The 71,322-nt window shown below is 31.4% G+C and overlaps 9 protein-coding genes across 9 annotated transcripts; 7 read left to right on the forward strand and 2 right to left on the reverse strand.

Moving 5' to 3' along the window:
• The first annotated feature begins 3,117 nt into the window (after nucleotides 1-3,117).
• On the forward strand, nucleotides 3,118-4,592 carry LOC122582951 (putative transcription factor bHLH107). The gene is made up of 2 exons (XM_043755384.1): nucleotides 3,118-3,470; nucleotides 3,972-4,592. Exons 1-2 carry the CDS (start codon nucleotides 3,189-3,191, stop codon nucleotides 4,395-4,397), a joined length of 708 nt encoding a protein of 235 aa, XP_043611319.1. The 5' UTR covers nucleotides 3,118-3,188; the 3' UTR covers nucleotides 4,398-4,592.
• An 8,026-nt stretch (nucleotides 4,593-12,618) lies between these two features.
• Nucleotides 12,619-16,697, reverse strand: LOC122582102 (probable auxin efflux carrier component 1b). The gene is made up of 6 exons (XM_043754458.1): nucleotides 15,554-16,697; nucleotides 13,713-13,989; nucleotides 13,530-13,615; nucleotides 13,289-13,446; nucleotides 13,124-13,200; nucleotides 12,619-12,887 (listed from the first exon to the last, which is right to left on the reverse strand). Exons 1-6 carry the CDS (start codon nucleotides 16,659-16,661, stop codon nucleotides 12,821-12,823), a joined length of 1,773 nt encoding a protein of 590 aa, XP_043610393.1. The 5' UTR covers nucleotides 16,662-16,697; the 3' UTR covers nucleotides 12,619-12,820.
• An 8,381-nt stretch (nucleotides 16,698-25,078) lies between these two features.
• On the forward strand, nucleotides 25,079-28,140 carry LOC122581588 (3-oxoacyl-[acyl-carrier-protein] reductase FabG-like). The gene is made up of 3 exons (XM_043753825.1): nucleotides 25,079-25,441; nucleotides 26,597-26,826; nucleotides 27,763-28,140. Exons 1-3 carry the CDS (start codon nucleotides 25,120-25,122, stop codon nucleotides 28,039-28,041), a joined length of 831 nt encoding a protein of 276 aa, XP_043609760.1. The 5' UTR covers nucleotides 25,079-25,119; the 3' UTR covers nucleotides 28,042-28,140.
• Nucleotides 28,141-29,500: 1,360 nt separating this feature from the next.
• LOC122582983 (3-oxoacyl-[acyl-carrier-protein] reductase FabG-like) lies at nucleotides 29,501-30,946 on the forward strand. Its single transcript, XM_043755415.1, has 3 exons — nucleotides 29,501-29,913; nucleotides 30,259-30,488; nucleotides 30,619-30,946. The coding sequence occupies exons 1-3, from the start codon at nucleotides 29,535-29,537 to the stop codon at nucleotides 30,895-30,897; spliced, it is 888 nt and encodes a 295-aa protein (XP_043611350.1). The 5' UTR covers nucleotides 29,501-29,534; the 3' UTR covers nucleotides 30,898-30,946.
• A 1,608-nt stretch (nucleotides 30,947-32,554) lies between these two features.
• Nucleotides 32,555-33,904, forward strand: LOC122582365 (3-oxoacyl-[acyl-carrier-protein] reductase FabG-like). Its single transcript, XM_043754745.1, has 3 exons — nucleotides 32,555-32,952; nucleotides 33,078-33,307; nucleotides 33,433-33,904. The coding sequence occupies exons 1-3, from the start codon at nucleotides 32,592-32,594 to the stop codon at nucleotides 33,709-33,711; spliced, it is 870 nt and encodes a 289-aa protein (XP_043610680.1). The 5' UTR covers nucleotides 32,555-32,591; the 3' UTR covers nucleotides 33,712-33,904.
• Nucleotides 33,905-34,755: 851 nt separating this feature from the next.
• On the forward strand, nucleotides 34,756-36,855 carry LOC122581427 (chloroplastic import inner membrane translocase subunit HP30-2-like). The gene is made up of 5 exons (XM_043753655.1): nucleotides 34,756-35,007; nucleotides 36,050-36,210; nucleotides 36,320-36,434; nucleotides 36,506-36,657; nucleotides 36,765-36,855. The coding sequence occupies exons 1-5, from the start codon at nucleotides 34,756-34,758 to the stop codon at nucleotides 36,853-36,855; spliced, it is 771 nt and encodes a 256-aa protein (XP_043609590.1).
• A 14,356-nt stretch (nucleotides 36,856-51,211) lies between these two features.
• Nucleotides 51,212-52,665, forward strand: LOC122581428 (chloroplastic import inner membrane translocase subunit HP30-2-like). Its single transcript, XM_043753657.1, has 2 exons — nucleotides 51,212-51,472; nucleotides 52,501-52,665. Exons 1-2 carry the CDS (start codon nucleotides 51,212-51,214, stop codon nucleotides 52,663-52,665), a joined length of 426 nt encoding a protein of 141 aa, XP_043609592.1.
• Nucleotides 52,666-54,887: 2,222 nt separating this feature from the next.
• On the forward strand, nucleotides 54,888-59,188 carry LOC122581580 (hydroxymethylglutaryl-CoA lyase, mitochondrial-like). The gene is made up of 9 exons (XM_043753814.1): nucleotides 54,888-54,957; nucleotides 55,504-55,791; nucleotides 56,292-56,397; nucleotides 56,499-56,678; nucleotides 56,760-56,840; nucleotides 56,952-57,115; nucleotides 57,912-58,048; nucleotides 58,184-58,299; nucleotides 58,814-59,188. Exons 2-9 carry the CDS (start codon nucleotides 55,559-55,561, stop codon nucleotides 59,060-59,062), a joined length of 1,266 nt encoding a protein of 421 aa, XP_043609749.1. The 5' UTR covers nucleotides 54,888-54,957; nucleotides 55,504-55,558; the 3' UTR covers nucleotides 59,063-59,188.
• A 2,832-nt stretch (nucleotides 59,189-62,020) lies between these two features.
• LOC122582247 (cytochrome P450 98A2-like) lies at nucleotides 62,021-65,509 on the reverse strand. The gene is made up of 3 exons (XM_043754614.1): nucleotides 64,921-65,509; nucleotides 63,273-63,670; nucleotides 62,021-62,855 (listed from the first exon to the last, which is right to left on the reverse strand). Exons 1-3 carry the CDS (start codon nucleotides 65,426-65,428, stop codon nucleotides 62,217-62,219), a joined length of 1,545 nt encoding a protein of 514 aa, XP_043610549.1. The 5' UTR covers nucleotides 65,429-65,509; the 3' UTR covers nucleotides 62,021-62,216.
• Between the last annotated feature and the right edge of the window lie 5,813 nt (nucleotides 65,510-71,322).

Below are 71,322 nucleotides of genomic sequence, written 5' to 3' on the forward strand. Positions count from 1 at the left end.
CCGATTAGACTTTTTGCAGCGACCTAGAGAGGGGGCCCGTTTTTATTCTGCCATATTTAACATTATAGACATGGGGGCCCGCATTTTTTTCACTTTTTACAGCGAGGGTCGCTGCAAAAAGTGGTGGTGGTCTAGATACTAAAAAAGGCTGGTTGGGATATGGTGGTCTATATATTACTTTAAAAAAATATATAGTACGAGTATATAACTATTATTATTTACTGCATTATACAATAAAATGATATATTTGACAAAGAAAATTTGAAATATATAACCAAAAAATAGGATCATTTGTAAAACAACTTACTTATCAAGCTATAATCTTATGCTGAGTATAAAAAGATATGAATCATTTATCATGAGTCGATCTTTGGTACTTATTCTCATACAAAATCATAAATTTGATAGATCAAGTCATTATACAACTATTGTAATTTTTATAAATATACGTCGTCGGTGTTTTGTCGGGTAAGTATTAATAAAATTTCACTTTAAAAAAAAGGGTCATTATACAACTTGTGAGTACTTTCAAAATATCAAATTATTACTTTTTATTGAATGATCCATGGACTATGAATATATAACCACTGAGCAATTTTGACGGTGGTTTTCTTTTAATCACTCATTTTCTTTCTTATAAAAACTTTACTATATTAGACACATGTATGACTATATCATACAAGAAGTGTCTCTAATTAAAACCTATATATAAAAAAAATGTTATAGCTTATTACATTTAATTTCTACTACTAAAATAGATAAAGAAACTGTCAAAAACATATATGTAAATATGGCACTCAAAAGTCAAAACTGTTGAATCTTCACGATTCAAAGAGAGTTGATACGAGACTATAAAAAGCCCATACTATGCTAAGGGGTGTTTGGTATTGCGATTACAAAACAGACTCCGCGTTTTCAAAATAGATTATGCGTTTTTAAAATTGCGTTTTGAAAAAGCAGGTAGGTACATGTTTCTCCAAAACTGTGTTTTCATAGCCGATAATCACTTTTTTATATAAACAATTTTCTAGATTATTTGCGTTTTACAAACGTAATAATCAAATAATCACTTTATAACTCAATCCCAAAACACCCTCTAAATCTTGACCCCTATCCACAAGGCACAAGCCATAGAAACCAATATCAAACATAGACTATATCACCGAAATAGATATATTGAATTAATAAAGAATTACGTATATTTAACAAAGAAAGACTTCAACAAAAGATATAACTCCATCCCTTTTGCACAAGAGGAATATATGATACTAGCTAATCATTCAATTCGGGCCATATAATTAAAAAGTTAAAACAAAAAAAAAATATATAGAATTATGTATGTAATTTAAGAGAATTCTATGTATGTCAGGTTCAACCCTATTTGCTTATTTAGCTTGTTGTGAGGGGATTTAAGAGAGTTCTTTTGTTGGATCCTTGCCTGGTTGTATGCACATGGACATGTTTATTACTATATTTGTAGGTTGATGTTTAATAGGTTTAAATGCCCTTGTTACTGTGTATTGTTCATTTTACGCTAAAGTGTGTTATGCGGTGTCTGCTATTATTAATGTAGTCAGACGACTCAACCGACATGTATGGTTACTAAACTTTTTACCCTCTCAATCTTTTGCCTTTTTTTGGTCGGAGATCCTTCTGAAAGCAGTCTCCCTACCTTCGTGTAGGTGTAAGGCTGTCTACATTTCTAACTTTCTTAAACCTGACTTTTGCCGGATTGGGTACCGTTGTTGTATGTAATTTGTTGTCAATACATTATAATTTTTGATATGAAGATAACAATATATTTGTAAAGATGAACATTAATATATAAAATTGTTAGGTGATAAAAAAAAATAAAGCTAACTACCATAAATCAATGGTAGATATAGAATTAAAAATAAAGAGTTTGAATACAATCAAGCATTTTTCATATTATAAGGTTACAAAAATAATATGTAACAAAAGAGATAATATAGGGCCTAATTTGAAAAATAGTTTTTAAAAATAAAGAAAAAGTAATTATGACATCATAAATTTGTCAAAAATAACTTAAGAGAATATATTAGCATGCTACATAGAAAAAAAATTATAGAAACAATTTTGTTTTATCTATATAAGATATTTACTCTTACAAACAGTTAATTTCATATATTGAATAACTGAAACATATATTTCTTTTAATCAAATCTACATTTTTGTGTGCAGGGAAATATTAAAACCGATTTATCATCTTTTTAAGCTCAAGCTTGAAGTTAAACTTGACAAGGCTTAACCTTAAGTTTTAACTCAATTGAGTTGCAAATGAGATATATTAAGCTCAAGCCTGACAAGGCTTGAGTTATGTCAAACTACCTATCCATTAAACTTAAGGGTAATCCGTGATTCAATGAGCTTTCATGTATATATGCTAAAACTTAGTTCAAGAGGATCCAACTTCCAAGATGTATATATTGCCTTGGTTCAAAATGTATCTAACTTGAATTCCAAAGCAAGTCAAAACATACTAATCACCAATGTTGTCACGGTGCTTAATGAACTAATCACCATTTAGTCGTGATAGTGTTATTTTAAGAGAACTTTATTTGGTTTAAATATTGGATTATTGGAGACGATCGGTTCAAATCTCTTGATTCTAATAAGCAAAATGCCAGAAACGACAAATTAAAGAAACTAAGTATAAAGTTCACAAAATCTGTTCATAGATCAGTAGTTATTATACATCCAATTATCCATCTATACATAAAAACAAGAACCTAACATCCGAAAATCCAAATTAGAACACGAGCCTTTTTCTTGAACCGTTTATTTAAGGCCAAGCTAAACTAATAAACTATACATCAACAAAGACACATATTTTTAAGTGTTCATTATTATTGGTTCATCATACTAAATAACAAAAGTAACATGTACACATATTTCTTTACTTTGTAACCTTAATTAAAAAACTCTTCAAAATCTACTACATTATACAATTATTTTTACAATAGTCGAATAACTAATGAAGTAACGACAAGAGAAGCAAGCACGAGGAAACAAACATCTCGACCAATGGTCAAAAAGATTTTTCTTCTTTCCCACTCCCATCATTATAACCGAATAAAGTACACAAATAAAAATAAACACACTCACACACCATTACCACCACGTAAACATTCTCTTTTAACACCACTTTCGACAAAACAAAATAAAACATGAATTCACACCATTACCATAATTCACTCACCACCAACACCGGTGATCACCATATTCCGCCGCTACACATGATGCTTCATACAACTAACAACCGGACATCGTTGCTACTAGACCATTATGCATATGATGAAACATTAACAACTGATTTGCAACAACTTGGTCAATCCACATCATCGTCCACATCAGCTTCTATTAATCACAAAGAGGCCGAAAAGCGCCGTAGAGAACGAATTAATTCTCATCTTGATCGCCTTCGATCGCTCCTTCTTTGCAATTCAAAAGTAAAATCTTTAAATACCTTTTTGTCTATAGTTTTCAATTATTCTTTCATAATTTTACTTTCATATTAATACTTATGTATATTTCAACAACAACAAATACCTAATTTTGTCAAAGGGCAAGATATTATAAAGTGAGACGTAGACAGTCATACCATTTCAAAGAGTATTTCATTTTTATGTATTATTCGTGATTATCGCGTTTTTAGTACCTTTTCCGAAATCAAAATTAATCACATGCTTTTAGGATTTTTTGCATAAGTTTTGGTAAAGTTATACAACTTTTTAAAATTTAGGTTTTCTATAATTAGCAAGTATTGTTAGGGTTTATGATGGATATCTACATCACTTGTTAACCATTTACAACAATTGTATGTATTTTACAATACAGTGTACAATTGTATAATGCATGAATTGCTGTGAATGACTAAAAGTAGTTATAGATATATCACTTTATGATGAGGCTTTGATTAATTTCTAATATTTTACTTTGAAACATGATAGACGGATAAAGCATCTTTGCTTGCAAAAGTTGTTCAAAGGTTAAAGGAGCTAAAACAAACAACTTTAGAAATCGAAGATCATGAAAGTATACCATTAGAGACCGATGAAATTAAAGTAGTACGTTTAAATAGTGACCGAAATAATGGAAGGATTCTAGTGAAGGTTTCAATGTGTTGTGAAGATCAACCGGATCTTCTTGGAGCTATGATTCAAACCCTAAAATCGATGCAAATGAGTCCTTTAAGGGTGGAAATGGTTGCGATAGGTGGGCGTATAAGGAACATTGTATTGGGGGAATATGATTGTCGAAGATATGAGTGTGGTGAGTTGGTTGATTGCTTGAAGGAAGCTTTGAGTTGTTTGTTAAAAAGGAATTTGGGATCAAATCAATCATCGAAACGTAGAAGGATGATGGTTTGCACATGAAAACGGGGTTGATCTTGTTCTTGCTCTTATTCTAGTGTTAACTTCTGCTTATTTGTAAGATTCAAGTAATCTCAAAATTGGAGTATGAGACTTGTGAATGTTCCACCTCATTGTGATCATCAATGGCTTTCTTGAAAAGTTTGTAATATAAGTAGCATAGCTATTTTAATTATTCAATGAGAAAGATGTTTATTACTCGTATTTGGTACTATAATGTAACACAATTGCAATGTGCTTTAATGTAAGTTTTGTAAAGAATAGAATCTTACTCTAGTTTAATTTCAAACCAGGCAACTTAACATAAATGAAAAGGCTGTTACCCATGAGGATAAGAATAGTATACATTTTCGCCTAGCGAACACATTTAAAAGGCTAACTACAGATAAATGACTAACATCCCTCCGACTAACATCCCTCCACATGATACCAATGACCTTCGGTACTAATAATTTTGATGAGGTATCCAATAAACTTAATAATGAGAATTCACAAGTTCAAGTATTACATGTTACAAAAAAATAAGATATATAGTCTTGGTCTAGGGGTTTTTTCGGATTTCATCTTCTGGGTGCTCTTTAGATCATGCACTCGGAAAATGCAGATGATCAACTAGTCAGTGTCTGTGAGTAATTCAATTTTGCCAATAAAAAAAATGCACTTTACGATATTACTGGTAACAAACTTGTAAAAACGGATTTTCTGTGGCCCATTTCTAAGTACTGTTGAAGTAGATAATTTTCAAAATACAGTATAAAAATATTTATCTAAAAAATCGATAATTTTGTACTCCAATAATGCTTATTAAACTTATATTCTTCACTAGTTTATACCCGTGCGTTGCACGTTTATGTCTCATTTCATAATAATTTCTTGTAAATCCGTAAAAGTTAAGTGAATGATTACATATTATAGAGTAGATGTTGATATAGATTTAAGTTCAAAAACCTAGTTAAGTTCATCAAGAGTATGTCTACATTGATGAAAGTTTTTAGCAAATTTGAATATTATCATTTTAAAGTATATAAAATAACCGATGAATAAAATGATAAATTTCAAAAAAAATAAAAATAAATAAATAAACGACATATTATTCTAATTATATTATAATATTACACGAATGTCTAAGATGGAACTTATGGCTTTTGGAAGACCCATATTAATCCACCTCATAAATGTGGGTAATGTGACTCAAAATAGAAACCTTAATTTATTAATTCAGTAATTTGGACCATTAAAAAAAGTTTAAGTTTTAATTAAAACCATTATATAAGTATTTAATTTTACATCCTTAGTTTCTATTGGTAAATATAGATTTTTTATTTAGTTTTGAAAATAAATAATAATAGGTTTGTTTATTTGACAAAGATAAAAATAAATAAATTTGAAAATCAAATAAAAATTGATTATTTTATTCATAACATATTCGTATTTAATTAAGTTGATAATGTAATGAATAATTAATATTACATATATTAGATTAAAAAATCATGAAAATAAGCTATCCTATATATATAATAATAAACTCACTGTATATAATTTTGAATTTCAAGTAATATGTGGGATGAAGAAAGATTAAGGCAATTATCATAATTATATTTAAAAAAGGGAAGTTAACTTAGTGAGGTTAGAAACTACAATTAATAGTTTATGAGATTGAAAATTAACATACAACAACAACATTGGTTCGGTGGTTTGAGAATGTGTAGTTTACTCATGAGGTTGTAGATTGATTCCTAGCTTGTGCGTTTTTCTCTTTTTATTTTAAACCTCAAGCATAAAAGCATAAACCAAATCGTTATAAAGACAGACAAAAGCATAAACCAAATCGTTATAAAGACGACACGTAGGACAAAAGCTGATGTGGCAAGATTAGAAATATGTCACATCATCGCTTTGAGATAGAGATTTATAATAATTTTTAGTTTACTTAATGTTTTTAAACATGTACTTTATATGCATATTTAAGAAAAAGTCTTAGTAAAAGCAACATTTGGTTTGCGGTGTTCAATAATTTACCAATCTATATATAACAAGGTCCTAAATTTTTTTATGAAGAAGTAAAGACCGTTAGATGAGTTTAAACTTTTAATCACAACCCTTAGATCAGATTAATAATAATGTTACCAAATCTATTATTAAGTATACACAACATTAGTCTCTCTACTTTATGTATTTAGACAAAGAGTGTATTTAATAAATAAAATTTTAGATTAATTAAATAAGAAATTGTAAAATAATATATCATCATATTTAGACTTATTACTAGATATTAGACCCGTGTCCAACACTGGACACAGGGCTTATGACATTATTTATACGAAATGCTTGGATAACAATTAACTGCGAACATTATGGATACATAAAATTAATTCATAAAATGTGAAAAATTGTACCTTTATTTATATTAATTTTGAATGCAGTTTATATTGGTTTAGATTGAAGATTCAATTAAGATAATCGTAAATCTACCATTTGTTGTATATGATATTGGATATGGGATAGGGATTTGTGTTTCCTATTGTATTTAAGACTTTTAGAGTTCATACTGTGTATTTTGTTTATACTATAAATTAAATATTCATATTTATAATTTATAATTATCTAATCTAGTATTATACATATGGATGAATAGTCGACTTTATATTTTGTTTATAAAATATTGCTATAAATTTTTAATAGTTTTTAATAACCTAATATTTGTTTTTAGGTTGAGTTGTAATTATTGGATTAAAATTATCTAGTTCTAGTTTAATATTTATATGTTGTAGTCAAATTTCAATTTAAAATTTTTAATCAATTTGATGAAGTTGAGCGATATGATTGGTCAATAAGTTATTAGTTCAACTGTTTTACAGAATATATTAAGATTAAGATTAAGATTAAGATAATAATTATAAAAAATTAGATACTTAAAAATATAATAATTTATAACTAATGTGATAGTTATCTTTAGTTAAATTTATAATAATTTATAAGTAATGTAATAGTTATCTTTGTTTAGATATACTTAGATTAAATGGTCTGCATTAACATAGTCATATGTTTAAATATATATCTTGTATTATAAAAAAAAAAATCAAGAAAAGTCAAAATTGAAAATTTAGAAAAATCAAAAGATGTGATTAGTTAATAAGTTATTAGAGAAACTGTATTTTAGTATAATAAAAAATTTTTGAATCATCGTGCCATATTTCTTTACTTTACATAAGTAAATTTATTATTGATACAAAGTATTGATATTTAAGGTTATACGTAAATTAGAGATTCTCTTTTATTTATATTTACAATTTATATCAATAAAATAATAACTAATAAAAGATACTTAAAATAAATAATATCTCCGAAAGCAATATAATCTTATATATATATTAAAAGAGAACCATTAAATCTAAATTGAAGAAATCAATACCCTCTATAATTTTTCAACATTTAATACTCACCATTGTATCAACCTTGATGACACCATCTTTAACTAGACATTTAGTCTTATACCTTTCCAGTCCCTCAACTTTAATAAGTATGAAATTTTTGACAGAATAAATTATTAGGAATAACAAATGCAACATCCAAATAGGCAATTTCATACTTACTCAATGTCACAACTTTTTAATTTCATGTTTTCTCCTTGAATCTGTTAGGCTAATGAATAAAGGTACTTATTTTATTTTACAATTCATATATTAATATCATATAATGAGATATACGAGTTGATGTAAAAAAAAAACTAAACTTTTGACACAATAAATATTGAAACGGAAAAATGAATATAAGGTTGTCCGACACCTATGCTTAAGTGTGGAACCCCTCACATACAAAAGTTTTAATATTTTTTTATTAATGACTAAATGGATGGGCCCCCATGAATTTTATGGATTAAAAAAATAACTTTTGTTAAACACCTAAGCTTAGGTACCTATCAGAGTTATATTCCCATCCCCCATATTGAAATGATATTTATGTTAGGAGATATGCTATTTTTAAAAAAAAAACATCACGTGTCGGTCAATGGATGTCTCAATCCTGTTTTATTTTATTAGTATATTATATGAAATAAATTTATACGAAATACCTTTGAAGTTAACCGGTGAAAAAAAGTTGTCTAGTTCGAAGTTTTTCACCCAATGAAGCTCTAGAAAGTTAATTATTGTCTCATTTGTTAGTTGTGTGATTGCTCTTATTTTAGTTCTTATTATGTCACTGTTTTTATATCTTTTATTGTATATTTTAGGTTATTTTTATATTTTCGATTATATTTTTTCAGTTATTTTGTCAGCCATTTATATGCAAAATGCATTTTTCTTATGTATTTCTCTCGCGTTTTATGCGGGCTATAATCTAGTTGTATATTATATCAAAAAAAATATTTAACTATATACTTATATAAGTATTTTTTAAATGAGATTTTTATAAATCATTACAAAATATCTATATCTATATTGAAAGAGTAGGAATCCTAGCTTTCTAAAGTCATCCTCCCCAATTCAAAGCTATTTTTAAACGTTGGCACATAAGATTTATCCTACATGGCATCTCCATATTTTTTTAACAATACATATACCCCAAAAAATTTAAATTTATTTTTTCCTTATATTTACCAAATGTAATCTTAAATATACATATGAAAAAAATAATATTATATATAATGAAATCAAATCTTAAACATATTTTGAAATTTTAGTAAATATTTCATTATGTACGTGATAAATTAAAATTTTAAAATTAATAAATTTGATTTTTTCGTAAAAAAGACATTAGTTTTTGTATATAATATTGTTTAGGTTTATATATCCTCCTCATTCCAAATCAAGTCATCGATCAACACTATTCTTATATGCAAATTGATAAATAACAAAATTCTTGATTTTCCATCTATATAATTAATCTTTTTTCTCTTTATCAATATACAAGTTATAAAAAGTTATGTGATTTAATTTGTTAGTTTTTATATGTTTTATAATATATACGTTGTTACTTTTTCTTTGTTTAATTGATTAGGCTTTGAGACGGTTATTCTGGATTAAACAGACTTTAAGGTTCTAATGTCACCAAAAGTTTGAATCATAACAAATGGTGTTTTTATGATCTGAGATAGTTTTGTAGGTGGTGTGTATACCTCAAACAACATTATCTTCATATGTCTCCACGTGCGTATATGGCATGAAGGCTTTTTTTTTTTAACAACAGTGGTGATTGGATTTAGCGGCATACATCTTCATCGTTCGGTAGAGATCGACCACATCACCAGCACAGTCAATCCGAGGGCATGACAAGCGGTGGAGGTCTCACTACCTTCTTTAATTTATACTACGTATAAGGACTACTATAAAATATTTAATTAGATGAATAATTTACAAATTTATGTTATGTTGAGTGTTGTTCTTAACGTTGTTGTATCGTGTGGTGGTAGTGGAAGGGATATGACAGATACGAAGGTTCGTTGATCCTTTCTTCTAATAAAATTATTTCTGCAGCACGACTAACAAGTTTTATAAAAGTTTTGATATCGATATGACGATATGTAGTAACTTTTTTTTGAGTTTTCGTTCCAAGTTTATCTAGTTTCATTACCTATGTTTTTGCTACAAAAATGTCTAATAAGTATTTTTATTTTAGAAAAAAGTCTTCTTAAATATATGTAGCTTTATTTATTTGTTTTTATTAAGTTATTATTATGTATATTTTGCATCATCTTATTTTCTCTTTTCTGATTTTATGTTTTGAATATATTCAAGTGTAAACATTTTTCTTTTCCATATTTAAAAACATTTTGATAATGATATATTAATCCATATTTAATATTGTTTTATTTATATTCATATGTTTACGAAATATATAAGAAACAATCATATTGAACTAATTAAACAAAATATTAATTTCTGTGTATGTCTACATCAAAAGATTTAAATCAACACTAATTAAACAATTACTTATAATAATCCGTACATCTCGCGGAGTAAAAGACCTAACATATTATATAAATTAAATTGATGATTAAATAAAGTAGTATTTAAAATAAAATAAAATATGTAACTAAAATTGTCTCCAATGTTATAGACGCCTTAAAACGTCCTTAATTGCAGGTTAGATGTTTTAAAATCTCAATGTTTTGGTGAGTTATTCGTAAGATTTTAGACTTTGAAAAATTTATTAGGGTTTGAATATCACTTTTTACGTTTGAAGGAGTGGACTATTAGGTGAGTTTTCTAAGATCATGGGTTTCATATCATATATACGTGGTTCGAGCTCTGCGTACTGTCCATATGTATGTCACTGTGGTATTTCGAATGCTAACTACTAACTTGATGTTTTAAATATTTTTAAAAAACTTTAAAATCTTTAAAGTTTTTTAACTTATTTTTAAGATGAGAAATGATTAATCCTCTTAACCAAATAGACTAATAATCTCCCTAACTATGAGATGATGAAACGTGGAAAAATCAGAGGGACAAGATTAGAAAAGAAAATCAGTGGATACCACATGTCACCTTCTTAATGTTTTAAGAGGATTATTATGGTTTTTGGTTAGGAGGATTTATCATTTTCACACAAAAAATCATAAGGAATTATATTACATATAATTCAAAAATACATTCTTGTTTAAAGACATACTAGCGAATTTACCCGGGTTCAACCCGGTTGTTTTAATTAAAATTATAAAACTAAAGTATATGCATGTAATTTTTGTTATTATTATTAATATATTATAAATCGATATGGATATAGTGAATTAAATAACACAATAATTTATAAATTAAAATACCTATTTCATTAACAAAACATAAAAGAATATTATACTATATATATTTTTTTTTCTTTCTTTGTAATATAAGATTAGAACTTTAAATAAGCATTTAGTGAGCTAATTTTGATCTATATTTAATTAAAAGTATTGCAAATTATTTATGACATCATAATTAAAATAAAGACATTTAAAGAAAATACGTAGACTTGCCACATCATATTTTTTTCTAAAAATACTTTTGAAAGAAAATTGTCAGATTTTTGCATTGGACTAGGGGTGAGTATAGTTCAGTTTGGGTCGGTTTTTTACTAAAACCGAAAACCGAACCGTTATAATTCGGTTTTTGAAAACCAAAACCATTAGGTTTCGTTTTCAGTCTATTTCGGTTCGGTTTTTCGGTTTTAGTCGGTTTTTAACCACTTGTGGCTTGGGTCAAATTGAGTTTGAAAAGTTTTTAAAACAATATTAGCAACAATAACACTACAACAATGACAACAAATCTATAAAAGTAAGTTGTTTAAACTTCAAACGAATTATATATATAACTATTTATTTCTTTTACGTGTTGTTAATTAAACAAATATTAAAGCAAATCAATCTTGTTGTGTATTTTTACTTAAACATATAAATGATATTATTATATACACCTAAAATTGCAAATATACTAACATATTTACCAAAAATTAATAATAAAATGATATAAATAAAAATTAAAGTAAACAAAATATATTTTTGGTTCGGTTCGGTTTTATGGATCAGCTTTTAATTAGAAACCAAAACCGAACCATAACTTTCGGTTTTTTAAAAACATAAACCAATGATTTTTAATTTTTTCGATTTTCGATTTGGTTTTTCTGGTTTTTATGGTTTTTTCGGTTCGGTTTTTGCTCGACCTACATTGGACATATCCTTGACAAGGGTTGGAGGCTTGGAGATAGCCTAATAAAATTGATGGAGAAATAATATTTTCTTTTAAGAAAATCCTCCTACTTGAAATTTGATAAACTAAAAGATGAAATAAAAAAAAATTAATGAAATACATTTGTTAAAAAAATTATATAGAGTTTTTTTTTTAATAGGATATAGTATAAGATTATTTTGCCATAGTTTGTCAATTTGTCACCAAACCTTTCACATTTGGCCCATTCATCACCTCTTTAGCCAACACCAAAATGACTCTTTTTTTTTAACCTTACAAGGTTTATTTTCTTTCCCGTTTTTTCACCTTGACAAAAGGTTAATGCCTTGTCCCTTTACCAGAGTATGTATCATGTTTATATACCCTGATTCAATACTGAAAAGGAGATCCCACATATTGAAAAATACAAAGAAAAAGACTTCTTCTTTAAAGAATCCCCAATTGATGTTTAGGCATTGGGATTCCAATGTACTTAAAAAACCTGCCAAAAGTGTAAAAAAAGGAACTAGAATAGCATCATCACAAGCAACATTCTTGGATGAATACACACAAGAATTGGAGAGACAAACATTGATTTTACTTGCTGCCAATGTCTACTACTTCTTATCAAATTACATTTCTCTCCCTCTAACTTTTTCACTTTTTTACTCTTTCACTAAAAGTTAAAACAAAATGGTAAAATTCAGATGTTAGAGGACCCCCCACCACTCCACCAGCCAAAAAAACTTCTTCAAATAAGACAAGAGTCAAAGCATGCTTCATTCAAAGCCCCAACAATATGTAGTACACTAGAGTGATTGGTAGTGCTATCAGCATTCCAAATATAACCCTGAAACAAAAGCATGTAAACCACGCATTAGAAATTGTACACTTGACTATGCAAGGGCAACGTAACTTACGGCAATTTGCAACTTTTGTTGCATATGATCTGGTTAAAATTAAATGGTTAAGTTGATCTTCTTGGCACCATAATTAGAGTATGGTCAAGTTGGGAATACATAGATATAACACCGATATTCAACAACATACAAGTTAGTAATGCACGAAAACGGAACAAATACTCACCCGGTGCTAAGTATATCCGGATGGACATTGTATTCTTTAGCAAACACAAAGGGGACAATTCCTTGAGGTAGAGCAGCCTGTTGATTACAATATCAACCATATATGCATTAGTCAAACTATGGTCCACACTTTGACTTTTAAAGGTCAAATCAATTTCAGTTTTACCTGAACAATGGCAACATGTAGTAGCGCTCCTTGTAGGCCAACAGCGTATGATGCTGCTGCCATTACCGCTGGTCCAATAAAGAAACGAACCCCCATGGCGAAGGTTGCAATAGAGTTTCCACAAGCTATAATTTTTGGTTGCAAAGCCATGAATAGTCCTGCAAAGAGACGTAATTGCCCTTTTCAGGACGAAGAAAGGCAATTATAGAACAATGTACATTGTTTAGAAAGATCAACATACCAAGGCTAAACATAGCCATGCCAAGTCCAGCATCTGATAAAATTGCTATGGATTTTGCAACTATAGCAGGCATTTCAACGTGCCATCTACAAAAAGATAGAGCATTAGTACGTTTGGGATTAAAAGCTAAATTATCAAAGCTTAAAGAACAATAAAACTTGAGCACATTAAGCAAAAACATACTTGAATGAGACCAAGGACCAAGTGAGGCCAATGAGGCTGGAATATGTGTTCGGGTTTCTGATAAGTTTGCGCCACACCATGATCAAAATCAGTCGGGTCATGACACTAGCTGGGGGCATTGAAGTGGCCTTTGCATCACCATGTGGGCTAGCCTTCGGATGGAGCTCGGCAGTTGAGCTGGACCCAAGTTTAGATAAAACAGATGCCTCACGGTCCACTCCATTCGGGCCAGGTTGGTTCTCAAAACTGAACTCATTTCGGCCAAAGTCCTCATAATCTAGATTCGACATTAGTAAATATTGATGTGAATTAATAGAGACTAACCAGTAAGAAAATGTTGATGCCAATATATTCAAAAGAAAAGGACAAATTTTTACAATTTTAAGAATATTCAATGAAAAAAGAGAATTCAATTAGTGACCCAGTGATAAGCACATGTTCAAAGGATAGAAACATGATAGCCATGTTTTCAGGGATCCTCTAATTTAAAAAAGGGAACAAAACAAGAATGTTGGGCAAATAAAATTCATGTAGAACACATATTGGAGTATATGAATATAATGAAACAAAAAGACCAAGATTTCAGTATACATATGGATAAAAAGTTTTTTAAAAAAATGCAAGAATGTATGACTATATACCTCAAACATTTGATTATATTCACACAAACAAGCCAGTTTTGAAATCCACATGAAATTTGTGCAACTATCATGATGTGTATATGACAAGTCGACAACTATATACAAAAAAAAGATAGATCCAGTTTTAATTCCTTGTCACTTTTTTTTTTTGGGTAAAAAGGGACAACTATATAATGTTGTTAAAACGATTGCAAATTTACATGCAAAAAAAATACTATTAATCCATGTTAAATGATATTATGATTCAAGAAAAAACTACCGTACTAACTTGATTATTAAGTCAAGTGTTGACTTTGCGGAAGAAATTAATGTATATATTGCATCATATAACAAAAAAAATAAGGTATTAAATGAAGCACAAGTCCAAAGCTAGAAGACATGCATGGCCAAGATTTAAGGGCACTTCAACTGTTCAACATACGAGTAATTAACATCGACAACAACCAAAACAAACAAACAAATCTTGGAATTAAGTGGACCACACCCAAATTTTGGGATTCTTAAACTCACAAGTCATATAAACAAGAATCCCATTATACTTTGTAAATATTAAGCATGTATGTAGGATTTAACCACAAAATACATACAAGTATACAACCAACACAACAAAATCTATTTAGGACCAAATTTTGAGTTACTCCTAAAATCAAGAACCTTTAAATATCAGAAAGCTAGTATCTTGAATATTCAAAACTTAAAAGATAAAAGACCCATATGAATATACGAAATCTAACATAAAATAGTACCATACTACCATCATAACATATATCAATATAAGCCAAATCTTGATGATAATAAACAAACTTCTGAATAACTTAAGCCAACCTCCTTCAAAAACATATTTAGTACTTTTGAAAGTGACATACAAAAGATAATATCATACATAACTTAGATCAATGTAATCTAATTAACTCTTGAGGATAAAAAAAATAAAAAAGAAGCAAACCTTTGAATCGCTTAAGACAATATCCTTGGATATTCATGGTATGAAAGATCAAAAGACTACAATAACCATCATTACATATAAAAGTAACTCATATAAACAATATGAACAATATAATAACCATCAAAATTTGACTTAAAAAGGGATTAAAAAGTTAAAACATATGAAAGTAACTCAAAAAAAAAACTTTTTGAATAAAATAACAATCAAAGTTTGACTTAGAAAGTAATTAGCCAAAAGGTTAAAAAAAAACTAACCTTTTGTGTGGGGCACACTTCCAAGATCATTACCATACTCCCCACCTCTAAACACATGAATCCCACCTTCAGAAACAGGTGAAGCACTTGAACTCCAAACAAACATGTGCAAGTCTTTGCCACCATCACCACCTTTCTTCTTGGCTGCCGGTCCGGTCACCGGAGAAAAGATTCCGGCATTAGGACCAGGGTACCCTGCACTTCCTTGCCCATTAGCCACCCTAACATTATTAATAGTCCCACTTTCTTCATCATATCCACCAAAATTTGACCCTCTTGGACTAACACCATTTTTACCATTTACCATGGAGTAAAAATCAGTATGGTTAAAACTAGACCCTCTTGGAGTTGGGTTTCTTGATGATTGTAAGCTGTAAATTTCAGCATTTGTCAAGTTAGATGGTCTTGGAGTTATAGATACACCTGTATGTATACCTCCATGTGACCCTCTTCTTGAAAAAATTTCTGATCTTGAACTAGAGGACTTTCTTACAGTCACATGTAATTTACCATCATCACCAACTTCAGCTTCTGTTTGTAAAGGCTCTTTACCATCAAGTGACAAAATGTCTGAATCAACTCTGAATGAGATTATAGAGCCAGCAGTGTCGGGAAACTGTTCAGCAATTAGTAGCCTAGCACCTCTATATTCAAACAAAAACAACATCAAAGTGTACCAAATAATACACTGTAAAACCACAATCTGAACCATTAAGCTCCCTGAAAAATCACCATACATTCCTTTCAAAAGTGGGATTCCCATAACAAGTGTGTTAGGAAGGGTTGACAATGAAAAAAGTGTAATAGACCATTCTAAAGAACCTCTAGCACTTAGTCTTGACCAAAAGGCTAAAACAACAAGAACCATGAGTTTTTGAAGTGTATCAGCAGCTATGAATCTTGTATTCATAGTGTAAGGATTGTTAGTTGATATGAAATGAAAAGAAAGTAATGGAACAGCAAAAAGAGCTACAAATCTGTTGATTCCTGAACATTGATCTGGGGTAAAAATTTTCCACCATTTTACTGACCCATAAGCTAAGATCATAGCAACATAAAGTGGCACAACAGCAGTAAGAACATGGTAAAGATCTGAACCAGTAATCATCTTTTTCAAAATCTAAAAAAATACCCAGTTTAAACAATATTATTAGGAACAAAACCCAGGAAGGATTTGCAAAAATAGTGGCTAAATCTTGGTTAATAAGTAGAAGTGAGTTTGAAGATGGTCCATAAAGAAAAGAAGCAATCTTTTTAGGAAAAGATGAAAAGTGAAGGCTTATTTTCAGGGAATTGAAAGCTGAGATGAAGAGGGAAAACAGAGGGGGATGTGATGTGTTATATTTATGTTGAATTAATAATGGCAGACAGGAAAAATAAAAGCTGATGTCTTTTTATAGTCTTTTCATGGTAGAAAGAGAAAATAGGAGGCTTTCCTGCTAATCCTGGCTACACAAAAGCCAGTGGACAAAGACTTCTTGCATAGAAATATATGAAGTGGAAACATTTTAAACTTGAAAATGACTTTAGAACTTTAGATTAAACGATGTACTTGTATAGTCGTATATTGAGAATATGATATTTTAGACTAGTAATGAAGTATATAAGCTTAAATTATAAGTTTATGATTTAAATGATATATGAATTTTATTCATTCTTTTATACGAGTCATCTTTTTCTTTGTTAGCATCGAAATTTTATATATTTTTTTAATATAGATGAAAGTTTTTACACATATATTTTATAAGGGGCTTCCTATTGACATCATTTTAAGTCTATTGACACCTCTCAGAAAGGGCGACTTTTAAAAGCAAAAGGGGCAAATTTCGCCCCTTTTGAGTTGGTCCCACATCAGCTCACTTTTCACTCTCTATTAAATGCAATAGTCACATCAAAAGTTTTTAACTTATCTTTTATTCTTTCTACACTTTTAACCCCTAATTGTTACTAATATATTCTAAATGGATACAAGTCTCTAAAACAAATGTATATACAATGGGGGGAGTGAATAGAAGGCTATTAAACACTCAGCTTGACTGAAAAATACGTCATAAATCATTTTTTAATATTAAAAAAACATGAGTACCCAATCATCTATTCAAAATATTAAAAAAATTAACATATGAAAAGTTTTTACTCAAATTAGATTTGTAACAGGCCTATACTCAATTTATTTATAAGGTTGAAAATATTGGATAGTTTAATAGAAAGTGTTTTATGACGTGATATTTTGTTTAATTGACTCGCGTATCTTAAAACTTCAAGCATACTTTTTAGTACTATAAATAAATAAATCGATTAAAACTATGATATTTAGTTATCTACTAGATTTTAGACCCGTGTCCAACACTGAAGACGGGATTTACGACATTATTAATATTATATATTAATACATTATACATGTAACTCATAAAAACTTATAAGTTCAAAGTTGAAGATATAAGTGGATACGAAGTGTTCAATTTAAATGTCAAGAATGTTAAGCTAATAGAAAGAAAACTAATGTAATAAAAGAACATTGGAAGGATATACCCTCCTTCATCATTTGAAAGACTTATTTATGGAAGAAATTTGTTGTGTTGTTTTTCGTCTTTTCATCTTTGTCACATATTAACACCTTAAAACCCTTCTCGACTTAACTCGAGATACTGCAATATACAATTGTTCGTGTGTGAAAACCGGAATTTGTAGATAGAAACCGATTTTTAATAACATATTGTAAAATTAATTATTTTAGTTTTTTGGTTTTTATTAATTAAATAAAATTATGTAAAAAAATAAATGATGACATTAGCGAGAGTCAATTAGATGAAATCGAGAGATATGATTGGTTAATAAGTCATTAGTTCAACTATTTTTTAGTATATATTAAAATTAAAATAGTACAATTACTATTAAAATCTTAATATATTTACATTAAATTTAATTTATTTTTAAATATATATATATATGATAGAATATATTATTGGATCTATATTAGTTATTATTTTATTAAATAAATATTAGCTATTATTCTATCGGATATATATTAGTTATTATTATATTTGATTATTATATTAAAACTATAGGGTAAAAAATATAAATTGGATATATATTAGTTATTATTTTATTAGATAAATATTAGCTATTATTATATCGGATATATATTAGCTACTATTATATTTGTTTATTATATTAAAATTATCGGGTAAAAAGTGTAAATTTGTGATGGAAAACAAAAAAGTGTAAATTAAAGTCAAAATTGAAAACAAAAGTCAACATTAAGAAATCGAGACTTGTGATTGGTCGATAAGTTATTAGAGCAACTGTGCTTTAGTATAATAAAAGATTGGATTTACGCTCGTGTATTTGACCCAAAAGGCTAAATAATCAAAAGTTTTTTATTGTATTTTGTATTACAGTATATCCTTTGATACATGTTCTTTTGTAATTAGTTAACTTTGTAAAATATAAAATGACGTGATGATATCTTTTAATATACTAAACAACAATTTTATAATGACTATCGATTAATCACAACTCTCAATTTTTTCAAATTGACTTTTTTTAAATTTTGACTTTAATTTACATTTTTACGTTTTTCATTAACAATTTACACTTTTTAACCAATAATTACACTTTAACTTACACTTTTTTGTTTTTTCATCACCAAGTTACATTTTTTAACCGATAATTTCAAACAATATAAAAGTAAATAATAGATACTCGTTATATATATATTTAATAGAATAATAGCTAATATATATCATAATAGTACGGTATATCTTATAAATACAAAACTAAATAACTAGAAACTAACAAAATTAAATGTAAATATATTATTTTTTTAAATAAAAATTGTACTATTATATAATCTGGAAGTTTTTCTTAATAGATGTTATGACACATATAAGAAAAACAAAAACAACTATAACATTGTCATATTCTAATTAAAATATTTAAGATATGTTTTATCTAAAAGTAAAATATTATTTTTAATAGTGAAAATTAAGAATTTAATAAGCACATGTAACAATAAAACAAATAAAAATGATAGTGACATACTATGACATATTGTTAAGTATGTCGCAGTCTACAATTTTAATGGACATATTAAAATTTATAATATTTAAATATCGTTAAACATGTCAAAGTAAACAACTTCAATAGACATACTTTAAAAATAAATTCAGTATAAAAAAATCAATATATAAATCAATTTTTTATTAATAAATGTAATAAACTAAATTTAAAATGCAATAAATTTATATATAATATTAATAATGTCGTTAACTTCGTGTATTGTACACAGGTCTAAAATATAATAAAACACTAAATTAAGGATGTTAAACTTTCTTTCCTTAATATATATATGTATATATATATGTTTATTAAAGTAAAAAAAAAAATAATATGTTTCTCTTCATTGAAAATCATCATGCATTATAAAAATCATCGTACATCAATTTTTTCGTGAATTTTCGTACATTATAATACTCAACCCTTATATATATTTAATACTTGTTTTATAATACTCAACCCTTATATATATATATATATATATATATATATATATATATTCTTTTTTTGAAAGGTAAAATTCGCTTGAAACTTCGTGTCGTCATTCGACAGCTAAAGTAAATTGCGTATTTCAAATACTTGATATGATAAAAACCCCTACTAATCCGCTGAAGACACAACAGTTAATAAAGGTAACTATATATCTTATAGTTAGTTAAAATAGGGGATAGAATATCAACATGGTAAATTGGTAATAACATAAAACTTTAAAAAGTTAGAGGTTATATGTGAAAATGAATAATAACATTTCAATTGCATATACTACAAGCCATGTCTTTGTCTGCCACTGCTGTCAGTACATTCAAAAGTCAAATCACTATTTTATTTGCAGAAGGGGCGATTATTGTTAAGCAGAAGGGACGAATTTTGCCCCTTTTGAAGTAAGGTGTCAATAGACAAATTCCATGGTGTCAATAGCATACCCCATTTTAATTTTAGGTTTGGTTTTCCTTAAAGATTAAAGGAACATGATGAACACAATTCTTCACGGTCTAGCTTTCATTCATGTATCATTCCAATTCCGATATTGAAATGACACTGATATAAGATCAATACCGGACGATATAAGACCAATACCTGTTTCATATTTAAAATTAATTTACTGGACAAATAACTAATAAAAGAGAAGTAATCTTATTTATTTAATTTATATAATGAGGTGCGATGTCCTTGAGCTTTAGCTCAATGGTTAGAAGATCATTCTCTTTGCAAGAGGTCTTGTGTTCAAGCCTTGGAGATGACATAAGAATTAGGTCCCTTTATAAGGGCTTGGTTTGAGAATACCCAGGTTCAATTCCGAGAGGACATAGTTTAGCCCCATTAATCGTTGTGCTTTCGGGCTGATTAGTAGGAGTTTTCCCCCATCGGGTATTTGAAATAGACATTTCTACTTCGATGGAGCTCTCTAGTGCGGACCCGTTTAAGACAACGTATGTTAAACATCTCGTTATCGAATCACGACACGAATTTTCCAATGAGATTCACATTTCAAAAAAAATATAATGAGGTGTTGTACTTGTATGCATAATTGTTTCTATCATTACTCGTTGATGTTTTTGTGAGTAGTACATGGTTTCAGATCGTTTACATTTTTGATATTTGATATGGTTGTTTATTTTTATGAAAGAATTTCATTTTAAGTAAAAGGTAAGTCGTATGTGTTATTGTTAATGATGTTGCATATTTATGGCTAGTAACAAATAAGGTTATATGCATAGTTGTTTTCTTTTTATTGCTTAGTGACGTGTTATTGCAATTTGCAAATCGACTATTGGTTTTGTAACACGAATTACTTTATAGTTTGTTTTTGTAAGACGAATTACTTTATAGTTTGTTTTTGTAAGACGAATTACTTTATAGTTTGTTTTTGAAAATATGGAGTATTGTTATTTGTATGGAGAATCAATGTTCCACACTATGTGCTAGAATTATATATATTTTGATGGCATGAATAAAAATAGAAAACTAAAGAATAACATGCAACTAATGTTACGTTCCTATGAGGGACATCTTATCGTTGTTTTCTTTCACTTGCATAATTTGTTCTTTTTATTGATGACATAAACAAAAATAGAAAGATAAAGGAAAACAACTAATGAATGTTTTGCTTGTATGAGGGTTACATAATTAACTCCTTTTAATTTTGACTAAACATATATTAAGTAGTTTTACATATTGTTTTGGTAAAGTGAGTGATTGCTTTATTAGTTTGATTAAGAAGGAAATCAGGGAAAAAATAAAGATCATATTTTGGTTTTGGTAAAGTTAAAACTTAAAAGTGTTTTTCAAAATTTAGTAATGCTACGTAGTGTGTATAAAGATGTTGTGTCAAAATATAATTTGTAAACGGAAAAATTTACCGTTATTTGAATGTAAAATAATTATCTAGTATTAGATGAAGAAAGGCAATATTGAAATTAACAAACACTGTTTGAACATATATTAATCCAAATGTACAAGTACAAATAAGTGGATAATCAGTTAGATGGAAACAAACAAAACAATAAAGGTACCTAGAGGGTGTTTGGTACAATGAAATGGAAAGGGTGAAAAGAAAATGAGAAAGATTTCTCATATTTGGTTGCGATGGAGAATGAGAAAGAGAATCGAGAAGTGAGAATCGATTTCATTCTCTTCATTCTCTATAAATTGTAGAGAATGGATGAGAATGAAATAATTTTTTTTTAATGATGTTATATATAATAAATTTAATATTTATTTAAAATTTTGTATTTTTCATATATTCTATGCTTGCACCAAAAGACGAAATCTATTCCTTTCAAAATACTCATTCTCTTTCCGACTATATTCAATCTCTATTATATTTTCATTTTCTTTGATTCACTCGTAAAAAAAACCCTTAAAAAAATTTGCTAAGGTCAAACCGTCAAAGTACTTGAAAAATGTTCTTTGAGCCCAATTATTTCATTGCAATTAAGCTTCAACTTTTGATTTTAACTGTACCAGCTATAAACTCAAATTTTTACATAACTTTACAATACATAACCTAGATATTTGTGGGGATTTAACCTAAAGTTAAGATTAAACATTTAGGTGATGTTCAAGTCTTTTGAGATGGTTATCTTGGTCAGTAAATTTATCACAACTATACATCACTATTTATACAGTTTGTTATTAAACTTACTATATATTATGATACATGGAAAAAGAAAAATGGTATGATTATCACTTTTCGTTTTGCTACTATCTATAGGAAGTTAATAAATTATATACATTATAATATAATAAAATATAATATGATATAATAATATATAACGAAGGTGACTTAATGATTCAGTTTCCAGTAAATTATTTCTGTATGCATACTACTAAGTGATGATCTTACATGGCTTGCAATACGGGCATACTTTTAATAAATTTGGCCACATTAAACCGATGTAGACTTTATTGTGTTAAGTTGCTCCCTGGAATTTTTTCTGCTTTGCTCAGAAGTACGGAGTAAAATAATTTTTCTTTTCTGCAATTAATACAGATTTGTACTCATTTTGAGATATTTTTTTTCTCTAAAAATTTATTTAGAAAATACTGAAATATATGAAATAAAAATATACTAGTTTTAAAATAGGCGGCTGGTATCCCGACCAGACTTTTGATAATTCAACCACACAATTTCCAGCGATTATCGCTGCAAATAGTGATGTTTTGTCTATATCCAACTATTTGCAGCGATTACTGACAGGGGACCGCTATTTATTTGCCAGATTTGACATTACACACAGGGAGCCCACACTATTTGTAGCAACTATTACTGCAAATAGTAGTTGTGGTCAAGATACCAAAAAACAATGATGAGGATACGGGATGCCTTGAAATATTGAGGCGATAAAACTCGAGAAAGAAAGTAAAACAAAAAATTGTTAGGCAGGTCCAGTTGGGCAAAGTGTTAAATGTGATTAGACACAATGGGTAGAAAGTTGGTTTTGTCAGGCTACATATAAAGAGTTCCTAAAGAATATGATGATGCCCATATGTATTGTACGGAGATCATGCTTTTATAATTGTAATGGACTGGCCCATGGATTCTCTGGGCTTTTGACTGGGCCCTCCTTACCCAACAGTCAACACTTACACATTCAAGAAGTTACACAACACTATCGGTCGGGATCAGCAATTTATCTTGATCCCCTTTTGATTTTGTTTAGACATGGTTATTTTAAAGTAATATTTGGTTTTAAATGGGACCGAGATTGTTATTTGGTTTTGGTTGATTCCGTGATCGGTACCAGAAGAATACTAAAATTACCGTTATATATTAATACCAAGGCAATCAATCCCTTGCTTTCATTTGAATATTGGCCCTCGCACATCATGGCTAGAGTGGACCATGTTTCATGTTTTGTGATTATCGAGACTAATGTGGTATTGAATTAATGCCGACAAAGATTAATTATTGATGAATGATGAGTGAGACACCATGAGTAACATTTGATATTAATATAAGGTGATTTTTTTTTTTAAGAAAGTAACTATTATTTACATACTGGCAAAAAACTCGTACAAACGTCGAGTGGCCACATATTACATACAAGATACTTACATGAGATTAAAACTCAACCAATCTTCCCAAGAGACAACACAATTTTTAGTTATACAAGTATACCATAGGAAACCCAAAGTTTTGACCTTTTGAAGCACCTTGTCAACACCTTGTCAGATCTATTCTTGAACCTTGCCTTCCAAATAAACCAATAAGCCACAAAGAGAATCCCCTTGAAAACTGCCCTCCCAATCCTTCCTAGACTTGATTGTTTGTTCAGGCCAAAGATATCTTTGATCGAAAATAAAAAGATTGGAGGTACTTTACACCAAACGCTGACAAACTGCCATATCCAAGTCATATGAGCATATCAGGTGCTCAGCTGAATCTTCCCCTTGTTCACATAGGCTGCAATCGGTAGAATCCACTGCACAATTACGGGCCACAAGAGCAGTAGTGGTGGGGACCTTGTTCATAGCTAATCTCCACATGAAGATTTTGCATTTTTTAGGTACCTATTTTGACCACTTGAACACATATTTGCAGCTATAATCTTCATTGCTTTAGTTGATACAATTTGTTTTTTATGTAAATAAAGTATAAATTGAAAACTCACTCAATATGCCGGATGTTTGGTATAGCGTTTACAAAACAAATTTTGCGTTTTCAAAAATGTATTTAGAAAAAAGCATGCATGTACATGCTTATCTAAAACTGCGTTTTCACTTTTTCACACACAAACACGTTTTTAGATTATTTACGTTTTATAAATATAATAATCAGATAACCATTTTAAAATGCAATCAATCTCAAACACTATATCAGGACGGTTGTTAAACTTTGAACCATCAGTAAAGTCTTTTACAAATAATAGGACCAAGAGGGTAATATTGATAATGAATGAAAATATTTGGACCATGGTTGTAAAAACTTGTAATTTGCTCCTTTTTCTATTTCAGTCCCTCACATTTTCTTTTCTCAAAATCGTGGTCCAAAACCAAGCAGCAAAATGTCAGTTGAAGATAACCAGTTGGAGCCATGGATAGACTTAAAGGGCAAAGTGGTGATGGTGACAGGGGCATCATCAGGCATTGGGTGGGAATTCTGTTTAGATTTAGCCAATTCCGGTTGCCACGTCATCGCGGCCGCTCGTCGAACCGACCGACTTAAATCTCTCTGCGATCAAATCAACAACAAAAACGGCGACGTTTTGGCTGTGGCAGTTGAGCTTGATGTTAGTGCTGACGGAGCCGTAATTGAAAGTTGTGTCAAAAAAGCGTGGGATGCTTTTGGACGTATTGATGCTTTGATTAATAATGCTGGAATTAGAGGTAATTAATTAATTAATCAATTAATTAATTGCTTTATTATTTTATTAGTTCTAGATAGACATTTTTTTTTTATCTTCATGTGTTTTAAGTATTTGTTTATTATTGTTGAAATTATAATTATAATTTGTTTAATTAATTAGTAAAAGGGGTAAAAATATGTAGTTATTTTAATATAAAAGAAACTCTTTAACAAAAGGGGATAATGTAGTTATTTTAAGAGTCGAGAAATTTGTGTTGTAAATAATTTCATTAAGGGTATTATAGGTATATTGAGTGTCGAGTGAAGATGTTTAAATTACTGAACAAACGTGAGACATTTTGTGATTATCAACTTCTTAGTTGAAAAAAATGGAAGGAGTAAATGCTTTATAATGTATAGTATATGGGTATAGATAACTGTCCCCTAACAATAAGTATAGAGTTATGTACAACACTATGCTTGGAGCTTGTGGCCGAAGACGGAGCTTTTGTTTAGAGCTTGTAGACAGAGCTTTTATTTTTATGAAAGTGTATGATTAAGTATCTGGAAGTTTGGAACTTGTGCTTATAAGATTATATACAACTATATAAGAGGTATTTACGTAATTTACTTTTTTAAAAAGCTTCGGCAAGTTTGAAAAGCGAAGTGCTTTTGGTTTAGGAGCTTATTGGTTTTCAAAAACGCTTAAAGTTGCTCGCCTTCAATGGCCGGAAACAGTTGAACAGCTTGCTTTTTACTAAAAGAACTGTCTAAACCTTCGTTTTCCAGGTTGAACAACGGTGGTGCTAGTAGGTCACCCTGTCACGAAATTCTAGCTATGTAAAGGTCTTGATTGTTTGCATTTCAGAAACTACATGGATACATGATAGATTGAGGATGCATGACTTGTATTACATGCTATCCATAGAAATGAAAGGTGTTGATATCAATTCGTGAAACATAGCTGGTTTGAAAACATGGTTCGTTGGTGGGTAGTTTTATAAATGTACACATGTGTGTTTGTGCTTATATGTGTGTGTCAATATATGTATGTATGTTGCGTGTATGTTATGCCAACAATATGATAAAGTTAACATACGAACACTCCGTAGCATTATTCTACCTCAATTAAAGTTTGGAATCTTATTGTCAGTCTTGAAGTAAGCCCTTTTTTCTATCCTGTATGTTGTATTTAGGTCCTGTAAGGAATCCATTGAATTTATCTGAAGAAGATTGGGATAGAACTTTTAGAACAAATGTAACAGGATCGTGGTTGGTGTCGAAGTATGTTGGCCAGAAAATGGTTGCTTCTAATCATGGAGGATCCATAATCAATATCTCGTCCACCGCTGGTCTTAATCGTGGTCATCTACCTGGAGCTCTTGCGTATGCTACTTCAAAGGCAGCCCTCAACACCATGACCAAGGTAATGCATAGAAGTTAGATAGTTTCTGTTCATATTTATATAAACAGATGAGTCGGGGTTGAATTATCTTGGTAACATGCTAAACTGAATCCATTAGCTGTAAAGAAACAAATCAATTTGGTCAAACGAGTTGAATGTAGCTTTTTGTGTATTTATATGACTAGAACCTCTTAATTTGTTTATTACAAGAAGCGTTGTTTTGCGTTTGTCAGAATTAACACATTACGTTTTCATAAATATTTAAACTAGATGGACCAAAAAGTGTTAACGTCTCAGTCCAGCTTGACCCATACAATATAATTATGAGTTTTGACCTCCCATTTTCCGTATCTGGTAAGATCTTCTCAACCCCATTCCCCAAATGTGGGTAAACATGGTGTTCTTGAGCTTACGTGATGCTAACACGTGCGACATGGTTCTGTCTGGACTCTGGAGCTTGTGACTCATGGCTACCTATTAGTCTAATTCTTCCGCAACAGTTTGAGGACTCGTAATAGATTATGTAGTATTTGAATACCTTTTCCATTTGTTGGCAAAGGAAGAGCTAGTAAATCATAATGGAAGAGCATGATGCCAGTTTGACTTGTGACGTCAAATAGAATATAGAGTAATTTGAAATCGACATTCATTGATTAAATTTAGCACAAACCTACCTAACCACGTTGTATTGATGTTGGTTTAATCTTCGTGATTGATTTCATGTAAGAATAAAAAATTGTGCATTTGACTTTGAAAGTCAAATTATTTGCTAGAAGGTCATATGACTCATATGCTTAACCTTCAGTAGTTAAATGATCATATGTTTTCCATTTGATAATTGATGGATGCTTAAATAAGCTTTGGATATCAAGTCTTCAACGTTGTTTTGATGAACATCATGATTGATGTCTTAAGATCTTAACTTAATTGATTTGACTTGCTCGATAACACATACAGGTAATGGCGTTGGAATTTGGAAGACACAAAATAAGGGTAAATTCAATATCTCCTGGGATTTTCAAATCTGAGATTACAGAGGAACTTCTGCAAAAGAAATGGTTTCAAAATGTGGTTTCAAAGACAATGCCATTGAAGGAATTGGGTACTACTGACCCAGCCTTGACTTCTTTGGTCAGGTACCTAATTCATGGCTCTTCAAATTATGTGACAGGTAATATATTTGTAGTAGATTCGGGGTACACCTTACCAGGTGTACCGATCTATTCATCACTTTGAACATAAGATATTATCTTTTGTAATGATGGTAACCGAAGCTACTTACATAGTGTACTTTTATATATTGAAATGATGTGGCACGTTATACACTTGTACTAACTATCGTGGGTTGTTTGAGAAATGCACTGTTGAGTGCAGAAGGTAATCATATTTAGTGTTGCTTTTCACGAGGTAACATGGGCGAGCTGGGTAACATATCAAAAACGGTTCAGGCTAATGCTTAATATATTGGTAACGCCAGAATGGTGCGTGTCCTGGAACCCTTTAGGCCCAATAATTTAAATTCTTAATAACTATCGTTTTATCAATTTGAATTCGAATAATGATCATTTTTCATAATTAAATGATTCAGATGTACACACACATTTTGTTGCTAACGTTCTATTGAAAAAAAGAGTTTTGTTCGTGGATGGGTCGACTTTCTGTTACATACACCCCGATTATTATTGTCAACGGTGTTATTTTTAGCTTTCCAAATGTGCCACCACCAAGTAAACAATATAGCCTCCAATGTTCCGCTATTTCTTCGAGATAGGTGCAAACCATCTAACCTAATCATAGTTTCTTTAGGAGTTGATTTAGGAATATCGAGTTATCTCCTTTCAATTCTTAAAGGTGTGATCAATATGATCGACGAAGTAACCACATCAGTTCCTTTAGCGAACAGATTAGGATACGTTGGAACATAACCATGAGACATTCTCCAAACAAACACTAACTTTTTTTCGGATCAACTAATTGTTCCATCCGGTTTTGCTGGTAGTGCTAACCTAAGCAGATTGTGATCAATATGATCGACGAAGATGAGGGATAGTACGTAGTAAGATCCAAATAAAGCCATTTTGGGTTCTCCATATTGGATAATGATAAATATACTTAATAATGTGCCTAAAAATATGTTTGATGCCTTCAAATTTTGACATATGGATTCCACATTTTTTTTTCCATAATTTTTAACATTCACTTTGACATGTGTCAATTTCTCCTTATTAGTCATACTTTTAGGCTTATATTTTAGGCACATTAATCATTTTTTTTTAAAAAAAATTTTGAGTAATTGTTTGGGCCGTCATGTTTTTTATGATTTAAAAAAAGATATGTTTGCGGTTTTTTATCCAACTTAAGTGCCTAACAACTTTATATTCCCTTCCCTTTTATTATTATTATTATTATTATTATTATTATTATTATTATTATTATAAAACAAACAATAATGCAAGTAAATGGCTAAGTAAAGAACACAATTAAGACATCATATTTATTGTGTAACATGCAATTAAGTGATTATTTAAGTCCCACTCACTAATCACATTCTAATCTTCCCTAATTGTAACCTTGAATCATTATAAGTTATAACCTTGCACACATTTTGTTGCTGCCGCTACATTCTCCATCTCCTTGTTCTTGTATATAAAGTTATTATAAACTATACAATCACATTGTTACAGCCGTGCATCGATCTCATTAGTTTCTACATTTAACGGTTAAATATTATGGAGGGTTCTACTAAACAGGTAGAAAGCTGTGAGATGGAACCATGGCAAGATCTAAGTGGCAAGATTGTTATGGTTACCGGCGCATCTGCTGGTATTGGCTGGGAAGTTTGTATCAACTTAGCCAAGTCTGGTTGTAGGATCATTGCTGCTGCTCGTCGAACTGAGCGCCTGAAGGCTTTATGCGATGTAATTAACAATGTGGCTATGTCCGAGGATGAGGCAAACCAAAGTGAGGCGCCTAGAAATGGTGGCGTTCGAGCAGTGGCAGTGGAGCTTGATGTAAGCTCCAATGGTCCCACCATTGAAGCATCCGTGCGTAAGGCTTGGGACGCTTTTGGGCATATCGATGTTTTAATCAACAATGCCGGTATCAGAGGTAGCATCGTGCTTTATCATGTATTTTCTTGATATATATAGATAAATGATAAATAATGTCAGTTTTAATGCTTTTATGATGTACGGATCGACTATAAGTTTCATACGATTGACTTTTTGTAAGGAAAAAAGTTTGACATCTTTCATCATATCCACTTAGTATCTCTGATGGTAATATCACCTAATCTTAAGTCATGATGTTCAAACATGGTTTGTGTCGGTTTAAATATGAGAGTTTTATGTATATTATAAACAACAATATGTTTTTAAATGAATTGTCACCGAAAATAGGTATACATGCCAATCTTTAACTGTAGTTTCTTTATTGTTTCATTTCAACTTTTAGGTCCTTTACAAAATGTGGTAGATCTATCAGAAGAGGATTGGGATAGAACCTTTAGAACAAATGTAACAGGATCATGGTTGGTGTCGAAGTATTTTTGCTTTCAGATGCGTGGTTTTGATCAAGGAGGATCCATAGTCAACATCTCTTCGATTGCTGGCCTTAATCGTATTCATCCACATGGAGCCGTTGCTTATGTTTCTTCAAAATCAGCCCTTGACACCATGACTAAAGTAACGCAAACGATTTCCTTCTTCATTTTCCTTAATTGATATCTTTAATTGGTACTCGATATAGCAATCAATAACATTATATTCTTAAGACAGTTTGGATATATAGTATGAACTCGTTATATATATATAGGTGATGGCAATGGAACTTGGAAGATATAACATAAGGGTAAACTCAATTGCTCCCGGGTTATTCAAATCCGAGATAACAGAGAACCTCTTTAAGAAAAAATGGATCAAGAACTTTGCTTCAAAAACAGTTCCATTGAGAGATTTTGGCACAACCGACCCAGCCATGACGTCGTTGCTAAGGTACCTGATCCATGACTCATCAAGGTACCTGACCGGTAATATTTTCATTGCAGATGGAGGACATACCTTAGCTGGTGTGCCACTTTATTCGTCACTTTAAATTTACTCTTCCTCTAATAATCAAGTATGTTCACTGTGTCGTCATTAGATATGGTCATGATATGTATCGAACTTGGTCACCTTGATCAAAGTTTTGTTCGCCAAATAAATCAGAGATGATATATATTTATGAAAATTTCGGAATTCATTGAACATTTTTATTCATGTTACGGTTCGAACTCATTGCGCCGATGTTATATAAACCGACTTACAATTGCATAGATGTTATAAACCTCCTTACAATTAATTTCAAAAATATCTTTACACATAGAGGTAATGAACTAATTATACCAAATAGGCAAATATCAACTTATATATCTTCTCATTGTATGAGACTATGAGTTAACTAATTTGAAAAGTTATACTCGTATCTTTTTGACCATCGCATAGTTCAAATACCGAGAGGGATACTAATATATTGTTAAGATAGCATACCCCTTGTAAACTCGTGATAGTAATAATCTTAGATGTAAATGTTGCTTGAGTTTGACAACTTTGAAACTTCCAATTGAGGTCAACCAAACACTAAAAGCTGATTAGTTCACCTTCAAGGCTTCTAGACACTAACTATAAAATAACTTATACTTGAATACATACAAGGAACATTTTAATCCCTTTTTGACCAACCGTAATTTATTAAGCTTCTAGGAAGTTGCTAGAGCAAAAATTACAAAGCAAGAGCAGTATAGTAGCCGAGATTTGTTAAATTCTCAGAAGCCTTGTGCAAGTATCAAAATGAGGCCCTAAAAGAAAGAAAATTGTTAAACGAAATATACTCAATGAGTCATCGAAAGTTGATTGGTTCATATCACATGTCAAATGTGTCACTTAACTTTGTATGTAGAATTTTGTACACATTTATCAAACAAAAATTTAGTTTGGAAAGTCTTAAAAGGTCATGAACCTAACAAGGTAAACATCTTTAGTAGTGATCAGAGAAACGGTTTCAACAAGGTCACGTGGATATTTCGGTCTTATCGTATATATCTAAGACAAATCTTGTTTTTCTTTTTTTAAAAACCTATAAATATAGTAAATATTTTTGTGTAATTGAGAATAATATATATATATATATAAATATATATATATTTTAGAATGACATTTTAATCTACTCTTACTTCTAAATTACACGCATACCTGAGATGAAACTCAGGACTCTTGAAAATCCCTATTAATCCACCCCACATATGTGGGAAGTGAGACTCGAACCCAGGTGGATCTCCCCAATGTCAAAAACCTTACCACCAACCCCATTGGCAAATCTTGTTTTTCTTGAGTAACCAGAATACAAAAAACCTCACTCGTTTATCTACTTAGGAATCTAAATAACGACCAACTATGAAAAATGATTTTATATACGAGTAATTATTGTATAACATTTTCCAATAATCCTTGATTGAAATTAATTAATATTACAAAACCATTTTGACCGAGTAAAAAAAAAGGTGTAATAACTACTAATCTAGCTACTAGTGTCGTACCCCTGTTTAGGAGCTATGATTTAATTAGTTAAGAAAAAACTCATACTTTCAATAGTTTTTTTCCACAAAAATGAGCATTGCTATAATGATTTTATTCGGCTGAAAATTTAATGCATTCCTTAGTGCCTAATTAAACCTTAGCTTTAAATTGGGGAGACTATATGCTGTTGAAAACAAACTAGTATTAAGCAAATAACGTACACAGTGAAACATTATGGCGATTTCTACTAAACATTTGGAACCATGGCGAGACCTAAGTGGCAAGGTTATTATGGTTACTGGCGCATCTGCTGGTATTGGTTGGGAAATCTGTATCAACTTAGCCAAGTCTGGTTGTAGGATCGTTGCTGCTGCTCGTCGAACTGAACGCCTGAAGGATTTATGTGATGTAATTAACAACTTGGATATGTCCGAGGGCGAGGCAAACCAAAGTGAGGCTAGAAGTGGTGTCGTTCGAGCTGTGGCAGTGGAGCTTGATGTGAGCTCCGATGGTCCCACCATTGAAGCTTCCGTGCGTAAGGCTTGGGACGCCTTTGGGCATATCGATGTTTTAATTAACAACGCTGGTATTAGAGGTAGCGTGGTGCTTATCATGTACTCTATTTCTTTGATATATATATATAGTGTTCCAAACCAGTGAGAACACCCTTAAGAAAAATACTAAAATTTAGATTTTGATGCATCAAAAATACATGTTTAGGTCCTGTACAAAGCGCATTAGATTTATCAGAAGAAGATTGGGACAGAACATTCAGGACAAATGTAACAGGATCATGGTTGGTGTCAAAGTATGTTGGCCAGAAAATGACTTCAAATATTCAAGGAGGATCCATAATCAACATCTCTTCTATTGCCGGCCTTAACCGTGTTCATCCACTTGGTGCTGCTGGTTATGCTTCTTCCAAATCAGCCCTTGACACCCTGACAAAGGTATTGCAACCGAATTCTTTCTTCATTCTCCTCAATTGATATCATGCATTTTTCACTTGATATAGTAGTGATCAACAACATTCTTAAGACAGTTTTGATAGTATATATGTGCTCGATATGTATAGGTGATGGCAATGGAACTTGGAAGACACAAAATAAGAGTTAACTCGATTGCTCCTGGGATATTCAAATCTGAGATAACGGAGAAACTCTTTCAGAAAAAATGGATCAAGACCGTGGCTTCAAAGACAGTTCCGTTGGGATATCTTGGCCCAATCGACCCAGCCTTGACGTCGTTAGTAAGGTACCTAATCCACGACTCAGCAAGCTACCTGACAGGTAATGTTTTCATTGCAGATGGAGGACATAGCTTAGCAGGCGTACCACTCTATTCGTCGCTTTGAACTTACCCTTCCGCTAAGTATGTTTATTAATGTGTCGTCATTATGATCATGAGATGTATCGAGAACAGGATCATCTTATCTTCTAAGTTTAAACTTGTTCGTCAAATAAATTAAAGACGATGATATGATATATATATCTATGCAAATGGAAATTTGTTCATATATGCTTTGCGGACTAGCGTTTTAGACTTTGATAGTTTGATATACTTTTCCCTAGACTTCAATTGTAATATCTTATTTTTTTCATTTGTCTCTGTCCAACCACGTTACACTTTTTCATGTTTCAGTTAACTAATTTTAAAAGTTTTATCGTTTTAACCATCACATAATTCTCGAAAAATTAAATGTATAGTGTCTGCAGAATCGGACTGCAAGTCGTTTTCGGAATGCAATGGGTATTATTGCGGGTGTATTATTGGAGAGGTTTTAGGAAATCCTAGGTTTAATCTCGAACATTCATCGAAATTAACAATATGAGTAGTATAATTCGTCGTTAAAAAAGATAATCTAAAATCCGACAAGTTATATCCACCTTGAAAGGATTCCATTATCATTTCGGGATTTAAGCTACAAGATGATTAAAAACCAGTTTGAAAAGTTCGTTCATTAACTTAAACTCCTAGTCAACAGGAGTGCACAAGTTCTAACTTCCAGCATACTGCCCTGGGGTTCGAATTATCAACATTTGACGCGTTCTGTTCTAAAGAAAAACTGAAACTAAAAAGAATAGAATGGAAAGAAAACAAAATTATTTAGGTTAGTCCATACAAAAGTATCATACTCGCCAGCATATATGAACTTGGGTCGCCATAAGCCCACTACATTAGATAGCCCAACTGCCCAAGTATCAGCTTAAAAAAACACACAAATGTAGTTCATATTTTCCAGTTCCAACTGCAACAATATAGGAGCGCTCCAACAATTTATTTAGGAGATCAACATATAATCTTCGAAAATTTTGATCGACACATAAGATAACAATTTTCCATTCTACAAAATCAATACGTTCCAATTCAATCTGCATATATAGTCGCTCTAGAAACTATGTGGTGGAAGAAGAAGGAAGTAGTCTTGGTGGTGGGTAATGAGAACCCACTCAAAGAGTTGGACAAAAAATGCAAAGAATACAAAATCTTCTTGGATCAATGGGTTGTCAAACAATCTCTACCAGTGGAGGCTTCTATAGCAACCGTCGCTGGTGCCGTCCGTGGGGCAGCCTTAGGCATCAGTTTGACGAGTGTTGTTGATCATGTCTTGCCGGCTTTCAATCTTCCTCCACGTCCAGCCACCTCAAAGGTTTATCTCGTTTCCAATCTATATGCATAATTAGTTTAGCTCCGAATTTCCTACTTTTATGGTACGAAAAACCATTACTCCATATGGGATTCGGTTGCATTATCACCACTCTCGGTCGAATTGTATGGCCAAAACAATTAAGTTTAAGGTTCCCAAAGTATATAGGTAGCCCTAAAATATCACTATGGAACAGCATTAAACAATCTGCATAGCAAAAAAACAAAAGGCCAAAAATAGAACAAAACTGCACTAGAAAAGCCAAAACAAACAGTTCTACATAAGTACATATTGTGCTACACACAGGAATGCTCTTACAAACAATATAAATTTGAATCTTTTTTTCCACCAAATCCTTGAGACCTTGACATATGCATCTTGATACAATCTGTTCTCACATTAGATGACAAATAAAAAAGAAGAAAAAGAAACGGTCGAGGGCTTAACAAGCCCTTTGGGTCTACCAATGCATCTTGATACAATCCATTCTCATATCAGTTAAGACCGTAATTGGTGACCATCTAGACATATGCACAGAGCCACCTTGGACCACATTAACAAGTAGTGTGCATGAATCATTGTCATCAATTAACTATACACACTGTTCAAAGTCTCAAATGGTTCTTATATGGAACAAATTATGATTCATATAAAAATCAATTTGTTTTACCATCTATTTTGATTGATATTCAATATCTATATATATATGTTGCACTTATATAGCAATGAAACCAAAACCAAGACCAAAAGCCAAACAAATGTCAATGAGTGAAAGAACAAAACGATATATAGGTCCATTGGTTTATCCCTCATACAGTAACATCGACGTATTTTGGATATGAACGGTTTTTAATGTTTAATCACACACAGATTATGCTATTGATAAATAATCAGTTTGCCACGAGTAATTTCACGACCTACTGTACTAGCTAGTTTTCTAATTATGTTCCTTAAAAATATTTGTTATGGAATTGAACAGGTTGGTAGTTGGATCTAGTAAGAGCTTACTGATCGATTGTAAATCTTTGGTTGTATATACATGCAGACTAATATACCAGGGTGTCCTCCCTCTTTGGTACCTTACCAACCTATTATCTCAGGAAGCACTTTAGCACAAGCTCGTAATTTTGCTGTTTTGACGAGTGTAAATGCAGGCATATCATGTGTCTTGAGAAGACTAAGAGGAAAGAAGGATTTTGAGACATGGTAAGGTTTTCCCTTAATTATTTCATATAAAAGTTTTGATTAAGGTTGGCTTGATTCGAACTTTACAACTGTTTAATCTATATATGACATTAATATATCATTTGTGCAGTATGATGGCAGGTTTTGGTTCTGGAGTCATGTCATCATTGGTTTCTGGCATGAGTGGTCCTAGTGTGATCCCTGTTGGTATTTTCTTTGCGCTCTTGAGCGGAGGAGCTTTTAAGGTGATCACACACGTCGCTTTTTTCTTTCAGCTACAATTTAACTTCGGTAATTAACATGCATGCGGCTGCAGGTAAAGGAGAGAGCTTTGAATGAACAAGCAAAAGATGCAGCAAAGTATAAGAGAGTCAGACGAATGCTATCTAACCTCGGTCTTAGTCAATACGAGAAGAACTTCAAGAAAGCCAGGTTAGATGACGACGCTTTTTTCTCCCTTACGGAAAGGCAAGTACTAACAAATCTTTGTTCTTTATCTCAAAACCAAATCTATCATATGACTGACTTATCTTTCTTGTCATATATCTGTACACATATACGATCAAATCAATCAGATCCCTAGAAGCAGCTGGAATCCCTTCTAGATCAACACTGGATATCCTAAGCGAACTCAAACACGGTGACATTTTATATATATTTGGATGATTTACTCAGACATTTTGAGATACTTCATGGTTATTACTTAATTCGTAAGATGGTAGGATGAGTCGTTTCTATGGATTTATGGATATTTCCCAAATTATTTCCAACGTTTTGCTTGCTTAGATATTTGCTTCATCTTTTACCCTCCTAATTAATTCTCATCATAGTAAAGCAATTTCATCATCATCAGATGTTATCTGACAAACCATCTATCGAACGATTTTCATCGGCTATTTGATTAGCGGTATTGCAGAGAAAGAGAGAGACTCATATATATCAAATCCATATATACTTGTTTGACCCAATTTATTGACGAAGATGAGTTTGAACTCGTTTATTAATTGTTAATTTTTTGTGCCTAAGTATGTGCTCCGATCGATTTAGTTGGCCTGGTTTATTGTGCCTAAAGATGTGTTGGTGGTGGCAAGTGGATGGTACAACAAGTGACGGCAGGTGGTGATACATCCTTTTACATGGGTCTGGATTACCTTATATACTGAAAATTTTAGACAGCAAGTTACACGAGTCAATTTTTTTTTTTTTGTAATTTTATTGCTTAAATAAGAAGACAAAAATTTGACCAAAGTTGGTTATCAGTTAATGTAGTGTGCTCAGTATTTCGCAAAATGGAATTGAAGAGCTTGAATGAGAATAACCAAGTAACAGCAAAGTAAGACCAAAGTAACTAGTACTATAACTAACCTTCGAGAGATGTAGCTAGGACACTCCTCTGGAGCTACAAAACGCATGTTAATCCGTCACAACAGACTGCACTGCTTCCTGGGCACATTTTCGCCACTATCATCGGCTTATCGCTAACTTTTGTTTCTCCAATGGGGAAAAATCATAACTTTTGGATTTTGGGTTGAGAAACACGTCTTCTATATATATATATATATAATAATAATAATATATATTTTATAGAATCACCAAAACTATGTCATTGTAAATCTGCAATAGTTAATAATTCTTGTAAGAAAATACGATATAGGAGGGAGGCTATTAGCATAGATTGATAAGAACAAAACTAACATAGGATAGATGAAAACTTACATGTTAGAATAAACATGATTCGTATTTTAAATATAATGAAAATATGATAGTTAAACATATGCGTTGATCCCGAGGGAGGAACCTGTAACAACTTTAAGCATTGTGTTTTGCTACAGTGAAGTCCCTCTGAGTTGACCTTCAATTTCATGACAATTTGCTTCATTTTTAACCCCAATTTCATGTTTTTGCTGCTCAAGGTGCCTATCTCCATGTCTTTCTCATTTTTTTATTACTTCTTTTTCCAATGTATTCAGTAACAATGCAATGTTTCTGATTCCATACCTTATAAGTCAGCACATGATTCGATAAACCTATGATATACACGAAAACTTTTAAGAACGACCAAGGAGTATAAGAATATACAAAGTAATAATCTGCTAAACCCGAATTCAACAAAAAGTGGAAATATAGAATAAAGTTATCAATATACATGTATACAAATTGAGTGATTCCCTTTATACCTTCCTATCCTTGAGAATAGCAAGACTTACCTTTGTACCGAGGCAAAACACGGTATTATTGACACAAAGCTATCAAATGTATGTGTACGAAAAATATATTAAAGATCAATTATTCAAGAAATGTGTACGCAGAACAAAGACAATCACCACTCTTCCAATACATTGATTATAAAAAATGTTGTGTAAGGATCATTCATAAACTACTTGATTTAGAGTTTTTTACCCTGTCTAATACTCTATTTTTTTTCATTTACACTAGCTAGTTGCACAATTTAGAAACCATAGGGACTGAAAGGGAAACTAACACAATTTTAAAATATCAGGGCCCATTTAGCTACTGCCAACTGATGGATATGAGTCGGTTATTAAGGGTAAGAGTGTAGTGCCAATTTGCTAAAGTTTTGGCAAGTTTTTAACCAATAAAATTGTGCCATGTGGATTTGCCAATGGTTGGTGGTGTAGTATTCCAAATTTGTCAATTTTTACCACAAAAAAGACGAGTTTTTTTTCAAACTAGTGTAGTGGGAAAACTTATTTACCAAACTAATATAGTTTCAATAATATTTACCATTTTAGTATAAAACATAATTAAACATTATATTTATATTTATTAAATATAATAAATAAAGATATGTTAGTATACAACTTAATTAAACATTAAATTAGGTGGGTTGGTCAGGGGTATTTTCTAAATCTATTATGTGGGCCTCGAAGGTGAGTTTTCCCCAATGTCTCGGGTTCGAATTTTGGGTTTCTCATCTCAAGGTATTTTCCATGAGGAGGGGGTTGGAGGTCCAACAATTTGTTGGTTAAAATTGTCTTCAGCACGTCTGAATCGAAACTAACTTTATAAAAACAAATGTTGATAAATATACAAAAAATCACTAACAAAGAAATAGTAAAATATAATGGTATTTCTGTTGAAACAATAGAATAAATGATAAATGAAATGCGGATCGTCGAATCAATGGAAGAGACATTTCTAGAGAGGATGTCATTCCATTGAGAATAACATCTCTGATTAACTACCAAGTAATTGTTTTTAGCTTTAGCTATTATCCTAGTTCTCAGATTATTAAACTAATTGGCGTATAATAATATCAAGTTAGATCGATATTATAGAGCATAAATTTTTAGTGTTGATCGATTTGTATTCACGTGTCATCGTAAATGCTGATATTTTTGTCTTTGTAGTGTTGTTTCATCTTCAGAAAACTCATAGTATCGATTTTGTGTTTGCCTAATTAATCAATGTGTATGGTTGTATTTTTTATACCCAATCTTTATTGAAAGAAAAAATGAACGTGAATGCAATCGAACAACATGTGTTATCAACATATCTTTATTTATTATATTTAATAGATATAAATATAATGTTTAATTATGTTTTATACTAAAATGGTAAATATTATTGAAACTATACTAGTTTGGTAAAAATTTTTTTCCCACTGCACTATTTTGAAGAAAAACTCCAAAAAAGACAAGACAAAAAAAGACAAAAATAAAAAGAATTTTGTACTATGTATTACTTGTTAATCCTTGCCACAATCGTTCAATATCCACCGATGTCACTTGCCAATTAAAGTTGTTAATTCACATGCTATAACTTTGCCAATTTGCCAAAACTTACCAATAAAACTTGTCGTTGGTTGCCAACTACACCCTTGCCCTTTATAGTTGTCCCATGAAGTCTTGCACAATATGATGATGTGTATTTAACCAAGAACCTATATTATTAAAGATTTTAAATAAAATAAAACAAAGTATTAAAATAAAACAAATAAAATATTAAGGTTTTTTTTTTTTTTTGCTAAAAATCATCGTACAGAAAATCAATTAATCATCATGCATTAAGATATATATACATATGTTTCGTATATATTCGTGCATCAATTTTAATTTATTATGATTTAGGTATCAAAATCTTGTCTTATTTGCTTTAATTTAATACTATTTTAAAATAACCAACCCATATTAATAGTCTATTAAGAGTCGTGATACTTGTATGGTATATAAATTAACTTTGTACATCGTATTATTAAATTTGTTTTATTGAATGTTATCATATCAAATCTGGACGTAGTTCTATCATTTGATCTCTTAGTCAGTAGCCCAATATAAAAAATCACGCATCATTCAAGAATTGGTCAAAATCTAATATTATTTTTAATATTAGTAACGATATTTTCCTATTTAAATTATGACAATGAAATATAACTTATGTCGTTTTAATATTTTTAACCACGTTTAGTTAGGTTAATTAACTGAATAAAACATTTAATAATACATATATCAGTTACAAACATAAATATATATATTTTAGTAATTTATGTTCTAAATCCACTATGTGGGCCCCGAAGGTGAGTTTTCCTAAGGTTTCGGGTTCGAGTATTGGGTTTTTCATTTCAAGGTATTTTTCATGAGAAGGGGATTGGAGGTCTAACGATTTGCTGGTTAAAATTGTCTCTAACACGTCTGAATCAAAACTAATTTTACATTTTTTTTTTTTTATCAATTTAAAGTGTTTTACGAATTAGAATATATAAATCTTATATATAAAGAATAAATTGCTATAAAAATATGCTCTAAAGAATTAATTGTTATAAAAAAAAAAGATTAGTGATGAATATATATTTTTTTAATTAATTCAAAAGTATAATAGTTGGGGGAAAAAATTGTAGTTCCGTTGCTTCATCCAACATTGGGGTTTTTGGATTTTTTTTTATTTATTTATTTTTCACATCTAAATACACAATATATCAACTAAAAACAAATATGGTACTCGAGTCTGCATATCTACCACCGACGTCATTAGCCTTCATTGGTTTCCTTCAATAAATGAAGAAATCCATATAGTGACCATAATCATCTATAATCACTAGCTAAACTTCCTGCACTACTTCTGACAATATGTAAGACCTTCATAAGCCTTCCTTCCTATCAGATTTCCTTATCCATATAATGATGAATATTTATATTCATATATACTTCTTTATAAAAACGAAAATAAGTACTCGTGCGTTGCGGTAGTAAAATGGTATGGTGACAGGTCTTAGGTTGTGATAGCCATAGCTTGTGATATGTCATATAATGTGATAGTCAAATGCATTATCCGTACGGGTTCCACCATCAGATTTAAAAATTCGTCGAAAGTATGTCGAATGACATCTCTAATGAAAAAGCATTAAATTTTAAGAACACTCATATAATTTTTATAAGTTATCGATCTACGGTTTTTGAAATAAAAGATTTTTGAATGAATTAGAAAAATGTATGGAAGAGAGAGAAAAATGAGTGGTTGAGATTTGAGAAGAGGAAAAAAAAGAGTGGTTGAGATTCATTTTAAGGGTATTATGAATAAGTAATATGAGTATTTTGGGATTTTCACTTGTGTAAAGTTGAAAAAATAGAGGGAACAAATGCTTTATAATGTAGTAGAGATTATCACCCCCCCACCACTTTTAAAAATAGTTATACAATAGTTACATACGAAATTATTAAATTACTTTTAATAAACACCCATTATGAAAAGAGTTTTTATAAAATAACAAATTTGCTTTTAATGAATTTATATACACTCTAAACTTTTATTTTATTAATTAACATTTTAAGCCATTATCCTTTAAAAATTTTCACTATCACAATTACATCAATTTACACCACTTGACACCGCCACCACCACCAATAGTATCATCACTGACACCACTAATCATAGATATTAGATAATTATGGTTACAGTGAATATAATAATCTTTATTTCTATATAAAACAAGTTACCCCTCATTTTTTTAATTTTCAGCCATTAAAATATACTTAAATTACTCTACTATAGTCATTATTTAAATGTCTTCACATAATATACTTATAACCCACTAATGAAATTATTTTCAATATATATTTTTCAACCCTTAACATACAATATCCTCATTTATACTAATTATGTTTACATTGATACTCACACCGCGACCACTTGTCACCTCCATCGCCGACACCCATCCACTTCCGCTGCGGTGTGTTTGTTATTTTTTTTAAATAAGATTTTTAATTATATTAGGTATCTATGTGTATTTTAACATTATTTAATTAAAATTTTTAGTTATTTTGATATCTTTAAAGATAAAAAATTTTTAAATATAAAACTAAAGAGATATATGTCACTTAAATAAACCGTAATGTAAGCGAGTATATTAATAGATATGATAAATTAGAATAATGTATCATTTTTTTTTTGGCTAAATTTTTTTACGAATATTATCATTTCTTTTATGCTACACATTTACAGAACCATCTAAAGGCTATTAGTTTGGTATTTTTAGGCATCATGCGGTTGTTTTGGGTAAAAGAGGAATCAACCTCCTTTCTCCGGTTAACCGTTGTTTAAATATGCGATTGTTCTTGCTTAAATAATACCACTCCGTCTCAATTTAAATGTAAAGTCTTTATTTCGTAATTTTGACCATTAATAATACCGTTTGTGTTTTATAATACTTGGCGAAAATTATATCTTTAATTATGAAATATATTTAAAAGTTAATTGATTTATATATATTACATCAAATATTACATAACTTAACACAAATGGAAATCGAGACCGTTGAAGTTAAACAAAAAAACCCAAAATATCAAATTATGAACTTTAAATTCGAACGGAAGGAGTATTATTCAAGGTCTATGAAATCGTAAATAATTACTTCATTTCCTTAATATTGAGCATGTACGTGTCTTAAAAAGTTGGTATTACATTTCTGGTGGTTTCTTAATTACTTAAATAGTCAACCGATTCCTACACTACTGAGATCAAATAATAAATTAGATCGAATTTATGATAAAACTCTTAATGATCGTCAACAGACTTTGATCCAGAAAAAAGGAGACATATATATATGACGCGCTTTATGTTGAATGGAAATTTTTATAACATATACTATTTCATACAATTGTTGGTTGTCTCATGGCAGAAAAGTAAAATACGTACAATTCCAGTATATATGTATAAGCTATATAGTAAAACTAGACTTATTTTTGAACGTTTATAGTAAACCTAGACTTAATTTTGAACGTTTATAGTAAAACTAGACTTAAATTTGTACGTACGTAATGGCCAAATTAGCAACCCTTGACTTTTTTTTTTTTTTTTAAGATGTAGATATATGTATATACTAATTAACTCCACTGCTCCGATCCCAAGACTATACGCACGTCCGTCCATATGTTTATCGTTCCATACACATCACTTGATTATCATCAGTACTGCAACAACAAAGTTAAGAAAACGGTTATTGATACAAATGATCTGATTTACTGAAATCTCATTGAAGCACCTGAATTATTAATTAAAAACTAATTGATATGAATATATGCTTATTATAATCACACAATATGATCGATTAATAATATTCGATATCAACATTTAAACATATACCTAATACATGCCAAGCGCCATTGGCATATTAATTAGTTGAATATAACAGAATTACTCGATCGAGATGATGATTAATATTCGATCATTTAGCATATACATACATATACCGGAGGGAGGCGCCATTGACGGACACTATGTTAAATGAACATGTAACTTTTTTTGAACCACAAAACAACAATTAGGAATTCAATTTAATTGAAACAAATTAATATATATATCTATTTCAATCTCATTTGGCAACATAAGTTGAATTACTAGTATTATTAATTCTTCTACATTACGTGATTTTTGAAGGATAACATTTCTGCAAGCTAGCTAGCTAGTATAGATATAATACAGAACGTCAATTAATTTGAAAGAGCAGAAACATATTCATTCAATGTGTTACGGAACCGAATTCGTGTGCCTCTCTAGTCTCTAATTTGAATTATTACTCCGCATTTCACTAGATCTATACACTTAATCTATATATACATTGATATATATAGATACACATACATGATACATACATATATATAGATACACACATATACATGCACACACACACACACATATAATTTTTATATATATAGCAAAATTTTATATATTACTAGCTCGTACCTTAGCTTAATTTCCAGATTTACAGCCCCGCACTCAGTAGGCTGACCACATCTTTGGTCCATTTCAATCTAGCTTTGATGAATTGAAGCACAACATACAGCATGACTTTAATTGGAACCTCTATCGCTTCATCAAACAGGAACTCCTTCACTTTCTCAATTACTTTATTACGAATCGACTTGTCGGAAAATGGCGGCGGAGTCTTCGGCGGATCTGAAGCATTACTATACATAATTTCCTCACAAACGATTCCATTTTTTTCAGATCTCTTCACATACTTCCAATTGAAATCTGATTATGAAAACTCTACTTTCTGCCACTTGTTCTCTCCGCCGCCGGTACAACAGATTCTAGCACGGCCGGAAGTCAGTTTCCGAGTTTGTTTCCCGATCGGATAACTAGTGAATTTTGGAGTGGGGAAGAAGAATCTGGAGAAAATTCGGTTGAATCAGCGATGACATTTTGTGGATAGAGAAATTTAGATCTCAAGTGAGGTGTGTATTTGAACTGAGAGTGTGTATGTATATGTATATACAGGTGAGGAAAACGGTTATGCCATGGGGCCCACGAGGTTGTTACAAGGATTTCATAGTTTCATATTTCACCCCCTATAAAATATGTAACTTGTCAGTTCTTCACTGTAATTTATTTTTCGCATTGATTTTTTATATTTTTTTTATTAAAGGTTTCATTTGTAATTCTTCCAATAAGACGGTGACACACATCTTTGAATGCCATTTCAACGTTTTTAGACGCTAAGATTAGTAGATGTAATTTTTATTTTTGTTGAATTTAATACATGTAACTACAAGCTTAAATTTAAATTTATTAAAGAACAAAACATTAACATAAAGATAAAGGTATCTTTAATTGGAATTCTAAAATAAAATAATTCTTCTGAATATGATTCGTCCGCACCAAATATACGAGTATCTCTTTCGAAGCCTTATATGTAACATCAAATCCAATTTGTTGATACATTAATGACATAAATAAAATAAAATGGATATTTACCGGTAGATTGTTACAAAAAAAAATAATTCTCTAGCTACAAACTTAATTTAGTATATATGCTTTTCTATTTATTTAAATGTAATTGATATTTTTTGTTATCCTTATGCATTACGTGACAATCTCAAAACCCCTTTCACTAACTTTCTAAACCTTTTCATTTTTAGTCATATCTATCGTATAAAAGATTTTGTGTTTCTATACCTATTTCTTATTATACCGGCAACAATATATAATCCCATCCCATTAAATACAAAGTATGAGCTAAAAGTGATATGTAAAGCGTCCCAACTTTACTCAAACACAAAAAAACTGCTTCTAAAAAATTCTCCAAACAAAAATATGTCGCAAAATATGATTTTTTAAAAAAGAAAATGGTGTGTTAGTAAGTTAGTGGTTCGAACCCTAGTAGGGACGTCCAAGTGGACAATATGCTAAAGGTTGGAACCCGAAAGCATCATGGAGACCAAAGGTGCGATGAGACAGCTACGCGTCCAAAAAGATAAACGTCCGAAACCATGAGTAAATATATGAAATTCTTTTATGTAGTAAAAATAGTTAATTTGACTTGGAATATGAGCGAAAGACTTTACAATGACAACTTTGACGAGCCTTACTAAAATTTAGTAGTAATTTCGGAATGATCAAAGAAAAGTTTACATTTGCTTATTCATATTTGTAATACTCCATTTTTAATATATAGAATATGTAATTATTAGTAACATTTTTAAAATATATAGAATATGTAATTATTAGTAACATTTTTAAAATTTGTCATCAGTAACATCTTTTCTTATTTGTAACTAGGAAATTAGTTCGTGTTGTCCATTGCACCACTTCAATTGTTGCGATGGAATTTACCATTGATACATTTTCGTTACGTTATTTTACTAACTTGGGTTTAAAACATACATACTTGATCGAAAACAACTTTATCATTCATGGAAGTGGAAAAAGCGAACATGGGAAAATGGAAACCATTTCGCCTCGCCACAACTTTATATTCAGTTATTCACTATTTATTTACCCATCATATCATCGCTTCATAATTATTTCGATTTTAATTCTAAAATCATGTTCTTAATTGGACATGCATTAATTTAAGTTGTATACTGTTTGAAACTTTTTTCATTTTTTATATATTGATTTGAGTCATTTGACAATATATTTTTTTTTAACTATCTATATCTATACTATCTTATAAAGCATTTACCTTTTTTTATTTTCTCAGAAAAACCTCCCTTAATTTACCTAACTTACCCATCTCTTTTATTCATTACGAGTATTTTAAATATCACTTAATATACCTATAATACCCTTAAATATCAACCACTCATTTTCCTTTATCTCCTCAAATATCAACTACTCATTTTTTTTCCTCTTCTTCATAAATCATTTTATTCCCCCAACTCATTCAAAATCTTTTATCTTAAAAACCGTACATCGATATTATAAAAATTATATGACTATTCTTAAAATTTAATTCTCTTTTATTAGAGATGTCATTCGATATACTTTCGACGAATTTTTAAATCTGTGTGCGGAACCCGTACGTTAAGACATTTGGCTATCACAGTGTATGACTTATCACCTCTTATGACCTAGCACTCCCTATGATTGATCACCCCACCATCTCACTGCCGCACCACGCGGGTATTTGGCTAGTTTATTTATTAATTAGATGAACTTAGTTAAGAGTTAAACGTACAGTAGGTTGCCTAACATATATACGATCTTAAGTACGTTATAAGTGGCTCTTTAATTAGTTGGTTCGCGATGATTATGTAAAATACTATATTAAGTGGTTTGATCAACTTTTAAGAATTGAATGGGCACTTAATTACGTACTCAAACTAACCTAGATATACGAAACATTATTTATGACTATATTGTGCACTATGTCTAATATTATCATCGATCATTTAGAAGTTAAAAGTTGAAAGTGTTCTTTGGAAATAATACAAATGTGACAGACCACAACCAATGTCACTTTTTTTTCTTTTTCGAACATTAAGTAACTTTTATTGATATGTGAAGCTAGCGAGGAGCTAATTAAAAAAAAATCGCTAGAAAAACATACAAGAACATATACAAAGAGAAGATAGTAGAGCTGTGAAACGTACATAAAAGTGTAAAACATTAGAACAGATCGAATAAGAATAAACGAAACAGGGGAAAGGAACTAAAACACGAAGCTATTCCACCGAGGCCAGCGTAATAATGTTAGAGGTCGATTGGTTTGTTGTCCAAAAGTAGCTCGTTCCTTTTAGCTGTTTGATACGTAAAAAGGGGATGGATTCTTGTTTTAGAAAATGCGGGCGTTTTGAAACTTCCGACGAATGCAACAGAATGCAGAGTGAGATGACTTGAAAAAGCTTCTGTTTCGTTGGATTTGTGAAGGTTTTCGTATCCACGAGTTCTTTCAAGTTCCTCTGTAGAAGTTGATGACCAATGTCAGCTTAAATGGAGTTTTAGATGATTTAATTTGATAGTAGTTAATTGGTTGCTACAATCTCAACAAAATATTTATGTCCTTTTTAAAATATATCAGCAAATTAATATTCTGTATGTATACTATATCGATCAACTAGGTTAGTCGAGCCCCCAAATGGGTAGCGTCTCCAAGGTTATCCACATTCTCTCTTTGAAGACAACATCCGAGTCACATCATCATATTTATGTTTGCCTTAATAAATTATCACTAAAGAAAGAAAACTTAACAAAGAATCTCAAAAGTCAAAAAAACAAAATAATGCAACAAAAATTATTAAAATGAAATGTACGTGTATGACTGTATGTATAATTGTGTATGTATATACATGAGGTGGAGAAAACGGTTACTAGTGGTCCCCAGTAGGTTGTTATATTTTTTTATTTATTTTTATTTTTTGAACGGCAGTAGGTAGTTATATAACTTTCTATTTCCATCTTTTAACCCCTGTAGGATATTAAGTTATCATTTTTAGACCCTAAAGATTAGTTAAATGTAATTTATTTTTGTTGAATGTAATACATGTAACTACAAAACCAAAGTTCAGTTTTTAGAAATGGGGTAATTTAGTATTATATGGTGTAACTTAGTAGTATTGTACATTTTCTGTTAAAGAATATATATAAAAAAAGAAGATATCTACCGTAGATTGTCACGTACGAAAAAATAAAACTAATTCTCTACAAACTTAACTTAGGCTTTGTTTATTTTTTACTTAATAAGCTTAATAATAGTTAAGAACTTAATCATTTAATCAAAATTCATGTTTCCTTTTTGACTTAATAAACAAAAATAACCGTCAATTAACTATATTTTACTTAATACATACAAATATTCTTTATGCATTCCCTTAGTGTGCTTTTTATTTATTAAGATGTAATTGCTATTTTTTTCATCCTTATGCATTACGTGACAATCTCATAACAATTTCATTAACATTCTTTTTTTTTTTTTAATTATATCTATCGCATAAAAGTTTGCCAGTTTTTGAGTTATTAATTCATACAATACTTTGAAGTTTTTCTTTTACATGTTGAAAGGTTGTAACTTTATTTTATGAAAAACTTTGTATTTCGATACCTATATCTATCATAAGGACAACATTATATAATCCCCTTAAAATACAAGGTATGGGAGTGAGTAAAATGTACGTAAAGCCTCATAACTCATCTCAAAAGTAAAAGAATTGTAATCACATAGATGTCATATAGAGATAGTTGGCTACTAATTGTTTCCTTAGGAAGGTGCACGAAGTGCATGACATGTAAAGTTAGTACTTCACCTAGATTGCCTATTCTTCATACTATATATAAAACAGAGGTGACGTCCTTTACTGAAAAGGTAAAAAAATTGTTTCCAAAAAATTCTTCGACAAAAATATGTTACGAGTATGAATTTATGTTATGGAGTAAATTAATATACTTAATTTGACGTGGAATAGGAGAAAAACATTATACAATGCCAACTTGGACGAGCCTTACTAGATTGTACGAGCTGAGTAGTAGTAAATTCATCAGAATGACCAAACAAAAAAAGTTTAATAATGGTTATTCATATTTTATTATTCTTCTTTATGTACTTTGTACATATATTATACGAGTATCTAAAACTTCAATCTGCTCAAAACCGTTGGTTTATATCAATGTATACACATCTACTTTAACTAAAAACGTTTCCGCTCAATGCAATGGCGTGTTGGTGTCTTGGTGACTATGACTGGTGGTGGTAGTGGTGATGGTGACAGCAAGACCAAATGGTATATTACAGCGGCGGAACTTGAACTATATTACTGGGGGGTAAAATCATGCATTCAAGTACAGTTTTCTGCATCTATCTTTTATCTCATTTTCAGAGGGGGTAAAATCACACAAAAGTTTTTTTTTACCCTTAAATAATATATAATTGCTAGATAAGACTCAAAAGTTTGGAGGGACCATTACCCCCTTTGGCCCTTATTATCTTCCGTCCCTGGGTATAAATATAAAGGCAATTGATGTAAAAATGTTAGTGTGTATTTTATAAAAGGTTGTATTTGTATACTGTTGAAATTTATTTATTTTTCCTAGTTTGATTTTACAATTCTTTCAAGAGTCTTGCTAATGAGGGTAAGGCTCTACTCCTGAACCAAAAAGGTGAACTAATATGAAGATAGAGCAGAGGAATGGTCACGTGTATAATATAATTGTATTGTTGTTACAAAATTAAGATGTGAGATTTGAATATAATGAAAAGAAAAAAATTGTTCAGTTCTGCTTTTCGTATGTTTTGAGCCCAATACCTCATGGTGTATGGGGGAGGTTAAGATGTAGGCAGACCTTACCTTTACTTAAATAGAGAGGCTGTTTTCATTTTCCTACCTACATGGTAGAAAAGGTCCTCTAACCTTTGCATAGGATAAGGATCAAACTCATGGCCTCTAAGGTTATGGTGTTTATCACTGATCAAACCATGCTGCTTACGTGAGATTTGGATATGAAGTGTATAATTTTTTAATACACGCTAATGACATCCGGACTGTAGTTAGCATTATTTTTTTTTTTAATTATTAGATGAACTTAGTTTCGGCCTATGAGAGACTTAAACAGTAGGTAGCCTAACATATATATGATTTTATTAAGTTACTGGCTCTTTTAGCTATTTTTGGTCCGATGTTTATGTAAGGATCGATAGTATATTAAGTGGTTTCGATGTAAAAGAAATATCTATGACCATATTGTGGACTATGTCAAATTTCAGGATACTAAAATACGTTTGGGCCATATATTTATAAGTTTTGAATCAAGTAAAAAGTTTTTTTTGAAAAAAGCAATTTCTCTATATTAGGTATAGATAAAGGCTGTTTAGATCTCACCGTTTTCATATACTATCGTAAACGGTATCGGTAATTATAACCCGTGAAAGACGATATTAGGTTTACTTTACTTTACTTTATGTTTAATATAAGGGATAAAGGCAATGACAATAAAAAAAATTAAGTTAATCCAATACCGTTCTTAATGGGTAATTCTCCCAAAAGTCTCCATGTAAAAAACACTAGGGGATCAATCGATCACATACAAAAGTATCTTACGACTTACATAGTTACATTCTTACTCGACAGTAAATATGAACTTTGGTTGCCATAAGCCCACTACATTAGAAAGCCCAACTGCCCAAGTAAGTTTGTAAGTTAAAAACTTAAAACACGCAAATGTAGTTCATATAAACTCCAATAATATAGGAGCGTTCCAACAAAGATCAATATATATCTTCAAACTTTCGATCGATACATAAACCAAGAATCTCAATTTTCAATCCATATATAAAATAGATGTAGAAATTATGTGGTGGAACAAGAAGGAAAAGAAGGAAGTAGTCTTGGTGGTGGGTAATGAGAACCCACTCAAAGAGCTGGACAAAAAGTGCAAAGAATACAAAATCTTATTTGATCAATGGGTTGTTAAACAATCTTTACCAGGGGAGGCTTCTATAGCAACCGTCGCTGGTGCCGTCCGTGGTGCAGCCCTAGGCGCCTGCCTGACAAGCCTTGTTGATCATGTCTTGCCGACTTTCAATCTTCCTCCACGTCCAGCCACATTGCAGGTATATTTTGTTTCTGATCTATATGCATAAATTGTGTAGCTAGTTTCTTATTTTTATGTTACGAAAAAATGAAAAACCATTATATTGGATTCTTTTGTATAATCAACATCGAAAAACTTACCTGAACATATGAGCAATCTAACATCGAAAACAGGTGTCAAACTATAGCAGAAAACACTGCCACGGTAGGAAAAAAAAAAAAAACAGGGAACAACTTCTACACAGTTGTGAAACATTAACAAAAAACTGCAAAAGCAAAGAATCTGCATAGTATCTGCCAAAATAGCAACAAAAAGGCCAAAAGTAAGAAGAAGACTGCATAATAAAGGCCAAAAACAATAAAAAGTGCACAAAAAAGGCCAAACAAACAGCTTCATATATTGTGCTGCACTCAATAATGCTCTTTTGAACAATATAAATTTGAAAAAAAAATTCAACCAAATCCTTGACGAATGCATTTTGATTCAATCCATTCTCTTATCAGATGACCAGAAAATGGTCGATGGCTCAACAAGCCCTTTGAGCATGTCAGATAACTTAAGACCGACTTTAAGACCAAACAATGGTGACTGTCTAGACCTAAGCACAGAGCCACCTTAACAAGTGCTGGCATGAACCATTTTCATCAATTAATTATACATCCGTCCTCTAACGGTTCTTACCTGGAACAAATTATGATTTGCATAAAAATCAATTGGTTTATAGAGTACCATCTATTTTGAACTATATTCAATATATGTTGCACTTATTTTGCTATGAAACCAAAACTAGTTCCATTTATCCCTCATACAGTAACATCTATTTGTTTTGCTATTAATAAATGATCAGTTTGCTACCAGATACCATACGATGTTGTTTTAATGAAAGATTAAATAGCTAGGTAAAAAAGGGAATTAGGCAAAGCCTGGATAGATGGCTACATTATACGTCGTTGTAATATCGATGATATGGTTATTATAGTATCACTTTGGCTGATAATGTCATGTTCCATGACTAAATTGTAAATCTTTGGTTGCATATACATGTAGAGTAACATACCAGGGTGTCCTCCCTCTTTGGTACCGTACAAACCTATCATCTCTGGAGGCACTTTGGCACAAGCTCGGAATTTTGCTGTTTTGACGAGTGTAAATGCAGGGCTTTCGTGTGGCTTGAGAAGACTAAGAGGAAAGAAGGATTTCGAGACATGGTAAGGTTTTTCCTTTGTTATTTCACATAAAGATAAAGATATAGGAAAGGATCCTAATAACACACACCAGGTCTTATTATTTATAGCTTTGTATAAATATTCTACAAATTAAATTCTTGATTGATACTTGATTGATGTGGCATATATCATTTGTGCGCGCAGTATGATGGCAGGTTTTGGTTCTGGAGTCATGTCATCATTGGTTTCTGGCATGAGAGGTCCTGCTGTAATTCCTGTTGGTATTTTCTTTGCGCTCTTGAATGGAGGAGCTTTTAAGGTGATCATACACGTCGTTTATTCTATCAACTTAACTTGATAACTTACATAAATTACATGTGGCTGGATGCAGGTAAAGGAGCGATCTTTAAGTCAACAAGCAAAAGATGCAGCAAAGTATAAGAGAATTAGACGAATGTTGTCAAACCTTGGTCTTAGCCAATACGAGAAGAACTTCAAGAAAGCCATGTTAGATGACGGGGTCTTTTGCAGGCTCACGGAAAGGCAAGTATCAAAAAACTTGGTTCTTTTTCTCAAACCCAAACCTATTATGGTTTAATTATGTTACTGATTTAGTTATGATTCTTGTCATATATGATCAAATCAATCGATATGAAGATCTCTAGAATCAGCTGGAATCCCTCCTGGACCAAGGCTGGACATTCTAAGAGAAACCCACGACTATGCCATTGGTTATTTTTTCGGATGATCGATTTACTCAGAAAATCTTTTATATATGGCATTGGTTATTCTAATAAGAGATTACCAACCAACCCATCCATGATGGCGACTCATCAAATTACCTGACAAAGTGACAAGTAATATTTTCATTGCAGACAGAGGATATCGCTTAGCAGGCGTACCACTTTGTTCGTCAGTACTCTTCCTCTAATCATGTTTTTCCTTTTTCATTTTAAATAAGTAAAATTTCTTTTTGGTCAAAATGAACATGTGGTTCGAACTTGAGATTAGGATACTCGTGGCTGCACTTAATCTTAGTGTCGGAATATATGTTTGTATGAAATTTGGTGTTGTCGAAAAAGTCTCCAGAGAAGATAAACGGAGTTAAAAGTCGCCCAAGACATAAATGCATTCAACTATGTTTACAAGGCATCGAACGTGGCGGATGACGTGGTGTGACATGGCATTTACAAGTTAACACACACCACATAGCCCCAAATAAACTCAATTACACAACTTGTTATATAATCCATTGTACTTTTTTTTTCCTTAAAAAAAACTTAAAGTAAAAGATAGAGGAAAACAATACAGAAATTTTTGACTCCACTTATAAAATACAAAGAGATTATTAGAGTTCATATTCTTTACATGTTTGTATTTTATATCCGATTATGTGTTTTTGGTGAGTATTTAGGATTACATAAATGTTTATAGGTTCATTTTGTGACTCGGATGTTATGAAGCTTTTTAGGTGCTTAAGAAAAGATAAAATAATTATCGAGTGAAAGTGTGAAATGGTGATGTTCCCATACATTCCGGGACAAAGGCATTGCATGACGAAAAACAAACAAAATCCAAAAGCTGAAAATGAAAAGAGATGGGCTGAAATACAGGCCCAAGTATTAAACTTTGGTTTTCTTGGGTCTTATTTAGTTTGACCAACCAATCGTCCTCAATTTCTTTTCACGCGATACACCAACATTTCAATTTCATCTGTTTCCTTTTGTTTGTTTGACCTGTTGACCGCTGGGATTAGCCAATCAGCTCCCACACAACACCCATGTCTAGAATATTTTTTTTTGCTTTCTCGTTTAAGTCTCCAACATTTCAATTTCATGTGTGAATTCATCACATCCTTTTAAATTTATATTATTATATTATGTTTGGAGATTTGTTACGTTTGATGAACATAACCAACATACAACCAGCAGCTACTTTGGGGAGTACTAAAACACACAATACATTATTTCACAACAAACATATGAACAACACGCTTTACATTTAAATTTTAGAATATCGTTTATCAACCACCTACCATTAGAAAATATTTTTTCATCCACCATTAACCACGAGCATTCATTCTTGTTTCACCATCCTCAAAACCATTTCTACCACCGATTCTGAAAAGTTCTACCATTGGATAAAAATTAAAGTTCAAGAATTAAAGATATGCTAGACCTGACATAAAGGACAGATATGTCTTTACACAATTCTATATCTATTTTATTTTATAACTATAAAGTTTTTTAGATAAAGATGTTGACACAACATATTCATCATTTTGTATAAAATCTTGATGAGCTAGGATTAAATCATCTACCAAAAGCTTCAATCAAAGGTAATCATTCAAACAAATTTTGCAAATTCCTTTGTATAATCAGATAGATTGTACAAGTATTTTGATGCAAATTTGAATAAGTCAATTAGTCTATCTGGGTGTCATCTGATTAGGGGTTTTAAGCTTGCTTACTGCTAATATTTATCAAATTTGGTTTTTTGTAGCCTTAGATCGTAGTTAAAATCCAAGATTAAGACGACCCTTAATTAGATTCAGTTCATAATGTGAATTCCAAGACAAAGATTGAATCTTGATAATACTGTCCCGGGGATGTCTAGTCCTTTTTCGGTTTCGGGTTATCCGTAGAATAAGTATTAATGTACATTATGTATTTGCTCATTTTGTTGTAAATATTTGTTTTTTTTTGTTTCATCAATAAATTTGCGAGTTCTTACTTGTGGGATAAATGTTTGAAAATGTACGCGACTTAAGTCCAAAGGCTATATATAGTATTTATTGAAATTAAAATGTTTATATCAACCCTTTCGTTGATTATATATATAGCTCGAAAGTTTACTAATGCTTTGTTTTTATTTGAGAATTCAGGTCATTTTGAAGAAAAGTGGAATGTCTTAACTCGCGCAGTCATTTTTTTGATCCAATGTTAACATCTAAGGTTCTTGGAAATTTTCCGGACAGGAAATCTTTTTTGTCACACAAATATAGTCCTACTTTTTTAAACAATTTGATGTCGATAGTATCTGGAAAGCATACGAGTACTGGTGTAGATACACCTGAATGCAGTTATCATGTAACATCTAAAAGTCAAGTGTATGACATGGGAGATGGAAACGGTAGGGATGGAGCGAAAGCTGGTTCAATCGTAACTCGAATGTAAGTATTTGTAGATCCCTGTACTTGTTGTATATTTTTTTATCCGTTGACTGCATTTAGTGGATTATTTGAAGCTTTGTTTTTCTTGTGGTTATGCTTATTTGGAATGGCAATGAAGTTTGTAAATAATGCAAGCCTGATGGTTCACTTTTGACCAGATATGTTACAACTCTTAATTGTTTACATACTTTAATTATCAACTTGTGATCAGTAAAGCCAGAACTTTTGTGAAGCTTTAGCATCCTCATTTCTGGTTACAATATCGTAAGTTCTAATACCGATATAGTACCCATATGCTCCCATAATGTATTAATTGTGTATTTAGATAGTCAACGTTGAGTAAATTAATATGCTGGATTCATTATAAAGTTCTTGCTTATGTTTTTGTCTAGGTACTGTATTATTTATAACTTCTTGTTGTTGTTTGTAGTAATGTGACTACCTGAGAGCCAATTTTTTTAAAAAAGAAAACTAACAAGGGTGTCTTTACAACATCTCAGACATCAATCATCTGCTTTTGGTACTCTACATCCACATATTTATAAGTCAACTCGTAATTATAGCACTGTATATACTGGTGGTATCGGACCAAGTTCACAACATAAGGTACAATTAAACTGATATGTAGTAATTTGCACACACAGGCTTTCTTTTTGTTGTCGAAACTCAGTTTCGTATAATTATGTTTGATGTATACAATGGTGCAGCTATTAGGAAATGTCCCACAATATGTAAAGATAGTGGAAGTTGGTCCACGGGATGGACTGCAAAATGAAAAGGATATCGTACCTACTGCTGTAAAAGTTCAATTAATCAAAATGTTGGTTGATTCAGGATTGCAAGTTGTTGAAGCCACTAGTTTTGTTTCACCAAAATGGGTACCACAGGTAATATATCAAGGCTTCTTTGTATCTCTAAAGAGATGAAATGGTCCATCTTACGTACCCTAATGGAACTCAAAAATTCAGTTGGCAGATGCGAAAGATGTAATCGAAGCTATTAAGAGTGTCGATGGTGCTAGATTCCCTGTTCTAACGCCAAATATGAAAGTAAGTTGATAAATTTCGCTAATCTGTAATAATTAAATATTTTCACAACTTCTTATATTAGACAGTAGACATGACCCTCTGATGATGATATTTACAATTTCCATCTTGCAGGGATTAGAGGCGGCTCTTGCAGCTGGAGCTAAGGAAGTGGCGGTGTTTGCTGCAGCTTCCGAGTCATTCTCTAGTTCAAACATTAACTGTAGCATTGATGAAAGTCTTATCCGTTACGGTGTCATTGCGTCTACTGCTAGAAAACTCTCCATCCCTGTACGCGGGTATGTTCACTAGTTTGTTGTGAAAGCGTGTATTCATCGTCTTTTAGAGCATGGAGGTGGTAGGTCCAGGCCAGTAGGCTGTGTGGGTTGGGTAAAGGATCAAAAGGGTTTAAAACGAATGGGTAGTTTGAGCTTAGGGGGTTAAATAGGATACTTGCTGGGTTGACCTGCAAATCTTGTCTGTCCAATTTCTTAAAAATTTTCATTAATGATTGACATAGCTATAATGACACACACAACACTTTTACAATAATCTTCTGGTGATTAAAATAAATTTGTTAGGAGACGTCTCTTGTACTTTGTATCGACGTGTGTACTCATGAATGTGTTGATTCGAATTGTATATTAATCTCTAACGAGCCGAACAAGTAAAATTATAAATAGTCCACTAAGAAGGGAAGGCGTCTTTCAGAGTGTATTCTAATGCATAGAACCTCCTAATTTATGTTTATTCAAAAAGTTATCTCTGAGTCGTGTGTTCCCAAACCTTGCTATCTATATATAGAATACATTGGAATATTGGAGAAAAGCTGTTTCATGTTAACCAGCCCATAAAATTGCCATTTTGACCTATTACCCAACCTTCTTAACCCACTGACTCCAAAAAGTTGGATGATCGACCCATTTTCTCCCCCCACCCCTTCTCAATAAAAAGTGTGGTCCCACGGCCAATATTTAGAGGGACATGAGGTGGGATTTGAACCCCTGACATCCACTTTTAAGCTACAAGTGCCAACCCGCGCGCTCTTATAAATTCTGAATCTTGTAGAATAATTGAATATGTCCTTCTGACCAGGTATATATCATGCGTTGTTGGATGCCCAATGGAAGGAGATGTGCATCCATCCAAGGTGGCATATGTTGCAGAGGAACTTCTAAAAATGGGGTGTGATGAAATTTCTCTTGGTGATACAATAGGGGTTGGTACTCCTGGTATGCTTTGTCTGATACAATAGGACCATCATGTGAACTTACTTTACTTCAAAATTACCTTGTTCATTCTATTTAACTAATTATACTAATATCCGAATGTTGTTTTTCACTATACCTTTCTATTATTGTGGTCAGGTACCGTTGTTCCAATGATCGAGGCTGTTAGAAAAGTTGTCCCAATAGAAAAGCTTGCTGTACATTTTCATGATACATACGGCCAAGCCCTTTCGAATATTCTTGTATCGCTCCAAGTAAGATTCTTCACTCTGCAGTTTTCTCATGGAAAGCTAAAAGTAATTTCATTTAGCTAGATTTTCATAGAGGTGATAAGTTGGATCTTTCAAGCTTGTTAAGTAGCAGGTATTAACAGGTTAAGGCTGGAAAAGGTCTTTTTTGAGGGGGGTTGCTCAGGTTGTTCTGGGAAAACATAATGCGATCTTTTCTTAAATACCAATAACTAATCATTGTTTTGATTATGAGTACAACTTCAATGTTATTACGATAATCATTAAAAGCTTTGAATTTAATGATTTTGTGAAAGTGTATTCTTAAAACATACACTTCGTGAGCAGCTTTCGACCTGTTTGACCATATTTCTTTTGCTAAAAGACTTTTCTTAACTCACCCTTTTGAGATGAAGTGATGAACACAACCCAAAATCAACCCATTCATTTCAAAACTGCCACTTCCACCTTTTGAATCAAATGCATTACATATGCAATTCTCTTCTTAAATCTTTTTTTTTTTTTTATATATTCACAACAGATGGGAATTAGTGTGGTGGATTCATCTGTGTCGGGTCTTGGTGGTTGCCCATACGCAAAAGGTGCCACTGGTAATGTAGCCACAGAGGATGTCGTATATATGCTTAACGGACTTGGCGTGAAGACCAACGTTGACCTTAGAAAGCTCATGTTAGCTGGAGATTTTATCAGGAAACATTTGGGTCGGCCCTCCGAGTCTAAAGCTGCAATTGCTTTAAGTCAAACTGCATTTTGTACTTCCAAGCTATAAAGTAATTCTGGAACTTAAAAGGTGTAACATAGTTGGGCTTAAATGGTTTGATACCATCCACTGGACTTTACTATTTAGCCAAAAATAATACTAATAAGTAATAATAGTTAACATTGATTGACCACATAGAATATTTCATTAAATTATTGGCTTTCTTGAGTGACCAATTTGATGGGATTCTTTATTAAAACGTTGATAGTATGATAATATTGAATTCAAGGAGGAATGGGTCTGTATATTTTTATCGTCCAAAACTGATGGCCGGTTAAAACCAGGTCCATAAAAACCGAGGCAATAATCGTGCCATCTAAATTTATTCATCATTATAATCCTGTATATAAAAACACGTGGCAGAATATCATAGGTAGATCAAAAGGCCATGCTAAACACTTGGGCTTCGTATAGATAAATAAAGTAAAATTTTCGTTTTTAATTTTGTTATGGGGATGAAATCCATGGCCAAACATCAGAGTTATTACTATTTTTTTTCTAAACAGCAACGAATGAATGATTAACATTTATTATGTGAATGCGTTCATACCGATTCAACTGCAATGCCTTGAATGGTTGTTTCTCATGTGTTAGACAGGTATAACGTTGTTAAGATCTTCTCATCACATTTGCATGTGACAAGATTTGAGGAAACCACATTGTAAAAAACTTTCTGATCGTTGGGCTAACACCCTAATGGCAAACAAAAAAGAGTTGCTAGAGTCAAATCATGGTTCTTGATCCCCCTGTTTATGGATGGATCTTTGTCCTTCGTTGATCCTTCCTTGAGGAGCATTCTTAGTATATACACATATAGCCTTCTTAGTCATTGCCAAAGTTTTGACAGGAATATAAAGAAAAAAATAAAATATAAGAAAGTAAGACGATGATTTGTAAGATAAGTTATTAAGTTTTGTAATTTCCTATAATAAAAATGGAGTTTATGAAAAAAGTAATGAATTAAATTATATATATATATATATATATGAAAAAGTTCATGTGAGAACCCTTTGAATTGAAAGAAGAACCTTCAAATTATAATTTTGTATGTAAATGGTACATGTGAACAAATTCGTTTATATATGAACAAATCAAGTTATACTTAATATTAATTATGTTTATATATGAAAGATGCATTATATTATATAGATATTTATAGGAAAAGGTTCGTGTGTAAGATCCATTTGAATTGGTAGAACTATAAGAACCTTTAAATTATAACTTATGGTCATATGTGAATGATATATGTGAACAAATTCATTCACATATAAATAGATCAATTTGTACATAATATTACTTATGTTCATATGTGAATGATTCTCATATGAACCCTACCGTATACATACATACATATATATATATATATATAGACTACAAGAATAGACTACAAGGACCGGCCAACGCCCAACACCCCAAGAATAGACTACAAGGACCGGCCGTAGGAGCGTCTGTACCTCATGATCTCTTCATGGGTTTGAAACCGAGCTTATGCAATTAAATTTGAGGTACTATTTCAGAGTTATGTAAATGTGTGGCGGATGAAATGTCAAACACTTAGACACAAGCCATATAAAGATGATATGCGTAGAATAAAAGTTGACGAGAATTGAATTGTGTATGTGTGTAATTAAAAGAATTAACATGTATAGATAATAATTGAGGGACGAATAAATGATATTTTACCATTATACTTGTTTTGTCTCATTTCCTTTTTCCATTTATTATTTTACCACTAAAATGGTAATATCTTTGAAATAATTAAATTATATATTGAAATAAATAATTAAAAGGTTATCTAACTCGAATCCATTCAACAAGTTCAGGTTGCACTATTTGTTATGGCCTTATGAGCATGTTCGGCAAGGGTTTTTCAAGAGCTTTTTGGGAGCTTTAAGTTTAATTTTGAACGAAAAACTTTATTATGTTAAAAGTTTTGTTTGGAAGCAACTAGTTTTAGTTTTTATTTGGAAAAAAAACTCCAAAATGAAACATTACTTAAACTTTTAGTTTGGATGAAACTTTTAATATTTAAGATTTAAATAAATACCTTTTTAAAAACATTCCCTAAGTCCAAATTCAATAAAGTTGATAATGATCACCATGCATCAACATATAAGACCATTAAAACATTTATTTAGAGTAATGTTACGTACGAATGAGTATAAATTCATTAAATTGCAATGTCAAAAAGGGTTTCGTATATATTTATTTTTTTCTATATATATAGAAACAAATTAATCAATAGGTTTTCCGTTTTGAATAATCAAGTTATCACTCTCTGTCATCAAATCGATAGATATTTTTTGGCACAATAGAGGATGGACACGAACATTGCATCTCAGGTTGAGGATAAGTTCGAGATGCGTCTCGATCATTGCATAAGACATGAGTTTTATAAGGAAATTGGGATCGGACACCGGTTTTATATGATCGCGTTAAGACAATAGTTGATAGCCTTGAGCTATTGGAGAAGAATCCAGATGACATGGCTGCCCAGGGGAAATTGGCAGTTGCCGAGGCTCATATTAAAGTGCTTGTTAGGTGCTACAGAGAGGATCTGCCGAGGGGCGGGAAATACGACCGTGCCAATGCTCTCGCCCTTTTGGTCTAGAGCAGATCGCGACACTATCGAACCTGGAATCACTGGCTACAATGCTACATATATATGTGGAAGCTAAAGAGCAAATTTCATAGGTCTACTTTGTATCTTTTTATGCTGAAACATTTGATATATTTCTTCTGCTGTTTAAAAAAAACATTTGATATATATTTTTTTATCTACCCAAAATCTTGTTAAGATTATAGATTCTGCCACGTTTCTAGCTAGAAAGCATATTTCTGTGACTTATGTTTCATGTATGTAATTTGGAAGAAGACATATTAAAGGGAGCATTAAAAAGAAAATAAATAAATAATAATAGCCTGTTGACATTAAATTAAAATTATTAACAAAAACATACAAAAATATAATTGAATTCACTTTCATATCTTAAATACCAAAACTATCACTTTCAAAATCATTTAGAACATATAATTTTTGACCAAAAGCTTGAATCCAAGCTCAATACCATAAAACCCATTCCAGTACACAATGCTACTAGTAAACTTTAGTACAAAAAAAAAATACTGGTACAAGAGAACACTACAAAAGGGCTGGTTAAGATCAAACAGGTACCCGCTTGTACAGATTGTTTGGCAATCGGGGTGTTGCGACTGCTTGAAGTGGGGTGCGCATGTAAGTAACCATTCCTGGGTTCTCGGTCAAGTCCACTTCTTCGGGCTTCACTCCAGCTGGTGGCGTCCACTCAAAATGGTGCAAAAGGTGGCCCAACATAGACGTGACCAGGTTGATTGCTAGTTGTGCTCCTGGGCATACCCTTCTTCCGGCTCCAAAGGGAAGGAGCCGGAAATCGTGACCCTTAACATCTACATCCTCCTCAAAGAAACGTTCGGGCCTGAACTCATCAGGGTCCTTCCAGATAGTCGGGTCACGGGCTATGGCCCAAACGTTCACATGGACAATACCACCTTTAGGAACATCATATCCTCCGAGTTTCACGTTTGAATTAGCCTTGTGTGGGAGCATTAATGGAGTTGGTGGGTGCAATCGTAAGGCTTCTTTGGCTATGGATTGGAGGTAGGGGAGCTTTGAGAAGTCTGTTTCTGACATGATACGGTCGGTCCCTATTACCCGATCTAGCTCCTCTTGAGCCTTTTGTTGTACACGTGGGTTCTTAACTAATTCAGCCATTGCCCATTCCACTGAGATTGAAGTTGTGTCCATTCCAGCGGTGATCATGTCCTGGCAAGGCCCATCAATAACTAATTTAGTCAAAGCAATTACAGAAAAGGAATCATGGAAACTAGAGGTGACAACTTCAACCTATTACTAATGAATGGGTTGATTTGGGTTTTTGATTCTCTAACGGGACATATGTCTATAAGAAAGATGTACAGTTTAAACTGGACCATGTCAATGGGATGAATGTGTCATATAGGTTGAAAATGGCCCAAGTGGTCTTTAATGCATTTTATTCAAAAAGCTTATAGATTAATTTGAAAATAACTATAACTTTTGTAATTACACTTGTTACACTATTTACCAGTAAGAAACCCATATTTACCTAAACGCCTCTAGGCCCGTTACCAAATCCTTCCAATTTTTCACTCTCCAATTATAGAATCTCATAAAACTAATCAACAATTACAATTAACATACCCAAAGAAGGCCAATAATGGTGTCGTCACTTAGATCATACTTCTGTTGAAGTGTATGCAATGCATCGATGAAATGCTCTTGGGCACCGCCAGTTTTCTTGCGTGCAAGATCATGTTCTGCCATGATAGCTTTTGTAAGTCGGTCTCTACGTTGTTCATGTTTCAAAAGTATCTCATTTTCACCAGCAAACAACCATCGTAGCCATGGAATGCTCTCAGCCATGAAAACTTTACCACCGATCTTAATCCCATTAGATACAATGCCTTTGAACTCCTTACCTTGCTCGTCCATTCCACCATCAGATGTCACAAATCGTTTACCAAATGTCAATCTTGTGATATTGTTGAATGCAACCGAACCGAGATAACCCCTCATTACTAAGGCTTTTCCTCTGGTATCTGCGTGCACATTTTAAATTTAAGCCAATTTGGATTAACACTTATCCATACCGGATCAAACTAGCAACATTAAAATTTTATATGAAAGGAAAACACTATCAATAGTTGGAACTCTTTCAACAAGATACCCAGATAGTTCACAATCATTATACCTTATTTTAGAAGCCAATTAATCACACTTCTAAACCATCTAGTATTACATTGATTGTCTCAAGCGACACTTGACCCACAAACTCTTGATTAATTGGTGACATCTAGTACCTCTAGACGATGTTTATAAAAAACGTTACGTACATTTATAAGTTTTGAAATATTGTGGTGAAGTAGACATTGAGATTGTTAGACATGTCGTGTCAACCCAACTTGACCAGGTCCATATTAGCCCTCCCACTTTGTCACACATAATCATAAGCCTCTGTAAATGCAAGGAGCCAAGGACCATATCACATGGACCCCGGTCGGATTCAAAATTGAGCGATGGCTAATGTTTATGTGGTTTTTCATGTGTTTAATAATCGACTTCAACTCCTTTGAGAAAAGGTTAAAGGGATCAAGTAAGTAGACCTAACATGACTACTATTTGTTTATATTTTGGCACGCCTGTTAGGTAGAGAATTGTATTTGAAGTCAACTTTAATAATTCAAACCACGTGATTTATCCTAGCAAAAAAGTTACATACACTCGATCTAAATAGAAAGCCTTCACAAAGATATGAATAGCAAATATTTTACTATTTCTGCAAAAGATACATAAAAAAAAATAAAGTTATTACTACGTTTATCTTAATTAAAAGCAAAATTGGTACTAGTCACCTTCAGATAATACGAGTAGAATTTAAATTATACACCTCACTTTCAAAATTAGTCACTCAAATATAATTGATATATGAATACAACATGACTGTCTAACCTATATGTGTTACATCACCTTAAATTTAGCACTGTTTAACATTTGTAAAAATTGGTGTGATTGCACCATGATGTTATCGTTATATAACATTTTCCCTTAAACTTAACGGGTAAACAGATCTTGCAAGGCTTTTTAAAAAAATATATATATATATTTTTGCAATAAACATTGGATCACTTAGCCCATTTTCTTTTTCTTTTTCTTTTTTTAATTGGCCATAGCCCATTACCCATAGCATATATACTCAATATATACATAAACTAATAAATATAAGATCATTTCATGAAATAAAAAAAGAAATACTCGTATAAAAAATCATAGATCTAACATATTTGCATACCAGGATCAGAAGAATGATTAAAGATGGATTCAACCATAGCAGTAACTTCATCTTCTCTAATGGGTCTCAAAGCTTCAAGTCTTTTAGGTGAAAACAATTCAAGATTACAAACTTTTCTAACTTTAACATAATGAGGCCCATAATCAGCCCAAATCAAATCTTGACCACCTCTACTAAAAGACATAGTTGCCCTGTTCCTATGTCTGTCAGCCAACATTTGATCATTCTCTTTCAAAACTTCCTTTGCCAACTCCGAACTGTTTACTATTACATTCAGTTTAGAATCCAAATACACCGAAAATATCGGGCCATATGTTCTAGCCCATTCAGCATAACACCTAAACTTGACTGGTTTGACATCGTACATGTTTCCTATAATAGGAAGTGGACGTGGGCCAGGTGGGAGTTTGAACCTTAGACGTGTGTAAAGAAATTGGAAAACGGAGTACAAGATTGGGGTGATCACGGCGGCGATCACGCCGGTGGCTAGAAGGAGGAGGATGGACATGGTGGTGTGATTTGGTGTGTGTGGCAGAGGGAAATGGGTTAGGTGTATGTATATATGGTTTTTGGTTGACTAGTAGGTGGTGTTTTTGAAGTCCACGTGAAAGGATTTATATGTAATTTTGTGTGTTATATTAACAGAGGGGTAGGTAGATAGGTGGGTATTCAATTTGTTTTTTGCAACCTACTACCAAAACATTTCATTTATTATATGGAATTTTTATTATTATATTAATTATCATAGACACACGATTTTTGATAGTCAAAAATGCTACATCTTATTCTAGTATAGTGGTATATGAAATTTTATTTATTGGGATCTATCATATATTATCAACTTGTTCTTACAGTATGGTAACTTTATAAAAATCTATCATACAAATATCATTTTCTCTTTTTACACTTAAATATACAAATTTGTTATGATTCATTGGATTTTTCCATTGTTTGAAAACGTTAAAAGATCTTATTGATATTTTCAAATGTAAATGAGTTGACGAACTACTTTATGCTTTCCAAAAATGTGAAAAAAAATTAAGTGTGTAGAAAACATATTTTTTTTCCATCGGTTTGCGATTTGTTAGCACATGTTGTGACTTTGAGAAGATTGTAACGTTTGTGTTACCATCTAAACTTGCGAGATTTCTTGTCCTTCGCATGTTGTGACATCGATCAAATTTTATGCTCTTATCCTTCATTCGTATTTCTTTTGTTAACGGAGTATAAGTTCTTTATCTATATCAACATAACTCTTCAAGAAGTAAAAAACGGTAATTTAAAATTTTTTTTGACAAACAGTTGATTATTATAAAAAAAAAATTTCTTAAAAGTTGTCAAAAAAAAAAAAAAGTTTGGAATATTCTAAATTTAATAGTTAACAGAAGGCCACTCATGGAGTCATGAAATGTCATGTGCTTCAAGTATAGACTGGGGCATGAGGGTCCATGTTATGCTCTAACATAACAAGCGCATTTAAAGATTTCATCTTATTAAATCTCCATTGATTCCCCAATTGTTTGCGATATAGTTATTCAACAAATACTTTCATTTATAACAATTTGGTACTTTAAGATCCTTACAAAGTAAAAGACCACATTCTTCTCATTTGTGCTTCAAGTATAGACTGGGGCATGAGGGTCCATGTTATGCTCTAACATAACAAGCGCATTTAAAGATTTCATCTTATTAAATCTCCATTGGGTCCCCAATTGTTTGCGATATAGTTATTCAAGAAATACTTTCATTTATAACAATTTGGTACTTTAAGATCCTTACAAAGTAAAAGACCACATTCTTCTCATTTGTTTATTCAACATTCATTTAATTAAGTTTTACACAGGTATTTTAATGACAAGCAAACGTTTAGCGGTTTTGGCATGTTTATTTTTTAAAATGAATCCTTTACCCATAAACATCTCCAATGTAATCACTATACACAACACCAAATTTGATGTAAATAACATACTTGGAAAATATACCTACAACAAACTTAATCCATCTCCAATATATAATGACCAAATTTTCATTCATAACTAATTTTCATGTGTGATATCCTTATGTTGTTCTTAATGGATAGTTGATGACTGGCCTTGATAGAACTCCAATTTGAGGTTGACTTCTTATTGGACCTCACTATTTTATGGTTGTGGGCTTGTAGGTGCTAATCAGTTTTTATTATTAGTTTTTGGTCTAAAAGCCCGCTACTGAAGCCTTCTTGAGTTCTAGTTTCCTTTTCTAACAGCAACTTTAGAAAGCCTAATGTCAACCAAAACGTACAACTGATGTCCAAAGCCAGATCAACAAAAATAATTAAATAAACACAATAACCAAACAAGATCAGACAAGCCAAACCTTACAACCAAAACACTCAAAACAGGAAGCCCAAACTCAAGCCCTCTAGTTTCTAGAAGTACCAAGTAGTAAGCATAAAGGATGGCTCAATTTGCTTAGGACAACATCAAACTTCATTAAATTTTTTTAGTAGCAAAAACATCAACCATGTACTTTGATACGCAAATCATTTACACCTTTCTATCAAAATCGTAGTGAAGCTTTCGGTACTAGTTAGTTACAAATGATGTTATTGATGTTAAATACACGTTTTTTTAAAATTATTTGTTAATTTCTTAGCACTTGATAGATAACACAATACTGTCTTATAAAACATTTTGTCATTTTTTCAAATCTCAATTAAGTACCTAAATTACTCTTATTTTTTATTCACTAATTTAAACATCTCTACCTAATATACCTATAATACCCTTAAATATTAACCATTTATTTTTCTCTCCACTCAAATCTTAACCATTCATTTTTTTTTTCTCTCCTTCATAAATCATTTTATTTCTCTAATTAACTCAAAATCTTTTATCTTAGAAACCATATATCTATAAATTATAAAAATTGTATGGGTGTTATTATAATTTCATGCTCTTTCATTAGAGATGTCATTCGATATACTTTCGACGAATATTTAAATGCGAGGGCAGAACCTGTACGGTTAAGGCATTTAGCTATCATACTCTATGACTTGACCTATCACCTCCACCATCTCACCGCCGCAACGCACGAGCACTATCTCTCAGTGATAAATAACACAGGTGATATTTTTCTTATTCTTGAAGATAATTAAGTCTATTTTTTACTCACATATATGTGACCAACAGTGACCATTTCTAAAACTTTCTATGAACATCTTTAAAATTATAATTAGTAGGATTTGAACTCGAGTCCTGTGACTAGTAACCACACTTTACATAAAAGTTTGACACAAACACACAGGCTGACAGGCATGTAAATAAAGTGGGCTTTCTAGCTAGGTCTATAAGATAACACGGGGAGATTAGTAATTAATTAAGCTGAAGCCCACAGTCTCAAAGAAGAGATAAAGCCCAAACTTAATCTGGATTTGAAGAGGTATAATCAAATCATATCATATCATATTAGAATATATGGTCAAGTGGTCAACTCACTGCAAGTGTCATAAACTACACGTTATAAGTCATGATATGTTTATGATATGCAACTGCAAGGATATTTTTGGTTTGTGGCAGAGGAATGATTTGTAAGAAAATGACGAACCAGAACGATTCGTGAAAATTACTTCAGGGAACAGGTGAAAAGACATCTATACGCTCATTGGGGGGTGTTAATGGAAAATTAACGGTGGCATAAGTGCTTATAAAATGAGTACAAGGATGTTTACTAGCTAATAGGAAAAAACACAAGTATCATTTTTAAGAAATAATGAACAACATGAACGTTTGTGATAACAAACCTAAAGTTTAAGCTCGAATAAACAAAGACATGAGGACATGTCACAAGTTGAATCTTATTAGTTCTCCATCATACATAAAGTTATTTATTTGCACTTGGTGCATGGTGGGACGAAAATGCATAGTCAACATAATTATATGCTTCATTAAAAAAGATAATAATTATCCATTAAAGAGATCGATATCAACATAATGCAGCAAATATCCATAAATAAGTTAAATTATTGTTTAAAAGGTTAATAATTTTCCACTTGGTGGAATGATGGATGCATAAATAACTTAAACAAATATGTTGTGGTTCAAGAAATTTGATAGTTATCCATAAGTGCAACATAAAAAGTATCCGTTCATAAATTTATATTTCTTTTGGTTGTTGATGTCACTTTTGCAAGCATAAGAGAAAGATATTACTAATCTTTCCAAAATCTTCTGAATTTACGTTTTAAAATTTGGCATGACATTATCCATTTGTTTTGGGCTAAAAGATATTTTTCATATCTAAATCATGGTCTATAGTCTATACTAAAACTAAAAGAGACAAATTTAGGCTCTCAAACGTAGAGTATATATAATTATAATATACAAACCTTAATGTGATGTTTCTAAGAAAAAAAAAACAAGTGGTGATACCAAAATATTAAGCCAATGTACAATATTTACAATCTGTAACCCTACCAATTTGTTAATTTTTCTTATTCATTTAGTTAAACTTTTTTCTTATTCAACTACATTATTTAAATATCAATCTAAATTATTATAACTTATCATTTATAATTATGAAAAATAATAATAAACTTTTTCACTTCATCGGAACATTAACGGTTATTATATTATCATTTTATTTCACAAAATTTGGTTTAAAATTAAGAAAAATGTTACAACATATTACATGTTTAAAAACTTGTACATTATATATTAAAAATCGCCCCCTGATTTTTCTAACAGCAATGTATAAATTTTAATGCACCAAATTAGTTTTTACTGCCCTTACTAACAAAACCCTAAAATTAATAATAGTCAAGATATTTCGCACAATATAATACGAGTAATCTATATTGTGGTTGTTGCATCATGCGGGTAATGGGATTTAGAAAAGGGGCTGGTTGTAGATTACAGAAAATGGGCTTGACTTTTAATGAATAATGAATTAATGATGGGCTTATTGGGGGAAGCCCAGTAAGATAGAAGGCTGGTTGTAGCTTTAAAGGCATGACGTAAAGCCGGAAGTTGATTCTTATTAGTTCTCCAACATAAATAAATAAAATTAAAATCGAATTGGTGGAGATGATGATCGAAAGCATATTTTACTAATGATTTATGATCCAACACTGACAACATATAGAAATCTTTACGAATAAATTAATCTAAAATATTATACTATAATTGGTGAATTCTACTTTATAAATCTCTTTGATCACTACGTAAATTAACTAGTTAATTAGTAAAATTGATTGGTACTGGCCGGAAAAAGTTGACAGATGGAATTAAAGTAGATTTTCAAAGGAATGAGTCAAGCAGAGTGTCAGGCCCGAAACCATGGTGACAATACGCGTATATTTATTTGAATTTCGTATCGTAGAAGGCCCGATTCATATGCCACGTGACCATATATAATATATTATTCGAGGCTAGCTAGCTATCTAGGATAACCGATTTACAGTATTTATTTGGATTATTGATAAACAAGCTAGGATTGTACAACAAAAGGAGCAGAGGCTTAATTAATTTGCTTGATAAATTAATGGCTTCTCTTGATAAATTGTGTACGTGCATATCTTTTAAATGTTCTTGCGCGCATGCAATTCCCTTTTCAAAGAAAGAAAAGGAAAAAAGTACGTACGTTGAAGAGTTTTGCATTTAAGGGCAACATATATATGGTACGCAGTGTCATGATTAAGTATCGTATTGGCCGGTAATTAAAGTCATGAAAGTTTATAGACTACAATCTCGATCGATCGTATGCAGTTTATGCTATATATGGAATATACCATAACTGTTATGTCTTTTGACGAGCTGCGTGCATGAATAAGAGTTTGATGCTTTATCATTTGGGTTTTAAATTAATAATGGGATGAGTGTGCTGATCAGGTGGTCGATCGGCAAAATATTTGAGTGGCCGGGCCGGGGGGATGATAAATTTTGGTGAATAATTGAAGGAACTTTTACAATTGCATTTTAAATGCATGTATGTATGTTTTGCAGCTGGCCTCAACATGACTAGCTAGATGCATGATCGAGTCCGTATTGGGCCGGGATCAAATCGTGTGTTTATGATTGATGATCATCAATTGCATTTTCCGTACGTATGTGACTATCTACACTTATAAGAATAATAAATACGGAGTAACAATAATATTTGTTTCCCTCTAATTTATCATGCAAATTAAAATTCGCCCGTTTAACTATCTATATATATATATATATATATATATATATAGGAAAATGCTAAGGGCTGTATTTAACGTGCATAAAATAACTTGTACCTTTCATATTAAAAGCTCACCTCCTGATTTTCATGGTAAATGTACAAATAATTTATGCACCTTAAACACAGCCCTTAGTGCTGTATTTAGCAAACCCAATATATATATATATATATATATATATATATATATATATATAT

The sequence above is a fragment of the Erigeron canadensis genome, chromosome 9 (genome assembly GCF_010389155.1).
Source record: "Erigeron canadensis isolate Cc75 chromosome 9, C_canadensis_v1, whole genome shotgun sequence".
Classification (NCBI taxonomy): Eukaryota; Viridiplantae; Streptophyta; class Magnoliopsida; order Asterales; family Asteraceae; genus Erigeron; species Erigeron canadensis.

What these genes read in the sequence shown, in the direction of transcription:
- LOC122581580 (XM_043753814.1), top strand. Translation starts at nt 55,559, where the DNA reads ATGTTAACATCTAAGGTTCTTGGAAATTTTCCGGACAGGAAATCTTTT. An exon ending in GACCAAGTTCACAACATAAG is followed by an intron (nt 56,398 to 56,498) that starts GTACAATTAAAC and finishes ACAATGGTGCAG; the next exon opens with CTATTAGGAAATGTCCCACA. An exon ending in CACCAAAATGGGTACCACAG is followed by an intron (nt 56,679 to 56,759) that starts GTAATATATCAA and finishes TCAAAAATTCAG; the next exon opens with TTGGCAGATGCGAAAGATGT.
- LOC122581588 (XM_043753825.1), top strand. Translation starts at nt 25,120, where the DNA reads ATGTCAGTTGAAGATAACCAGTTGGAGCCATGGATAGACTTAAAGGGC. An exon ending in TAATAATGCTGGAATTAGAG is followed by an intron (nt 25,442 to 26,596) that starts GTAATTAATTAA and finishes TGTTGTATTTAG; the next exon opens with GTCCTGTAAGGAATCCATTG. An exon ending in CCCTCAACACCATGACCAAG is followed by an intron (nt 26,827 to 27,762) that starts GTAATGCATAGA and finishes TAACACATACAG; the next exon opens with GTAATGGCGTTGGAATTTGG.
- LOC122582983 (XM_043755415.1), top strand. Translation starts at nt 29,535, where the DNA reads ATGGAGGGTTCTACTAAACAGGTAGAAAGCTGTGAGATGGAACCATGG. An exon ending in CAACAATGCCGGTATCAGAG is followed by an intron (nt 29,914 to 30,258) that starts GTAGCATCGTGC and finishes TTCAACTTTTAG; the next exon opens with GTCCTTTACAAAATGTGGTA. An exon ending in CCCTTGACACCATGACTAAA is followed by an intron (nt 30,489 to 30,618) that starts GTAACGCAAACG and finishes ATATATATATAG; the next exon opens with GTGATGGCAATGGAACTTGG.
- LOC122581428 (XM_043753657.1), top strand. Translation starts at nt 51,212, where the DNA reads ATGTGGTGGAACAAGAAGGAAAAGAAGGAAGTAGTCTTGGTGGTGGGT. An exon ending in CACGTCCAGCCACATTGCAG is followed by an intron (nt 51,473 to 52,500) that starts GTATATTTTGTT and finishes ATATACATGTAG; the next exon opens with AGTAACATACCAGGGTGTCC.
- LOC122582247 (XM_043754614.1), bottom strand. Translation starts at nt 65,428, where the DNA reads ATGTCCATCCTCCTCCTTCTAGCCACCGGCGTGATCGCCGCCGTGATC. An exon ending in TAATCATTCTTCTGATCCTG is followed by an intron (nt 63,671 to 64,920) that starts GTATGCAAATAT and finishes ATGTGCACGCAG; the next exon opens with ATACCAGAGGAAAAGCCTTA. An exon ending in CCATTATTGGCCTTCTTTGG is followed by an intron (nt 62,856 to 63,272) that starts GTATGTTAATTG and finishes GGGCCTTGCCAG; the next exon opens with GACATGATCACCGCTGGAAT.
- LOC122581427 (XM_043753655.1), top strand. Translation starts at nt 34,756, where the DNA reads ATGTGGTGGAAGAAGAAGGAAGTAGTCTTGGTGGTGGGTAATGAGAAC. An exon ending in AAGAAGGATTTTGAGACATG is followed by an intron (nt 36,211 to 36,319) that starts GTAAGGTTTTCC and finishes TCATTTGTGCAG; the next exon opens with TATGATGGCAGGTTTTGGTT. An exon ending in TTTTTCTCCCTTACGGAAAG is followed by an intron (nt 36,658 to 36,764) that starts GCAAGTACTAAC and finishes CAAATCAATCAG; the next exon opens with ATCCCTAGAAGCAGCTGGAA.
- LOC122582365 (XM_043754745.1), top strand. Translation starts at nt 32,592, where the DNA reads ATGGCGATTTCTACTAAACATTTGGAACCATGGCGAGACCTAAGTGGC. An exon ending in TAACAACGCTGGTATTAGAG is followed by an intron (nt 32,953 to 33,077) that starts GTAGCGTGGTGC and finishes ATACATGTTTAG; the next exon opens with GTCCTGTACAAAGCGCATTA. An exon ending in CCCTTGACACCCTGACAAAG is followed by an intron (nt 33,308 to 33,432) that starts GTATTGCAACCG and finishes CGATATGTATAG; the next exon opens with GTGATGGCAATGGAACTTGG.
- LOC122582951 (XM_043755384.1), top strand. Translation starts at nt 3,189, where the DNA reads ATGAATTCACACCATTACCATAATTCACTCACCACCAACACCGGTGAT. An exon ending in TCCTTCTTTGCAATTCAAAA is followed by an intron (nt 3,471 to 3,971) that starts GTAAAATCTTTA and finishes GAAACATGATAG; the next exon opens with ACGGATAAAGCATCTTTGCT.
- LOC122582102 (XM_043754458.1), bottom strand. Translation starts at nt 16,661, where the DNA reads ATGATTACTGGTTCAGATCTTTACCATGTTCTTACTGCTGTTGTGCCA. An exon ending in TGGTCCTTGGTCTCATTCAA is followed by an intron (nt 13,616 to 13,712) that starts GTATGTTTTTGC and finishes ATCTTTTTGTAG; the next exon opens with ATGGCACGTTGAAATGCCTG. An exon ending in TACATGTTGCCATTGTTCAG is followed by an intron (nt 13,201 to 13,288) that starts GTAAAACTGAAA and finishes TGTAATCAACAG; the next exon opens with GCTGCTCTACCTCAAGGAAT.